Raw genomic sequence first — 53,527 nt, forward strand, 5'->3', positions numbered from 1 at the left:
CCCAAGGATTTCTTCAGGAAATCCTTCGAGGTTTTCTCCAGGAATTGATCCAGAACCTCCGCTAAAAATTCCTCCATGAATTTCTCAAAGTATTTTTTTTTTTTCAGAAATAGAAAAATTACAAAAATAGAGATAGAAATGGTTCAGAATTCCTCTGGAGATTCCTCTAGAAATTTATCCAGTAATCCCTTCAAGAATTCCTGTAGAGGTTCCTTCAACAATTTCCACAGGAATACCTTCAGGATTTAATCCAGGGATTTCTCCAGGAACTTTTACAGGAGTTCCTTCAGAAAATACCACAGATTTTTTTCAGGAATTCCTCCAGGAATTGCTCCTGGACATTCTCCAAAAACTATGTCAGCAATTCCTTTAGAAATTTCTTCAGACAATCCTCTAGGAATTTCTTTAGGAAACCCTCTAGAAATTTCGTCAGTGATTCTTCCGGGAAATTTTCCAGGAATACTATCAGTAATCTTTCAAAGATTCCTCCAAACATTCTTCCAGACATTCCTCCAGAGATTTGTCCAGGGATTCTTCCAGATTTCTCTACGAATTTCTCCAGGGATATTCCCAGAAATTTTATTCCTTGTTGGGTATTTAAGTCACTGCGACCAGCTTTTAGATCTATTGTGACAATTCCCAGAAATTCCTCCAAGGGTTCTTCCAGGAATTCCTCCTGGAATTTCTCAATGGATTTTTACAGAAAGTTCTCCAGCAATTCATCCCAGAATTCCTCTGGAGATTTCTCCAGAATTTTTTTTTTCAGTTATTGCTCCAAGAATGCATGTAAGAAATTTCTTCAGGAAATGGGTCTCATCCAAGAATTCTTCCAGGAAATTACGCCAGGAATTCGTTCAGAAGTTTTTCCAGGCATTCCTCCAGGATTATCCGTAAAGATTTCCCCAGGAATTGCATCAGGGGTTTCTCCAAGAATTCCTCCAAGGATTCCTTCTGAAATTTCTCTAAGTATTCCTCAAGAGATTTCTTCTGAAATTTTTTTAGGGAGTTCTCTCAAAATTCCTCCAGCAATTTTTCCAGAATTTTCTTCGAGGAATCCTCCAGAAATTTATCTAGGATTTCTTCCAGGATTTCCTCATGAGATGTATTCAGATATTTCTCTTTATGTATTCCTCCCATAATTTATTCTGGAAATCTTCCAGCGATTGCTCCGGGCATTCCTCAAAGTATTTCTTCAGAAATTCCTCTCAAGTTCTCTTCAAAAATTTATTCAGGAGTTCCTTCGGAAATTTCAATATTCCTTTAATCATATTTTCAGGGATGTACCGAAGAACTTCTTTAAGATTACCTGCCGATTTATTTAAATTATTTCAAGAATTTCTGGATGAATTCCTCCAGCGAATAGTATTGGAAGATAATTTTAAAAGTTCTCATACAGGAACTAGGAAATTCTAGGTTATTGAGGACTAATTTCCAGAAGAGTTCAGCTATAATTTCTTATGAATGTTTTGTAGACATTATCAAAAAAAAATCAGAGCAAAATAATGCAAGAGTGAATAAAAATCCCTAATTTTCCAGAAATTGGTCACCACTACCAATCCCACGTTGATTTATGTAGATCAGGCGAGCTTTTTTTAACGTATTGTACTAAATACAACATGATGACTGCTAAAGGGTTAAATAATGTTTTTAGAATATAATGTTATTATATTCAATTTCATCGTATTGCGTTTAGTTATAAAAGCTAGTAGGAAAAAATTTGCTGGCGAATTAAAATTAATTTTTACTTAAATTTGACAGTTCAACACTTGACAGTTCTCCTAAGGAAATAATTATCGAACTGTCAAGTTTAAGTGAAAATTAATTTCAATTCACCAATTGACACAGACCCTAAGGGTGCTTTCCCCCCACCCCGCCCTGACCGAAAAGCTGGCTACGCCCTTGCCACCATGTACGCATTTTTGGTCGGGTATCGTTGGCGTCCTGACGGCGCACGTGGTTGCCATGCCAACGCACAGTGGGAAAAAACAGTGCAAACCTACACTAAATTCTGTAGGTATCTCACGAACGCATCCAGTTTTTCTATAATGAACAAAACGGTTCTAGGCATAAAATTGTCTGGAGCATCGAATGGAAGTGTTTAAGCACGGATCGTTATCCTGCTCATTTTGCCCTAATTCCCCAATTTTTAATGACATTTACATGAAACTAGCTCTAAATCACTTATGAAACATGAATGCGGTTTGCCTTGAAGGACTTTTCTGAAGGATTAAGATGTAGAGAATCGATTTGAAGTGATTGCAGTGACCGCATGAATGCATTAATGCTGATTTTACCCTACTTACCCACATACATTGAGTTTTGTATGAAATTAGCTCCATAACTCGCAACGAAATTATGAATGGTATGCTAAGATGGCTTTTTTAGTGGATTATGATACAAGGAATCAATTAGAAGTGATTGCAGTGACCGCGCTAATGTATTTATGCTTATTTTACCCTAATCCCCCATAAATATTGAGTTTTGTATGAAATTAGCTCCATAACTCGCAACGAAATTATGAGTGGTATGCTGAGAAGGCTTGCTTTAGTGAATTATGATACACGGAGTAGATTAAAATGATTGCAGTGACCGCGTGAATGTTATTATGCTCATTTTACCCTAATTCCCTACATATATTGAGTTTTGCAATAAATTAGTTCTATAACTCATAAGAAACTTATGGGTGGTATGCTAAGAAGGGTTTCTTTAGTGGATGATGATACAAGGAATCGATTAGAAGTGATTGCAGTGACTTTCGAATGTAATTATGCTCATTTTAGCCCAATTCCCCAGATATTTTGAGTTTTGCATCAAATTAGCTCCATAACTCGCAAGGAAATTATGAGTGGTTTGCTAGGAAGGGTTTCTTCAGTGGATGATGATACATGGAATAGATTAGAAGTGATTACAGTGTCCGCGCGAATGTAGTGATGTTCATTTTACCCTAATTCTCCACATATGTTGAGTTTTGCTTCGTAATTCACAAGGAAATTATGGCTGGTATGCAAGGAATACTATAGTGGGTTATGATACACGGGATCGATTGAAAATGATTGCAGTGACCGCGTGAATGTAATTATGCTCATTAAACCCTGATTCTCCACATTTGTTGAGTGCCAAGGGCTGAAAGTCTCGTTAATAAAGACAAATCAATCAATCAAATATGTTGAGTTTTTTTATGAAATTAGCTTCATAATTCACAAGAAAATTATGATTGGTATGCTATGAACTGTTTATTTAGTGGATTATGATACAAGGAATCGATTAGAAGTGATTACAGTGACCGCGTGAATGTGATTTATGGGATGATATTCATTAGCTTCTCGTGAGTTATAGAGCTTATGCCATATAAAACTCAATATATGTGGGTAATTAGGGTAGGATAACCAAAATAACTATCACGCGGTCACTGCATTCATTGATAATCGATTCCTTATATCATAACTCATTAAAGAACTCCTTCACAGCATACGCCCATAAGTTTTTTGGGAGTTATATAGCCAATTTCATGCAAAATGCAATATATGTGGGGAATTGGGGGAAAATGAGCATAATAGCATTCACGCGGTCACTGCAATCATTTTTAATCTATTCCTTGTATCCTCATCCGCCAAATAACCACTTCTTTACATACCACCCTTAAATTTATTGTGAGTCAAAGAGTTAATTTTATACAAAACACAATATGTGTGGGGTATAAAGGTAAAATCAGCATAATTACATTTACGCAGACACTACAGTTACTTCTAATAGATTCCTTGTATCATCATCCACTAAAGAAATACCACACGCAACCTGAGATTGGCAGATTCTAATACAATTGGGTATGAAACATATACAAATATTGTATTAGGGCCTTGCAAATACAAAAATTGGTAGGTGGCAGTATACCAAAAATTGTATTGGCTTCCTAGAATCTGGAAAAGGAAAATTTCGCATGTGTGCGTGTGCTCTGTCGCACTGGTTTCTCATTATTTGTTCTATTTTTAGACTGATCATGGCAGCAGCAGCGGCATCAAATACCAATACATGTTTAAAAAGAAATACGGGCGGCGGCGGGAATCGAACTGAGACACTATCATGGTGAAACACGATATCCTGCGCTCTAACCTGCACGGCTATAACTGCACATGAATAGACAAGAGGCTGAAAGCCATCATCATCAACACAAACGTGGCTTGGTGATGGAAGTGATACAGCCGCCACACTGCACAATGGGTCCAGAGCCGTATTTGCGAAGACAAAACTGTTTAAGCTTCAGCTTTAACTTTTTAGACACATATTGTGTTTTAGAAAGTTTATTTTCAATTGTTGACCCTATTCCCTATTATTGTTATGTTAAGGTGGTTCGTCTGGTTAAACTGATTCAAAAATCTGCTTTCTAATAATTTTATTTGCGATGCCATGATGGATGGTGATGGATCGTTTAATTAGAAATTCCACCAATAAACGGCAAATTTTATATTTCATATATCTCAGGGACTCTCACCACTTAGATAGTTGGACTCTCACCACTTAGATAGTTGGTGTCTTCGACAACGTTGTTAAGTGAATCAAGGGCTTACAGTTAATGGTCCACTAGGCGACGCTAGTTACACATTTGCAAAATCATTCAAATGATTGATATTTTTTCGTGAAGTAATCAACAAGCTGTAAGTTTGTTTTCTTTGAACGTGTCTAAGTCAAGTCAAAGGTTTTTCAAAGAGCTATGTATTAGTCATAATTGTGCAATATCGCATTTCATTCGGTTCACTTGATCCAGAGATATAGCAATTAAACGAAGAACACTCAAATATGAACTACTTTATTAGAGTTGCTCCAATTTTATGTAAAGTTATCCAATCGAGCCCAAGTTTGTACCGTTTTTAGCTTACTAGTTGTGCAACTGGCAGGAAAAATTTGAGAATATTTGATGCATTATTGAAAAAGTTACAGCTTGCTGAATATATTTGAAATAATAAATAAAAGTTGCATGCTTCAATTAATTCGTAACTAGCGCCGCCTACTGACAGAACCTTGAACCAATCAGCTAATCAACTGAGCGGCCGTAACCAACCTAACAACATAGCCGAAGACATCAACTTTCTAAGTGATCTGAGTCCTGAGATATATGGAATATAATATTTGTTTGCTCACTAGCGCTGCCTTGTGGTTGAATTTTGAATCAAACGGCTCATCATTTGTTAGTTATTGACCAGCCAAATAATATTGCCGAAGACACCAACTCTCTAAGTAATCAGGATGATGAGATATTTGGTATAAACATTTCATCAGTGTTACGTCTGTTTGTCTTTGGTATGACAGATATCACAGACAGCAAGACGTAGCTCTGGCGAAACTTCCATACCTTACATCTTAGCACCATGATTACTTAAATATTCGGTATACTTGGCAACGTTGTTAGGCCAGCCAAGGTTTTACTGGTGATGGGCCGTTTGATTCAAAATTCCACCACTAGGTAGCGCTGACGATAAATTAATTATTATATTCCATATATCTCAGAACTCTGATTACTTAGAAAGTTGGTTTCTTCGGCAATGTTGTTTGGTTTATTAAGGCGTTTCAGTTGATTAGCTGATTGGTTCAGGATTCTGCCAGTAGACGGCGCTAGTTGCAAATTAGTAGAAGCATGTATCTTTTACTTATTATCTCGAATATATTCAGCAACCTGTAACTTTCTATAATGTGTAGGGAATATTCTCAAATTGTATCTGCTAGTTGCACAACTAATTAGCTATAAATGGAACAAATTTGAGCTCGATTGAATAGTTTTACATGAAGTTGGAGCGACTCTAGTAAAATGTGTCATATTTGAGTGTTTTTCGTTAAACTGCTAATCTCTGGATTAAGTGAACCGAATGAAATGAAATTTTGCACATTTATGACTAATATATGGCTCTTTGAAAAACCTTTGACTTGACTTAAATATGTTCAAAGAAAACTAAATTGCAGCTTTTTGATTGCTTTAAGAAAAAAAAAACATTTATTTCCATAATTTTGCAAATGTGTAACTTGCGCTTCCTTGTGGCAAAATTTCGAAACAAGTGGACCATTAAGTGTAAGCCCTTGACCTACCAAACAACATTGTCAAAGATACCAACTTTGTAAAATTTGCTTGACCTCTAGCACCGCCTAGTGGTATATACAAAAGCATGCTAAGTTTTAAAAATTGCCTAAAACATTTTTAGCAAGTTGTATCCTTTTATAAAGTCCACCAAAACTATTCAAATTTTGATTACTTGTTCCTCAACGAGTTTTATTTAATTGGTGCAAATTTGGGCTTGATTGATTATTCAACTTTACACGAAATTAGAGCCCTTCTATCTATATCTAGTTTTTGACTTCCGTTTATCAAATTACTGTACCTTAGGACTAAGCGAACCGAATTAAATTAAATTTTGAAAGTTTGTGACTAATGTATTGGTCTTCATGTATCGTTGGACTCGGCTAAAATATGACCAAAGGCAAAAAAGTTGCAATTTATTGAAAACTTTTCGAAAAGTTCTAATGATTCGAATGTTTTATCCAAGGGCTGAAAGTCTCTTTAATAAAGACAAATCAATCAAATCAATCGAATGTTTTATTTTTGTAAATTTGCTATAACTTTGTAAAACATTCTGGTATTGTATAGAGAGCAAATAATCAGCAGATTTTTGGATAAGCCACACTTGATTGACCGTAATCATTTCACAATAATGAAAAAAAAAAAAAAAGAAATGACAGAACTTGGCAGAAACATTTTTGTCTTCGTAAATACGACTCTAGACCCATTGTGCACTGAAAAGCCCGCATCCAGCAGGTTGCTGTTTGCAAGTGGAAAATTCCATGTAGACAATAGGACGCGAAGCTCAGCAGCGAAGCGAAAGTTATTTTTAGACGCAACCCGGTTCAACTTCTCGGGTTTGAATGGAGGTGTTTGTGTGTAGTGGTATGGAAGCTATGAAACCGTGTAGCGCATCTTAATACAACAAATGGATTATGATTTATCACATTTTCTGTACGTTTTTAATACATAAATTGGTAGAAAAGGCATATCTCAATTTTTGGTAGCTTTTCTTGTTTTGCGTGCACCCATTCCTTATGATTTATATAGCTAATTTCATGCCAAACCCAATATATGTGGGGAATCAGGGTAAAATAAGCATTAATACATTAGCGTGGTCACTGCAATCGCTTCTAATCAATTCCTTGAAGCATAATTCACTAAAGAAACCCTCCATAGCATACCACCCTTAAGTTTCTTATGAGTTACAGAGCTAATTTAATGCAAAACTCAATATATGTGGGAAATTAGGGTCAAATGAACATAATTACATTCACGTGGTCACTGCAATCTTTTTTCATCGCTCCCGTGTTTCATGTATCCACAAAACTTTCCTTGCATACCAGTCATATTTTCCTTGCGAGTTATGGAGATAATTTGATGCTAAACTCAATATATGTGGGGAATTAGGGTAAAATAAGCATAATTACATTTGCGCGGTCGCTGCAATCACTTCTCATCGATTCCTTGTATCATCACCCACTAAAAAAACCCTTGCTTAGCATACCACTCATAATTTTCTTGCGAGTAAGGAGCTAGTTTCATACAAAACTCAATATATGTGGGGTATTAGGGTAAAATGATCATAATCCCATTCACGCGGTCACTGCAATCACTTCTTATCAATTCCTTGTATCATAATTCATTAAAAAAGCCTTCTTGGCATACCACTCATAATTTCCTTGCGAGTTATGGAGCTAATTTCCTACAAAACTCAATGTATGTGGGGAATTAGGGTAAAATAAGCATTAATACATTCATGCGGTCACTGCAATCACTTTAAATTGATTCTCTACATCTTAATCCTTCAGAAAAGTCCTTCAAGGCACACCGCGTTCATGTTTCATAAGTGTTTTAGAGATAGTTTCATATAAATGTCAATAATAATTGGGGAATTAGGGCAAAAGGAGCAGGATAATGATCCGTGTGGTCTGTTTAAACACTTCCATTCGATTCTCCAGACAATTTTACGCTTGAAACCGTTTTGTTCGATCGATCGATCAACGATCAATTCTGACTATACATGTCAATGGTTGCTCCTCCGTGATTGATCTGAACTGGTACCAATTGCACTGAGATCCAACTGAATAAGAGGCTGGGACATTCCACTTATTCTCAAAGTGCAATTTTAGCAGCTCATGCATATTTGATCAATAACGGCGCCGGCCAAGTCCTTATAGTCAGCTGGGAAGGGAAAGGAATGTTAGAGTGTACTGGTTGTTGCTACTAGAGACCGAGAGCACTCTGCGTCCCCACAACCCGCACGAACTGGGGTATTTTTAGACGGAAAGGATGGAAGATCTGGGAGTCACCGTTGGGTCGGTGATGCGATCCATGGATAGGGGATATTTATAGTGTTCGTGATAGATTGTGTGGTGAATAAGGTGAATAAGGTCAAGCGACACAGCACGCTTTGGTTGCATAACTTATAGGCGTTATATATACACTGTGCTGTGAGTAGAAGTTGGAAGGGAGGGAAACGACTTTTTTTCAATTCGTTTCTGGTTCTAGCGATGGCTATGAACATATGAATATACATGAGTTGTATATGTATAGAAGAGAGAGCGAGAGAAAGTGGATAGAAAGATACAAAGTAGGATGAAAAGGACAGGCCAGGGATTGAACCCATGACCTTCTGCATACGAATCAGAAGCGTTAGCCACTAGACCACCAAGCCCGTCTTTTTACGCTTGAAACCGTTTTGTTCATTAGAAAAACTGGATGCGTTCGTGAGATACCTACAGAATTTAGTGTAGGTTTGCACTGTTTTTTTTTCACTGTGAACGGAATGCAGCCCATCGCAGCCATCGCAGCAAGCTGCGATTCAAATTCAAATCCGTGAAAATTTTCCACCTGTGGGCACGCGTGCAATAGAACTTTTAGACTGAAAAATTGAATATTAGAGGTAAAAGTAATTGTTGAAATCAAGAGCTAAATAAGTGAATAAATCATAAAATTGACTTTGAAGCGGTAACCGGGAGAAAAGCAGTAAATTTGGAAGGCAAGCTTTTAGGTTAGTGATCACCGTCCTGATGTTGCGCTACTAGAGGTCGCACAAACAAGATATGAAGGCAAACACGGACAATTGTTGGGACTGTTCGTGGCACGAACGTTCCATTCCATCGTGTTCGATAAGGGAATGCCCGCACAATAGAGTCCGTTTTCTCATTGCTCTGGATCGAGCAATGTGAAAGGACCTGAACTATGGTGAGACTATCTTCCATTTCATGATTTTTCCGTATTGAAGTCTCGATTGATAAGGTATATTACTCTGTTTTGTATTCTTATTTATTCAAAAATATGTAAGTGAACTTAATACGTAGAGAGCATAAAAATTGAAATTGTTCGAGCGCTACTGCGTCTATGCACTAGATACCAATAACTCACTTACAGATGCGTTGCCAGGAGCTTTGATTTTGTTTTAATTAGATTGACGTGGGGTATTAGGAATGCATCTTCTTTAAACAAGTAGGTATAATGGATTCCACAGTTCATTCTACCTGGTTCTGTGTCGTCAACCCGTTCATGTGCTGATGTTGCATCGCATGATCGCCCTTTTCCTTGACTTTCTTCTTCTCTTCGCTTATGATGAACTGGTTGATCGCATACTGCTCCCGCTTGATTTGCTCCCGCAGATGCGTCGGAGTGTCCGGAATAACCCAGCTGACCAGTCCCTGCACGATGCTGACCACGTTCTGGTAGATCACTATGAAGGCAAACCGGAAGGCGAAAATGTGCCAGTAGATGAGCGGGCGCTTGTAGGGCCGATCGGCACCCGGAGGATTCCGGTATTCCTGGTAGCGGCACTCGGTGAGGTCCGAAAACTTGGTGACCAAGGGTGCGACACCTTGTTGGAAGTCTTTCACAGCGAAGCGCGCCAAGCTGTGGTTCAGGAAACCTTCGTCCGAGTGGTTCTTGCCGACGACGCTCATGTACACCATCCGCGGGATGAAGTGGGACGAGAAAGCGATGATGAAGGCCTGGAATCCAAAGTGACCAGTACAGTGAGTAAATGCTTTGTTTAATGCTGAAAATATCCGGTCTGAATGGATCTTGCCCATACTTACACTGGACACTACGGCGATTCTGGCGATCACATCCATGATATCGTACCACATGCCGATGTCTCGAACCCGTTTCGGAATCGACCGTTTGTAGAACTGCAGATACTTCTTCGCATCCAAGCGGGTCTCGAAAACATTATTCACCAGAGCGAAAACCGGAGCCAACGGGAACGCCACAACAAAAATGGTTATGAACCCATACTGAATGACTGTAACCATAGAACACAACTTGTATTGGAAACCTTATGTACGAGATTTTCAATGCACTTACCCATTTTGACGTAATCGTCAAAAACACATCGATCTGTCCACTTGTTAAGAGAATAGTTGGTCCATAGGTTGCGGCAGGTTTCTTTCTCGTTTGAGCTACTGGTCTTCGTCGTCTGCTCTCGATACTTGCTCAGAAGATACGGGATCGTAAATTCCCGAATCAGCGAAATGGTCTGTTTACCGATCATTATGGTGGCCAGCTGGATACACAGCTCCATCAGGCAACCTCCGGGGTCGCATTCCTCCTGCCGGAAGCCCAAAATCCGGTTATACTTGGCCGGGTATCCCGGGAACTTCCCCTTCAGGAAGGCGATGTAGAAGATCGAACTGTAGTAATTGACGAACTGGAACAGGTAGATCTTCAGGTTAAGGCTTTCGTTGTACTCGTTCTCCGTCCGGTGGTACTCGATGTTGGTCATCCGGACGGCCACCGCATTGTACGCGTAGTCCAGCGCAATCGAGAGTGCCAAGTCAATGACGGCGGCCAGCAAGGAGAACAGGAGCCGTCTGTTGGACGCCACTTGAGGATCTCCGTAAATGTGGCGCGCCGTCAACATGGACATTCGGTAGATTACGAAGCCGAAAACGGCGGCCACGGCCAGTCCGATCTACGAGACAGAAGAATACTTGTTGAGGATTCAACCTAAAATAGTCTATGGGCTATGGGAACCTACGAAAAGCAAAATCACGGAGTAGCTATACACTAGACTGGGCAGCTTGTGCGTCCAAAAGCGCGGGGCAGGTTCCTCCTTTCCAGTCAACGTGTTCAGGACGATCTTTTTATTGTCTTGCTGTGTCGCGGTGGCGGCGGCGTCGGCGGGGCCACCCTCGGGGTCATCAGGGTTCTTGCGGTTTTGGCTCCTCAACCGTGCTAGGTACTGTGGACGTGGTGGTTCCACCTGGGCATCGTAGTCCCGAACGCCCCACTGGTACTGGATATATGAGGAGTAGCGCTTCCACATTTTCAGATAGACCGATGCTGTATGGGTTGGAAACGTTAGAAAAGATAGAATTTGGTTGCTTCAAAAGCCTTCATCACTTCCTTCTCGTTTTACACATTGACCAGCATTTTGACGTCACAGGGGCTGGTCTGACCTCAAAAAAGTAGATCATCAAGCCTCGTGTAGAATTGGGATTTTATCATGGGTAATCTGTCAAACTTGTATCAACGCAACCCAAAGGAAGCCCGGTGACATAAGAGTCGAATCGATGGCGATAGTATAGATGGCATTCGTCTGGTTACACTAGTTTACAAAATAAAACGAAAGTAGTGAACTTCCGTCAACGACCAAAATTTTTGAAGCATAATTTAGCGCTGATTTCGAAACCGTGCTTCAAAAAATTTAAAGTAGAACAGTTTTTAAGTTTTAGCTCAATATCGAGTTTTACAAATTTTTAAAATATGGAATTCAATAAAATTCAAATATCTTGCGTTTTGTTCAACCAATTTTAAATCTTTGTCCATGAATTAAAAGCTGAATATAATACCATTCGATCATCTGAATGCAGGTTTTGCGTCAGATTGATGAAATTCAAGATATTGGCGAGTTTTGGGGACGATCTCCTTAAATTTTAGCAAATTTTCCAAAAATATATGGAGAAATGTATTTGTCTCAATAAGAAAAAAACAATTTAAAAATTCTTTTTCATCGTTTATTTGACAAATCATATGTAGGCAAGTTACAGTAAAAAATTCAGCTCAATCGGAGCATTGGTTACGGAGAATAAGATGTGTGAAGTGAGCGACTTTCCTTAAAAATAGAACAAAAATCCATTTCAAATCATCAACCTTGTATGAAAAGTCGAAAAAAATTCCGCTCTACTGTAATTTTTTTCCTTCGCGTTTTCGAACTTAGGGCATGATTCTACACCAAAAACGATCATCAGCTTACCGAGTTCAAAAATGCTGTAAACTAGTGTTATTAGTGAGAATCTCACTAGAAGTTCCTTGGGAATTTCTTTAGAATTTCATCAGGAATACCTTCAAAAGTTTCTCAGGAATTCTTCCAGGTGTTCCTCGGATATTCCACCTGGAATATCTCAGAAATTCTTTCAGTTCCTCGGGAATTCCTCCAGGAGTTTGCCGAATTTTTGTTTCAGGAGATCCTCGGGAATTCATGCTGGAGCCCTTCGGGAATTCATGCTGGAGCCCTTCGGGAATTAGGTGTTTCTCTAGAATTAGGTGTTCCTCGGGAATTCCTCCAGGAGTTCCTCGGGAATCCATTTTCGAGTTCCAAGGGAATTTCTCCGAGAGTTCCTCGGAAATTCCTTCAGAAGTTTCTCGAGATTTTTTTAGGAGTTCCTCGAGAATTTCTCCAGCAGTTCCTCAGGAATCCTTCCAGGAGTTCCCAGAAAATTGCTTCATGTATTCCTCGGGAATTCCTTTCCCCCATGAGTTCCTCGGAAATTCTCCCAGAAGTTCCTCACGAATTCCATCAGAAATTCCTCAGGAATTCCACGGGCATTCATTTTGGAGTTTCAAGGAAATTTCTCCGGGAGCTCCTCGGAAATTACTTCAGAAGTTCTTCGAGAACTCCTTTAGGTGTTCCTTGAGAGTTCTTCCAGAGTTTCGCGGGAATTTCTCCTCTGGTTCCTCGGAAATTCTGCAAGAGATTCTCGGGTATGCCTCTAGGAGAATACCTTAAGGAGTTTCGAAAATTCCTCCAAGAGTTTTTTTTTTGGGAATTCCTATAGGAACTCCTTGAAAATCCATCCAGAAGTTCATCGAGAATCCCTATAGTATTTTCCCGGGAATTCTTCTAGAAGATTCTCGGGAAATGTTTCAAGAGTTTATAAGATATTCATCTGGATATACCTATGAATACCTCCAGAAAATCGTCGGGAATTTCAAGGAAACTCCTGGGGACCAAGAGGAATGCCCGAGGAAGTGCCGGAAAAGAACCTCGAGAAACTATGAAGAACTGCTCGTGGAATTTTTGGAGGGATTCCCGTGAAACATATAACTCCTCGGAAACTTCCCAAGGAGTCCCAAGAGGAATTTCCAAGGAATTCCAGGAGGTTTTCCCGAGAAACTTTTTAAGGAATTCCTGAAGGAATTTTCGATGAACTTCTGGAGGAATTTCCGAGGAACGCCTGCAAGAATTTCCGAAGAACTCCTGGAAAGAATTTATCAAGGATCTCCTGTAGAAATTCCAGAAGATCTCTTGAAGAAATTCCTGAGGATCCTTGGATGAATTCTAAAGGAACTTCTGGAGGAATTGTTGAGGATTTTTTGGAGAATTTCTTGTCGAGAAACTCCTGAGGGATTTTCGATGATCATCTGAAGGGGATCTTGAGGATCTCCTGGAGGAATTCTCGTGGAACTCCTGGAAGAATTATCGAGGAGCTCCGGGAGTAATTTCCGAGAAACTCCTGGAGTAATTCTCGAGCAACTTCTGGAGGAATTTACGAGAATCTCCTGGTGGAACTCACATGAACTGCAGGAATTCCTGATGATCTACTAGGGGAATTTCCGATGAAGTGCTAGTGGAATTCCCGAGAAACTCCTGTAGGAATTTCCAAGGAACTCCTGGACGAATTGCCAAGAAATTCCTGGAGGGATTTCCGGGGAACTGCTGGAAAATACCGAGGAGCTCCTGAAAGAATTCTCGGGAAAATTCTGGAGGAATTCTTGTCAAACTTATAGAGCAAATCCCAAGGAACTCTTGGAGGAATTCCCAATTCAGGAGGAATTCTGTTGGAATTCCCGAAGGATCTCCCGACAAACTTTTCAAGGAATTCCTGAAGGGATTCCCGATGAGATTCTGAAGGAATTTCCGATAGAATACCGGAAAAAATCCCGAGCAACTCCGACAAGAATTCCCAAGGAACTTCTGTAAGAATTGCCGAGGACTTCCTGGAGGATCTCCAAGGATCTCCTGGATGAATTCTCGAAAAACTCCTGAAGCATTTTTCGAGCATCTTCTGGAGGAGTTCTCGAGGATCTACTGGAGGAATTCCTAAAGAGCTCCTGGAGGGATCCCCGATGCACTTCTAGAGAAGTTCCGGAAAAACTCGTGGAGGACTAAGAGCTCCTTGAGGAATTCCCGAGGAAGTCCTAGAGAAGTTCCCAGGGATCTTCTGAAGGTGTTCTCGCAGGCTTCCTGGGGGAATTTCCGAGGAATTCGCGAAGGAATGTCGTGTTATCGGTTGGAATAAACAGTAATTGCCACGCTTTCTTTGTTGCTTGTTTTTTATCTCTTTTGTCCGACAATCCTCTTCTCTGGTCCAGGGATTACACCAGGGATTTCTCCAGGAATTTTCTAAAGCTACTTCCAGAAATTCTTCCAAAAATTTCTTCAGGAATTCCTCCATGATTTCCTCCAGGGATTCCTCCTGAGAGTCCATCAGGAATTTTTCCTGGAATAACTCCACGGACTCCTTCAGAAATTCTTCCAAGGTTTTCTCCAGGAATTCTTAAAAGGATTTCTTCAGTAATGCTTCCAAGGATTCCTCCAAAAGTTAATTCAGGAATTGCTACTTAAATTCTTCCAGACGTTACGCCAGGGCTTCCTTCACGAGTTTTTTTTTCGGAATTTCTTCACGGATTCCTCCAGAAAATCGTCATAGAATTTATACCGAAATTCCTCGAGGAATTCCCCCACAGATTCGTTCAAGGATTCTTTCAGAAATCTCTTCAAGAATTGCTTCAAGGATTCATCCAAAAACCCCTCCACGAATTTATTCAGAAATTCCTCAAAAAATCCGCCAGATATTCAGGAATACCTCCGGGAGTTCCTCAAGACATTCCTTCAGGAATTTCTTCTGGAAAGCCTAAAAAAATTATCCAGAGAGGACTCCTCCTGTAATTGCTCTAGGAAGTCATCCTGAAATTCCTTCATAGATTCCTTAAGGAATTTCTTCAAGGATTCTACCTGAGATTTCTCCAGGAATTTTCCAGAACTTCTCCAAAACTTCGTCCATAGATTCTGTTGTGGTGGTGGCGATTCAATCGTAGCACAGCTTTTTAGAGCAGATCAAACACAGCGTATATGAGGATCAGCTTAAACTATAAATAGGTTTATTTAGTAATAATTCAAATTATTTGTCTAAATATTTTCTTACAATTCACAGTGCTTCTCTCCACACACTATTCACGGTTCAAATCTTCTAGATTAACTTAATTTATCTACTAAACAAGTATAACTTTCGGACGAGCAATTCAATTGCTCGACAGCTTCTGCGATTCACCTATTGTTTTTCGTCTGTCGCTTGTATAGGGTAACCATCAGTAGATACCGCGCCAACAGATTCCTTCAGGAATGTCTCCAGGGATTCCTCCATGGATTTTTTCAGGAATTCTTCAAAGGATTCCTTCAGGAATGCCTCCAAGGATTTCTCCAGAAATTCCTTCAGGAATTACTCCTGAAATTCTTCCTTCAGGATTTTTTTATCGGAATTTCTACAGGAATTTATCCAGGGATTCCACCAGGAATTTAGGAATTTAGGAATTTCTCCAGCAACTTCTCCAGGTATTCCTCCAGAAATTCCTCTGGGAATTCTTCTAGATGGTTAAGGTGATACGGGACGCCGTGTTATTTTTCCTATCTTGCCTCTCTTTCTAACAATTTGCCTCGCAATTTTGAATATGGTAATCTCGATTCTAAGGATTCCTCCAGAAATTCCTCGGTGGTGGGTTCCTTCAGCAATTCTTCCAGGTTTTTCTCCAGGAATACATCCAGAAAACCCTCCAGGAATTTCTCCCAGAATTCCCCCAAGTTTTCCTCCAAGGATGCCTCCAAGAACTCCTCCAGGAATTCTTCCAAAACTTTCTCTACGAGTTCTCCCAAGAATTTCTCCTGGAATTTCACCAGAAATTGCTTCAGTAATTCTTCCAGAAATTTCTATAATTCTTCCAGAAACTCCTCAAAGGATTACTACTGAAATTCCTCTAAGAAATCCTTTAGGAATCCCTCCTGAAAATCTTATAGGAATCCCTCCAGAAATTCGTTCAGTAATTCCTTTAGTAAATCCAGGAATTTCCCTGCAATGCTTCCACGTATTCCTCCTGAAATTTCTCCAGGAATTCATCCAAAATTTCATCCAGGAATCCCGCCAGGAATTCTTTCAGGAATTCCTCCAGCTCATCTAGAAATTCTCCCAGGGATTTGTCAATGAACTTCTCCAAGAATTCATTCAGAAATTCCTCCAAATATTACTCCTGAAATTTCTGCAGGAATCCCTCCACGAACTCTTTCAGGATATCCTCCAAGGATTCCTGTAGGAATGTCTCCAAGGATTCCTCCTGAAATTCCTTATGGAATTTATCCTGGAATACCTCCTCGATTCATCCATAAATTCCTCCAAGAATTTCTCTAGCAATTCCTTCAAAAGTTCTCCCAGGAAATTCTACAGAAATTCCTCTAGGAACTTGTCCGGGCATTTTTCTTGGAGTTTTCCAGCGCTTCCGCTAGGAATTCTTCTTAACATTCTTTCAGTTATGCTTCCAGGGATTCCTTCAGGGTTTTCTCATGGAGTGCTTCAAGAAATTATTTCAGAAATTTTTCCAGGTGGTTAAGTGATTCTCAAAATCGGACACGGAATTCCATTTTGATACACGAATTACAAAATTGATGCATAAAATTCAATTGTGGCGTATAAGATGCCTGAAATTCTTAATGGGATTCCACCAGGGATTCTTTCTGTAATCCCTCCAGAGATTCATGCTGGAATTCCTTCATAGATTCCTTCACGAATGCCTTCTGGGATTCCTCAAGCAATTGCTCCTCAAATCCTTCCAGGGATTCCTCCAGGAGTTTTTCTCGGAATTTATCCAGGGATGCCTCCAGAGATTCCTCCAGAGATTCCTCTATAGAAATACATCCAGGAACTCCTCCGGGAATTTCCACCAAATTCCTCCAAGATGTCCTCCTGGGATTCCTCCAGGAATTCTTCCAAGAATGCCTCCAAGAACTCTTCCAGGATTTTTTCTACGAATTCTTCATATATGTTTCAGTAATTCCTTCAGAAATTGTTCCAATTCTTCCAGAAGTTTCTGAACGGATTCCTCCTGGAATTCCTACAGTGATTCTGGGATTCCTGCGATGGATTCCCCAGGATTTTTTCCTGAATTTCCTCTAGGAAATCCTTCAGGAATACCTCCGGGAATCTAAACTGGGAGCTCTCAAGAACACTAGTGCCACGCAGTGAGTGGTTCTCGAACTAAATTGTTTTCTCTGTGAAAGCTCTTAATCTTCTGAGCAACTTTACCAATGACAGTATCCTTCTAAGTAGTGCAGAGCGCGAGATATTCTACAAGTACTGACAAAATATAGTACTGTAGCACATGTCCGATATGGTGCCCTGTGTAGCAGATTCTCGGTGGCCATTCTCCCGGAACCACTGTTTTACAATATCAACACATTCTTGACGAAATTATCTAAATATATAATCATTCTATAAGAGTAAATATATTCATCATGAACGGGCTTGGTGGTCTAGTGTCTACCGCTTCTAATTCGTATGCAGAAGGTCATGGGTTCAATCCCTGACCCGTCCCTTTCATCCTACTTTGTATCCTTCTATCCACTTTCTCTCTCTCTCTCTCTCTTCTCTACATATCCCTTTCGTGACGAACCAGCACAATTGTGCTGTCGAGCAGCAACAGGTTTGCATATTTTTTCATCTGTTTAGTCTTTGTTTTATGTGATGTAAACTGTTTTAGTAATTGAACTATTACTGCAAACAAACTTTTGTTTATGTTGCATGTGGGATTTACCACAACAAGTTGAACAAAAAGTGGACAGAAAACCTAAAACATGAAAAAGTTTTATCTGTCGTAGTTTTGTTATTTTCGATTTATCTAAGTAATCAAAGCTTGAAATGGGAAGATTAAGAGTGCTTCTTTCAAATAAGGGATAACAATTGTTGTTTTGTTGGGAAATCTAAGAGTTGTGGAGACCTAAAGTTGAGTATTTTGTATGGAAATTTCACTTTTTTGCGCTCCGTCACGAAAGGGATACACAACTCATGTATATTCATATGTTCATAGCCATCGCTAGAACCACAAACGAATTGAAAAAAATTCGTTTCCCTTCCTTCCAACTTCCACAGCACAGTGTATATAACGCCTACAAGTTATGCAACCAAAGCGAACTGTGCCGCTATACTTCATAGTAATCACCACACAATCTATCACCTTACGAACATCCCCAATCCATGGATCTCATCACCAACCCAACGGTGCCTCCCAGATCTCCCATTCTTTCCGTCTAACAAATACCCCAGTCCGTGCTGGTTGTGGGGATGCAGAGGTGCTCTCGGTCTTTAGTAGCAACAACCAGTACACTCTAACATTCCTTTCCCTTCCCAACTGACTAGACTATAAGGACGTGGCCGGCGCCGTTATTGATAAAAAATATGAGCTGCTTAAGGTGAAACATCAAGAAGAACCATTGCAGTTTTGCATACAAACTTTAGAGGCACAAATCTGTCGAACGAAGCATCGAACCAAGCCGCACTTGTTTATCTTGGCTTTGCTCACTTGCAAAAAGAGGCAGCTTTTCCAAATTGAGAGCATTTGTTTACGAATTTTCAAGATTGGTGCTCTTGAAAACGTGAGTAGGGGACGAAGTCGGCCATTGTGGCAGCCATGTTTGTATTCTCTGAAGTTTCTCCTTAAATTGCACTTTACGAATAAGTGGGGTGTCCCAGTCCTTATTCATTTGGATCCCAGCTCAGATCAATCACGGAGGAGCAACCATTGACATGTATAGTCAGATTTGATCGTTGATGATCATCATTCTATGAGAGTCTGTATTTCTGGGTCATAATGACCCAAATGCATTACTCGCAACTTTTTTTTTTGTGGCGCCATTATGGTTTCACCACACATGGTTTCTTATTGCTTTTCTGTTGTTATTTTAACATTGAATTCTATTGTGAAAGTATGGTTTTCAATGATACTACAGACAAACAGACGTTGCTCTCAGAGGAAATTCATCAAAAACTTTTTTCATCTAAATTCACAATATTATTGATAATATGAAACACAGATGTTACATAAAATTATATTTTCTTAATTTGTATTTTGTATGCGGAATTATTGGACACGGTGTACATATTTAGTCTTCATTGCGCGAAGAAAATATTGACAGTGTGGGGTGTGGATATAGTTTAGTGTTATTCCCCTTACGTGTCCGTCCCCTAACAAGCATCAGTGACAGCCAGCATACTGGCGACGTCTTCAGTGAGAAGCTGCCGCATTGAAGAGAGGAGCAAGTCGCCTTCACCGTGTGATTCCGTACACTCTAAATAATTTTCACGTCCGATTTACGTGAAATATCACGTAAGTCATCCTTATTCTGAAAACCTCAAAAGTTACGTGACATTGGTGACCTTCACTCGATCCATGTCGTATGCACACCCTGTTTGGTCAAATCCACCTCATTTTCACGTAAATCGTTCTAATGCGTTTGTGTTAGTGTACTTCCGACTTGGAAATCTCCGTGAAACAATAATTACGTGAATTTCCGGTGTGAAAAGAAATCAATATGGCGCCGCGAAGTAAGTTGGTGCTAAAACTCCTTACTAATTACGAGAAAGTTGCTGGAAGTATTAATAGGTAATTTGGTTGCTAAGGACATTAGGCAGTAATGAGTATTGACTTTTCATTTTTCAATAATTTCAGAAGATTTTATGTTTCCTGACAGTGACGGAAGACCAGTTCGGCAAGTGCTTAGGAGCTGGACTACGAAAATTTTGAGTCACAATCCTTGGGTTTGTTTAAAATCATCCAATCTTGGAGAATCGTATTACAGTTGTAACTGGAGATTCATTGATTTACATACATTAAAAGAAATATGAAGGTTTTGTTTCTTTAATTGATACAAATTTGTACCGGCTTGTAGCGTATTTGAGGAGACAAGAGTTTTTAAATCTTTATACAATGCAATGATATTTTTTACGGTAGGGTAAAATCTGTGCCTTTTTCATTGCATTTTGTGAGGATTTTAAAACTTCTGCCTCTTCAAATACGTTGCAAGCTGGTGCGGCTGCTCTATTTTCATTCAAAAATCATGTACAAATTACGTAAAATTCATGTAGTACTAATCATGATTTCACGTAAAATTTTCCTAAGACTCCAGTAGCTCTCACTCACATTTCACGTAAACGATGCGTAAAAATCATGTCAAATTTACCTGAATCATCACGTCGATTACCGAATCTCAAATGTGTCCAGCTACCTGAAATTCCGGCGAAGGCTACGTGAAAAATATGGTGGACGAAAACTACCTATCTTTTCACGTCAATCGGACGTGAAAATTTTTCAGAGTGTATTACTCCAAGTGATTCTACTGTACCGCATTACCCCGCTAATACGACACCGACTGTTGTCGAATAACCGGGGTAAACTTTTAATTCGACAAACTGGTCAACCTACACCACCATGCTCATTGAAATTTGGCAACTCTATTTTTGTTTTGATTTCCGGATTTTTTATGAAACATTATTTCAACAGATATTGCGGGCGTGCGAATGAAAAGCTCGTTCTTTCTACGATTGTTGCCATCCTCAGCTCATTCCGGTTAGTCTCCAGGCGGTTTGGGCGTCGAATAGCACCAACTCAGAACTACCGGAATTAGCGGCTGCAAAAGGAGCTGCTGCGGGTGCGAGTGTAAGCGTATAAGCGCAATATCAAACTGTTTTGCATTTACAGTGTACATCGCTGTGACATTTGAACACTTTTTAATTCGCGTATGTCGAATAAGCGGAGTACGAATTAAAAAGAGTCGAACCAGCGGGGTACGACGGTAGTTTGCTAAGATCACGGAGACAAATTTCGTTCGTTTGAAACAAAAATATTCATGTTTATTCGATAAACTGATAAAATATTTAAAACTAAAATATTAATTTTTAAAACTAGCACCAAACAAGATTTCCTCTTGCAAAAAAGTCAAGTTTCACCAAAAGTTTTCACGAAATCCCATTGATTTCGGGAGCGTATGTTATCTACATGATGTTGGCATTGAAAGTGCCACGCGGGAAGTGGGTTTTCCTAGAGAAGGAAATGACTTTGTAAATTTAATTGGAAAACAAATATTTCCGTAGGCTGACCTGCCCCAAGCCCACAAAAAAAACAAAAATCAGGGTGGCCACCGAACCGGGAAAAACGGAAAAATGACGGGAATTCGGAACGACCGGGAAAAAAGCGGGAAAAAGTCGGGAATTTGGAATGATTACCGGGAAAATTGTTGCTAAGAGTAACTTGATGTGCATATTTTAATGTTTACACCTCATTGAAAATCTGCGAAATCAAAGCCAAACCAAAATACTCCTGGGATACTTCTACGAAATCCCAAGGAATTCGCCTGTGCAATCACTTGGAATTTCCTTAAAACAGAACTTCAAGAAGTTTCTTCTAGAATTCCTCTAAGTTTTTGTACCGCTTGATTATCTCTTGGATTTCGATGAGATTTTTTCGAGGAAAGAGTTTCCTACATCTGAGATTTTTTCAAAAGTTTATTTTTGGATTAACCCGTGTCCTTTCTTAAATTTATTCTAGTTTTTTTTTTAATAGATAAGAAGATCATAACCACTAAACTGGGTTTTAATCAAGACAACCTATTGCAATTTATTCAAGGGTTCCTTTTAAGATTCATCAAGATTTTCCTTCCGCAATTGTAACAGGAGTTGCTTCAATTTTCAAAATTTCCTACGGGAATTCTTCCCAGTTTATTTTTTTGAAATCCCTCCAGAATTTTTTTTTCTTTTGTTCCTGGAGCTTCCTCTGAGGTTTCCCTAGAAATTTCTTCTGGAATTCCTCCGAAAGCTTTTTTTAGAAATCAATCGGGAGTTCTTTCTGGGATTCTTTACAGAGTTTCTTTTGGTATTTCTCCAGGATATCATTCTGTTACTCATCCATCTCCACGAGTTATTTGCACGATTTCTGCAGCAGTGCCTTCTGAAACTTTGATTTTGAAAACTTCCAAGAAGGTTTTGCTGAATTTTATCTTTATTTTATATTTGCTTTTGGAATTTCTCCAGTGTTTCTTACTGCGTTTCCTTCAAGAGTTCTTCTTGGGCACCCTCCTGGAGTTGCTTATGAAGGTTGCTTTGGGAGTTGCTCCAGGAGTTGCTCTTGGACATCCTTCAGAAGCTCCCGCTGCAAATGACCCAGGAGTTCCTTCTGGATGATCTCCCAAAATTTCTTACAAAAACTTTACGATAGCTATTTTTGGAAATACTCCAGAATCCTGAAAATCAAACTACTGCGGGAGTTTTGTAATCGAGAACTCTTCCAAGAGTTCCTTGGGAAACCTTTTAGACATGTGGGAGATTCTTCTGGAAATCCTTCAAGAGTTCCAGGATAAATCCGTAGATCCAATTCTTTATCCCAGACCAAAAGTTCTATTCCCTAATCCGACGTCTCCACTAGACAGAAATGTCTTGCCATTTTGCTGGACAGATGTGTCATGACAGAAATGTTCTCTCGCTGTTTGCATGGAAAGCAGCGGTGTTGATCATTTCTGTTACGTTTTCTCATTCTGGCAGCAAAAAGGCAAGACACTTCTGTCTAGTGGAGACGTGGGGTAATTGGCAACAGACTGACTAAAATCCTAAATTCCCTAAAAAAACCTCTTCCAGAATAAATCCATTAACCCTCGAGCGATCACGCTGTTGTGTTTTGTACAACACGTTGAAAAATTTCGCTTTTTGTGTTCAGTACAGTGACGATTCGCTCGTTGAGAGCTCGTTAGATGGGCTGTCTCGATGGTTGAATGTTCACTGGTTGGGGCAAAACCCAACTAAAAAGCACTGTCAATGTCAAAATAGATGTCAAAACGAGTTTGACGTCTGAGCGCCGTCGCATCACAGCTCATGTATACAGAACGTTTGCGCAAATATGTGAGTGTTTCTTGACGTATTTCTCGTCACTTGCGTGTGTCTAGAGCATTTTGATCAGTTGTCAGTTGCCCCAAGGAACGAACACGATTCGCTAATCGGGGCGCAGTCGTGACCCAACCAGCGAATCGGGACTGTATTAGCGTGGTGCTGGCTGTGGTGGCCAACCGCGCTAGTTATGGACGGTTAAGGAATCTAGAGGAATCCACAAAAGATATACAAAGTGGAATCACTAACAGAAGATACTGAAGAAATCCAAGATAGTATTTTTGGAGTAATCAAAAGATGAAATCTCGGACAAAACTTTGTAAGAATCTCCAGAGGTCTGTTATAGTTAGCTACCACCCAGTCAACCAGTAGTGATCGTATAAGATGTTGCATAAGATGTTAAAGTGGAGGCGATATGCGTACATTTTGCATGCGCCTGAATGGAGGCCTGCACGCATAAGGCCTCCACTTTATCATTTTATGCAACATCTTATACGATTCTTGGTTGTCTGGGCACTTCTCCACTTGTTTTTTTTAAGTACAGTAGACGTTCGATAACTGCAACATGTTAACGTTTCAGTTAGCGAACAAAATTCGATAACTGCAACGTCAGATAGCCGTCAACAACCCATCAATTGACGTTAAATGAACGAAAAATTCATTCGATTGTTCATTTGGGCTAACTTGGCGCACCGTTTTGACGGATAGCTGTGCGATAACTGCAAATTTGTTGCACTTACCGGACTTGCAGTTAAAAAGCATTGCAGTTAAACCGTTTGCATCGACCGAACGTCTACTGTACAAGAAAATAAGTAAAATAATGGATGAGGGAAAGCTTGAATTATGCACTATATGGAGCTGAATGAAAATATGTTGTAAGTAATTGTGTAGCATACGCCTTTTATGTTATCACTGGTAGTTACTTCCATTTTTTTTCCATAGATGCATTACGTCAAGAATAATTTTAGACTATAAATATCTAGTACACAGTATTCACAGGATTGCAAGTGCATTTTTACATTGTATCATCCATATGATACGAAAATTGGGCGTTACCTACTAAAAAAATGTGGTTTTTAAAAAACCGGGAAAATTTCAGAAATCGTACCGGGAAAACCGGGAAAAAGACGGGAATTTCAAAACTGATATTTAGTGGTCACCCTGAAAAATTTTTACATTTGTTTCTAACATAACCTGTCAGAAGATGTATGTTTGTTTCAAAAATGGATTGAATTTGCTTCAAATGTGACGTTCGATTTGCTCCAATCAGTTTTATTTTTGTTGCCAGAACAAATTGACAATTTATTTGAGTTTACCTGAAATGTTTTAAATTTTACCATGCTTTTTTCTGCGTGATAGTGGGGAACGGATTGATCCAGTGCGTTACGTAGTATTCCCAGACAGATATCAGAATATTATGACAGATATTGTGAGTTTCTGTGGCCAATGCAATGGATGGACTTATCCACGGTCTTCTTTTTCCTTTGGATTACTTCTTCTTTTCATCTGTAACTGCGGGCACTGTTTACAAAAAATGACATATTCATGAACATAACTGCGGGCAATGTTTACAAAAAATGACATATTCATGAACATCCAGCGACCGAAAGTTCACTGGATGTTCACCGGATCTCGCCGGATGCAAGATGTGAGCAGTGATTTTAGTAAACACGGCCCGCAGTTACCGTTTCACAGCATGCTGTCAGTTGGCGTGTGACGTCATCGTGGATAAGTTCATTTCAAACGTCCTTTTCGGCGAACCTCATCAAATTATGTATCCTTGCTGTCATTTTCGCACACATCGTATTTAATGCGACCTTTTTGCTGTCATCGTTGCCAAAAAGAAATATGAACTTATCCACGATGACATCACACGCCCACTGGCAGTATGGACTTATCCACCGATGAACCGAATTCATCGCGGTCCGAGAATTTTGACACTAGAGCGGGGCCGTTCCAATCAGAATTGGACGATTCTGATTGGAACAGACCCCGCTCTAGTGTCAAAATTCTCGGACCGCGATGAATTCGGTTCATCGGTGGATAAGTCCATAGCGAAGATGAAATATGAACGAGCTAGCAAAAAGAGCGCGTGCCACTCTGTCACTTTTGAGTCACGTATTTGACTGAATCTAGGTGTGGAGGCAAAACGGAGAACTTTTGGAACTGTTCGTGGCACGAACGTTCCGAACCGTCGTGTTCGATAAGGGAATACCCGCACAATATTAAATAGCTTTAAACCAATTCCCACAAACACTTACCAGAACGCCTTGCCTACTTACCCCAAACGGACATGAAGAATGCGAAAAAGATCGTAAAGTTGTTATCGAACAAATGAGCTAGGCGGGAGGACGTGCATGTATCCCCCAGCCGCCAGAAGTCACACAGTTTGTCGCACTGCGGACACATGATCGTAGAGTTATCCTTGCAGATGTCCTGACTGACCCGGTCGCTCCGGAAGGTCACCAGCCCGTACAGCAGGCACAACAATCCTGCGCCCGAGGCCCAAATCAGCATGTTCGTGTAGAATCCTTGCCAGGCGAAGTACATCGCCACGTTCTCGCCGAAATAATCCTTTATCTCGTTCAACGGTTGTAACTTTATCCAGTGGACCATGGAGGCCCAGTCTTTCAGTAAGCGCTGCCTATCCCAGTGCTTTTCCGGTTGATTCAGCTTCCCATCCTGCTGCGCTTCTTCCGGGTGATCCAGATGTAGCGGATAGGCATCCTGATAGACTCCGTCTTTCAGCAACTTCGTCAGTCCGATGTCCTCTAGACTTCCTTCGTTTTCTCCACTCTTCGTTCTGTTCAGAATGTAGTGTGCCACCGAGGTACGAACACTCGCTGGGATGGACTTCAGAGGATCTTTTTCGAACAAATAGCCCTTCTCTCGGGAATATTCGTACAAAATCGCCGTCTTGCATTGGGGATTGAGGCCTAGGAAATCAATTATCCGCTGCGGGAGGACCTTTCTCAACGACGCAGTCAATCCGTTATGACTTTTACCTTTGATCGGTTTCTTGATGCAAGTGCTTATTTTCTGTTCTGCGATCGGTATCTTTATACGCATGATTTCGCAGTACCGCGCAAGTATGTCCGGTGGAACGTGAATTTTGGTGAAGTGGATACCCTCCGAGCGTTCGGACTCGACCTTCAGGCCCTCAGCCTTCTCCAGGTTCCGCTCGAAGGTCTTACGCCTTTCGGCCATTTCTGGCTTATCTTCGTATGCCAGAACAAAGTCCACGATGTTTTCACCATCTTGGAAGTGGGGCAAAGTCTGTGGGAAGAAATTTAAAAAAGAAATTAGCATTTTTATGTATCTAGGGTTTTCATCTAATTCCCGTCTATTTAAGCCAATAATGATCAATTTTATTCGTGTACCTCGCCTACCGCCTCAAGGCCAATTTGGTATCCATAACTAATTTATAAATTAGGTTCATGTAAAAAATATTGTAAAAGAACTAAAATTTCCTTAAAATACTAACATTGAATAATTGTCCCTCGATTTCTGTTTCCGTCTAGAACAAGTCTATTTCGAGCAGAACCAAAATCTAATGTCCGGCCAACCTTCTACGTAACACTATGGCACATAGGGTGGTCTAAAATTATTATTTGACCGTAGGTATTTATTCGAAAAGTCGGTCAAATTCTTCGCAATCCAAATCCAATCATGTGTACAATTGTACGGTTGAGCAGAAACTTTTAAATTGAAATGGATAAAGCTTTAGAATATCGACCAAAATATTCCAATTAATATTTTTTGCCCACTAGATCATAATACGCCATCACAATGCAACGAAGAAATCTTTCTCTGTGATTGTGAAATATGACGTTTCGTAGGCAGAATATTCACGCACACATTTACTTGCATCCTCCTGAGGCGAAGACTGATATCCATGTTTTGATTGTATTGTGATGGAATGATTGCTGTAGAAATCTTGTTTTTATGAACTTAGCAGCTAATTGGTAAAAATGGTTTCCATGATCTTTATTAGACGATTATACAAAAAAAAAACATCATACAACTTGGTTTAATCAACGTTGAAGAAAAGCTTCTAATATATTTGTAAATAGCTGATGATTTTGACGTTGAACAACAGTTGCATAACCAAGGAACAATCATTGAAAAAACATGCATTTCTCAATGCTTATACAACGGTCGTTGTTGAACAGATTCTCCATTTCTGGGCTAACAAGAGTTGAACAAAAGTTTCAGTTCCAGTAAACCAAATATTATTCCACATATGGTTTAATAACAATGGTTTGAGAAACCTTTCTTAAATTAACCTTCGCGTACCCAACGTCTATTTCGGATGATTTTCGAATCTTGAATCAGCTATAAAAAAGGCATTTCCCGACCGATTTTTTTGAAGTCAATTGCATTCGCTCCAGGTTTGTCCAAATTGTCAAGGACTTCTATACGGAACCGGTTCACCCATCCGTTCCGGAGTTATTCCAGATTCCGTTGGGGTCATGACCGGCCGGAAAATGACACATTAATGCATTTTACTCTGAATCTATAGTTATTTTGGAAATTTGCACATATTATACGGCAGGAATACATAAACTTTATTACTGCAAGGAACCATTGACTTGAAATGACACAATCAAGCAGTCTCATGAACCGGATATGTCCCGGGTGCCCCCAGGGATGTGGCCAAAGTGGACATTCTAGCAACATTGTCAGAATCATTCATGCGGCACCTCAAACTTCATGATTTGTCGAAACATGAAAGAAAATAGTCCTTCCACACTCCCAAGACTCCTCGGGAACGATCTGGCCATACCGGAATGTTCCGGGTGCCCCCAGGAATGTGACAAAATTGGCCATTTCCACAATGTTATCAAAATCAACCGTGCGACACCTCTAACTTCATGATTTGTTGAAACCTAAAGGAAAATAGCCCTTCTAGGCCCTTATGGCCACTTGGGACCGGTCTGGCCATACCCGGAATGTTCCGTATGCCCTCAGGGAAGTGGTCATTTCTCAAACATAGTCAAAATCAGCCATGTGACACCTCAAACTTCATGATTTGTCGAAAGATGAAGGATAATGGTCCTTTTAGGCTCCCATGACCCCTTAGGGTGGTTCTGACCACACCCGAGATATTCCGGATGTACCCAGGAGAGTGGCCAAATTGGCCATTTCCGCAACGTTGGTCAAATCAATCGTGCGGCACCTCAAACTTCATGATTTGTCAAAACGTTAAGGAAAATAGTCCTTATAAGCTCTTATGACCCCTCGGGAACGACCTGGCCATACCCGGAATGTTCGGGATGCCCCAGGGATGTGACAAAAGTGGTCATTTCTACATTGTTATCAAAATCAGCCGTGCGCCACCTCTAACTTCATGATTTGTTGAAACATAAAGGAAAATAGTCCTTCTGGGCCCTTATGGCCACTTGGGACCGGTCTGGCCATACCCGGAATGTTCCGGATGCCCTCAGGAAAGTGGTCATTTCTCAAACATTGTCAAAATCAGCCTTGCGACACCTCAAACTTCATGATTTGTTGAAACATGAAGAATAACAGTCCATTTAGGTTCCCATGACCCCTTAGAGTGGTTCTGGCCACACCAGAAATGTTCCGGATGCCTCCAGGAAAGTGATCAAAATTACCATTTCCACAACGTTGGTGAAATCAATCGTGCGGCACCTCAAACTTCATGATTTGTCAAAACATGGAGGGTCCTTCTAGGCTCTTATGACCCCTCGGGAACAACCTGGCCATACACAGAATGTTCCGGGTGCCCCCAGGAATGTGACAAAAGTGGAAAAGTCCACAACATTGTCAAAATCAACCATGCGACACCTCAAACTTCATGATGTTAAAACATAAAAAATAGTCATTCTAGGCCCTTATGGCCACTTGGGATCGGTCTGGCCATACCTGGAATATTCTGGATGCCCCCAGGTAGGGAAGAGGTCAAAATGACCGTTTCTACAAAGTTGGTCAAATCAATCCTGCGCATCTTTAACTTCATGATTTGTTGAAACATGAAGGAAAATAGTCCATCTAGGCCCTTATGGCTCTTTCGGATCGGTCTGGCCACACCCGATCTATTCCGGAAGGCCGCAGGGAAGTGGTCATTTCTGAAATACTGTCAAAATCAGCCATACGTCACCTAACATTTCATGATACATGATGTATGATGTATACATGATGTATGTCGAAACATGATGGAAAACAGTCCTTCTAGGTTACCATGTCGTCCTGGATACACCCGAAATGTTTCGGATGTCCTCACTCCCAAAATTTTGGTCAAATCAATCGTACTACACCTTAAACTTCAAGATTTTCCGAAATGTGAAGGAAAATAGTACTTCCAGGCTCCCATGCTCCTTCTGAACGGTCATACCTACCATGGCTGTCAGGGAGATGACCAAATTCGCCATTTCAACAATGTTATCAAAATCAAGCGTGTGATTTCTAACTTCAAAATTCGATGAAGCGATGAAGTCATTCTGGAGAACTTTAAGCATTTGAAACTTAACCCGAAATGTTCGAGATGCCATCGTTACAGTGCTGTAGTTTTTTCGAAAAATTAAATAGAATAAAGAAGATTGAGAGCAATGAGCGTTCGGGATCAATCTGGTTGCATAGAATATGCTTCGAAGAATTCACAAAAATGGTGATGATTACAATGTTGAGAGCATCAAACGCGAAATTGAGATATAAGATTTTTGAGACATGAATAGAATGTTGTATTTGAACACGCATGGTCTGAACTTTGGTTATAATCAGGATGCCGGGTAAATTACATAACTTCAAAAATAACGTTAATTGTTAAACTTTTAAATTTTCATATTTCAACCGTTTGCAACATTCATTTTTCTTCGCATTTGCATTTGCAACAGAATGTTTGCATAATTCCGCTTGTTCCATGTTCTCTACAAATTGCCTTGACACATGAGGAACATTTACTATGAATTTTCACATCCTTGGATCGGCATAAGAAAAAAAAACCTTGGTTGAACACTTATACCGCACTTAGTTCACCACTGGACTGCGCACTCATCTTCATAAGTGCGAAAACAAATAAAAATGCGTGATTGCATCAAATCAATTTGATGTCTTCGGGCACTATTTCTACGATCTATGATGAATAAGTGCTCTGAAGACACCGAGTTGATTTGTTGCAATCGTGTACTTTTATTTGCGTTTTCACACTCGTGAAAACTAGTGCGATAGTCCAGTGGTGAACTAAATGCGCGTTATAACAATTGGACAAGTTATCGTTACTCGAACACATAATACAAGTCTTTGTCAAAGGAAGATAGTTACCATACATTTCCTCATAACTTTTCAGATATGTGGAAATTTCATCGATTACATTGCTTGACAAACCGAAAGGTTTTTATCGTTGTTTTGCGTGTTCAAGGGCCAATTCATTTGCAAGCCATATGCATTCGATTCCTGCGTTTACATGCGACACCACCTTTCAACTTATTACCAACCAGAACCACATTCGGCTTTGGTATCGATAGTCTGAGCGTCAAATAGTCTAAGGTCTTTAGGATGATTATAATCATAGCATCATGCACTTTGATGTGTCGCAAGATTGATTTCGACACGTTGTGATAAGTCGTTTTTTATAGACTACCATTTTGACCACTTGCCATGGGGCATCCAGAATATTTCCGGTCTGGCCAAAACCACTCTAAGGGGTCATGGGAACCTAAAGGGACTGTTATTCTTCATGTTTCGACAAATCATGAAGTTTGAGGTGTCATACGGCTGATTTTGACTATGTTTGAGAAATGACCACTTCCCTGAGGTCATCTGGAACATTCCGGGTATGGCCAGACCGGTCCCAAGTGACCATAAGAGCCTAGAAGGGCTATTTTCCTTTAGGTTTCAACAAATCATGAAGTTAGAGGTGTCGCACGGTTGGATTTGATAACATTGTGGAAATGGCCACTTTTGTCACATCCCAGGGGGCACCCGGAACATTCCAGGTATGGCCAGACCGGCCCCAAGGGATCATAAGGGCCTAGAAGGACTATTTTCCTTTATGTTTCAACAAATCATGAAGTTAGAGGTGCGCACGGCTGATTTTGATAACAATGTGGAAATGACCACTTTTGTCACATCCCTGGGGCACCCGGAACATTCCGGGTAAGGCCAGGTCGTTCCAGAGAGGTCATAAGAGCTAAGAAGGACTATTTCCCTTAACGTTTTGACAAATCATGAAGTTTGAGGTGCCGCACTATTGATTTGACCAACGTTGCGGAAATGGCCAATTTGGCCACTCTCCTGGGGACATCCGGAATATCTCGGGTGTGGCCAGAACCACCCTAAGGGGTCATGGGAGCCTAAAAGGACCATTATCCTTCATGTTTCGACAAATCATGAAGTTTGAGGTGTCACACGGCTGATTTTGACTATGTTTGAGAAATGACCACTTCCCTGAGGGTATACGGAACATTCCGGGTATGGCCAGACCGGTCCCAAGTGGCCATAAGGGCCTAGAAGGGCTATTTTCCTTTAGGTTTCAACCATTCATGAAGTTAGAGGTGTCGCACGGTTGATTTTGATAACATTGTGGAAATGGCCAATTTTGTCACATTCCTGGGGGCACCCGGAACATTCCGGGTATGGCCAGACCGTTCCCGAGGAGTCTTGGGAGTGTGGAAGGACTATTTTCTTTCATGTTTCGACAAATCATGAAGCTTGAGGTGCCGCATGAATGATTCTGACAATGTTGCTAGAATGTCCACTTTGGCCACATCCCTGGGGGCACCCGGGACATATCCGGTTCATGAGACTGCTTGATTGTGTCATTTCAAGTCAATGGTTCCTTGCAGTAATAAAGTGTATGTATTCCTGCCGTATAATATGTGCAAATTTCCAAAATAACTATAGATTCAGAGTAAAATGCATTAATGTGTCATTTTCCGGCCGGTCATGACCCCAACGGAATCTGGAATAACTCCGGAACGGATGGGTGAACCGGTTCCGTATAGTAGTCCTTGATAATTTGGACAAACCTGTAGCGAATGCAATTGACTTCAAAAAAATCGGTTGGGAAATGCCTTTTTTATAGCTGGTTCAAGATTCGAAAATCATCCGAAATAGACGTTGGGTACGCGAAGGTTTTAATAATTGTTTCTTGGGTTCTGCTTTGGTGGGATTGCCTTCGGCAAACGCAAAGCGTGAAAAACGGTGAAGTCGTAAGATGAGTGAAATTGAAACGTGAAATTTTGCGTAATTAATATTCGATTTCCAGTGCCAAAGGCGATGGTTATTGATAGTCTACATCTTTTTGCTTCCATCTGAGATGGCCCATTGGCAAAGCTAAGTTAGAATAGTTGTAATTATCGGCTGTTTTCCGTCTGATATGACGGAAATTAACGCATATGACGAAGTAGAAATTCTACCGTGTTTCGCGCTCGGTGAGAATCGAAGGTGCTCTAGACTCGAGAGCAACTATGAAAATATAAAGGGTCATGAATAATCGCTTCTTGGAAGAGTGTAATGTTCGGAGAAACTATCTTATCAGTTGTTTGCGAATGGTGATAGTACACATGTATAAGCCCCAAAAATGTCCAATATTTGCTCTGGCGCTCTGATGGATACTGTTAATACCATGATTGTATTTATACAATGTATTCAATTGACCTTTGCTTGCTTTATTGGTATACGCAGATGTTATTGCACCGGTAAACCAGCGTCAACATGATGGGTTAATTCCAGGCCCCTGACACGGCCTATATCAATGCATTGGAATCATGGTAGACAGGATGTCCTGGGCGCTAATAAATAGCGCCCACTGTCAAATGCGAAAACATCAACAATTGTTTGTTTAACGTTTATTTTGGTTTGTTGATCAGTTTTTGGAATCATTTTTTCCACCGCTTATGATCACAAAACACTTCAAACTCGCTTTAATATTAATGTACGGTAAGAGGAGCATGCGATTAGTTGAATAAAGCAACCCAACAAACACGCATTGTGAATGTGATTTCGTGTGTGGCTCACAACATCAAACAAAAGCTGCGTTTGTTGATTACACGCTCGTTTCAATTTGCACGAATATGAGTATAAGGCAGTTAGATGTTGGCTACGATAAATTTCATTCATGCCAGGGGCCTGGTTAATTCAAGCCTAACTTTACCAAACACCGTATCACAGAGAACAGACATTTAAGCTCGAACAAAAGTACGTCGAAATCGTGTGTAAAGAATTTAAGTGTACCTCAACGCCACCAACGGAGACTGCCCCACATATAAAGTCGATTTGACCCCACGATGGCAGTGTTCATCATTAAAATACACTAACCCACAAAGCGACACGTGCGCCAAACAGCCAAAAACGGCGAGCACTGGAAACAAATTTGACAACACAACAATATAAGTGATGGGACGCTAGCGCCGCGCAACGGGAGCATAACCACATACTCTGAAATGACCGTTACAAAGTTTTACACAAGGCAGAAAGCGAAGATAGACGTCTGTTCTCTGTGATAAAATGGTACAAAAAGCGTGGGTATTATGATTCCTAGCCTAATTTGGTGCTGTTTGAGCAAAACTTTGGGCAACAGTGTTGTTGTTTTCTCCATTTCTTGCAACATAAACAAAATAGTTATCCAAAGTTTTGCTCAAACAGCATCTAATTAGGCAAGGAATCATAATACCCACGCTTTTTGTATCATTTTATTGCAGAAACAGAGAACTGACCTTCTCACCATACTAAAATTCAGTTCATTACTACAAATCTAGTACTACATCGAACGTGCCCCATTGAAAGGTGGTGCAACAGGGTTCAACAAGTGAAACTGGCGAAAGGAAAATTGAACGGTGATGAAGAACAATTCGGTTGGTGGTGTTGCCTTCGGCAAACGCAAAGCGAGAAAAACTGTGAAGTCGTAATATGAGTGAAATTGAAACGTGGAATTTTGCATAATTAATATTTCATTTCCAGTGCCAAAGGCGGTGGTTACTGATAGTCTACATCTTTTTGCTTCCATCTGAGATGGCCCATTGGCAAAGCTAAGTTAGAATAGTTGTAAATATCGGCTGTTTTCCGTCTGATATGACGGAAATTAACGCATGCGACGAAGTAGATTTCTACCGTATTTCGCGCTCGGCGAAAGTCGAAGGTGCTCTAGACTCGAGAGCAACTATGAAAATATAAAGGGTCATGAATAATCGCTTCTTGGAAGAGTGTAATGTTCGGAGAAACTATCTTATCAGTTGTTTGCGAATGGTGATAGTACACATGTATAAGCCCCAAAAATGTCCAATATTTGCTCTGGCGCTCTGATGGATACTGTTAATACCATGATTGTATTTATACAATGTATTCAATTGACCTTTGCTTGCTTTATTGGTATACGCAGATGTTATTGCACCGGTAAACCAGCGTCAACATGATGGTTTAATTGGGTTGTAGCCGATAGGAGTACCGTAAAATGGGGTATCATTGATTGATCAGCAGGGTTCACTTCAGTTTCTGATTGATGCCGAATAGTATTTCGTACTCTGTTTTTAATTGGCTACTAAAAGCCATACAGTTCATGAAAATTGAGTACCATATCTTGGAGGGTGAAAGAGAGACAATCAAAGGTGTCTGTCCAATTTGAACTAAACCACGGTGTACAACATTTAGAAGGTGATATATTCCGGAAATCTGACAGTTTTTCGATTACAGTAGACGTTCGCTCGGTGCAAACGGTTTAACTGCAATGCTTTTTAACTGCAAGTCCGCTGATTGCAACAATTTTGCAGTTATCGCACCGCTATCTGTCAAAAACAAAACGTCAACTGAGTTGATGTTTTTCGGATGCACTACAGCTGCATTGCGATGTTTTTGAGTGCATTCTGGCTGCGTCCAACAGCAATTGACAGCTGTTTGACAGCTGTCAGACGTTGCAGTTAGCGAATTTCATACGGTAACTGAAACGTAAACATGTTGCACTTATCGAGCGTCTACTGTACGTAATTCAAACCGTGCAAAGGCGTGAACAAAATGATCTAGTACTCCACACCGATTTGATCAACGTGAAAGGACGTTCAAAATTGATATTTACCTACAAGGGTAACCAGCCTGCCTTGTGAAATTGTATGCCGTGAGCTCTGCTACCGAGTTGCAGAGTCGTAGGTACTCCATCACTCCCCATTAAGCTCGAAGTGCTGAAGACTAGTCTTCCTCCGTTATAGTTGCAGCTTGATTCTAGCTATCGGCTTCATAAGAATGTCAGAAGTCATCGTTTCCGTGGAACAGTGCACAATAGGGTGACCCACCACACTTATGGGGAAAAGATAAAATTCTAAAAGTACCCAGTCTTTCCTTATGAATCAGTTTTGTTGGATTCCCAGAAGTTACTTTCAAAATTTGAGCGAAATCGATTAAGTCTAAGGAGGCGCTCAACGAGCATGAATTTTGTAAGGGAATACTTGTCCAAATGTATGCAGAAATTTTATGTGCTAGGTGGTGCAACAATCAAAAAATTTGGTATTCTCAAAGGTCACAATATGCCAAACATTTTTTTTGCGACCGCAAAGTGATCCGATGTCTGTTAAAAAAGTTGCACCCTGAGTAAAGTGAGGCACAACATTATTGTTGTTTATTTTCAGTACTTGCAGGGGGAATGACACTTTCTGCGGATTTTCCGGTTTGAAAAGGATATGTCATTCCCCTTGAGTACATATGAAGGAATGATATCAGTAATGAAGTCCCGATGCTTCGTCTCACTTTGTCTACGGTATAACTTCTCTTAACAGGCATCGGTTCACTTTACGATCTTCGACAAAGATGTTTGGCTTATGGTCACCGCCCAAGTTAATATTTTTAGTCAAATAAGCTAGAGGGAGTTCATAAAACCATCATAAATCTAAAATAAAAGGTATTAAGTTTCACGGCGGTTTTCAAAACCTTTACAACAGCGTTCCTCAAACTATGGGTCGCGACCCACTGCACAGTGGAAAAAAAACATCCAAACCGACACTAAATTCTGTATCTCACGAACGCATCCAGTTATTGTTAGGAACAAAACGGTTTTAGGCGTGAAATTGTCTGGAGGATCGAATGAAAGTGGTTAAACAGACCGCACGGATCATTACCCTGCTCATTTTGCCCCAATTCCCCATTTTTTAACTTGTATATGAAACACTTATCACAGAGAACAGACATTTAAGCTCGAACAAAAGTACGTCGAAATCGTGTGTAAAGAATTTAAGTGTACCTCAACGCCACCAACGGAGACTGCCCCACATATAAAGTCGATTTGATCCCATGATGGCAGTGTTCATCGTTAAAATACACTAACCCACAAAGCGACACGAGCGCCAAACGGCCAAAAACGGCGAGCACTGGAAACAAATATGACAACACAATAATGTAAGTGATGGGACGCTAGCGCCGCACAACGGGAGCATAACCACATACTCTGAAATGACCGTTACAAAGTTTTACACAAGGCAGAAAGCGAAGATAGACGTCTGTTCTCTGTGCACTTATGTCAATATTGGTGGAGTAATTTGTTTTGGGGGTGGTAGCATTACGGAAAGCACTTATTTAACAGGGTCTACTTTGGATGGACTATCTAGTTTGAGAGTGTGTCAATATTATGACCTTGTTAAACTAGTGCTTTCCGTAATGCTACCACCCCCAAAACAAATGACTCCACCAATATTGACATTTGAACGTTTAACAAATCCGACTAGACAAAAACACGATACAAATTAAATCCCTGAAGAAGCTTCCATACGAAGCGAAACGTTGGATGAAAATTTAATCATCGTTTTCAATCATCTTAATGACTGAATCGCATAAACTGAACTAAACATAACCTAGAAGTATGCCTACAGTCGTTCAGAACCAGAGAATCTTGTGTAAAACTTTGTAACAATCATATCAGAGTATTTGGTTATGCTCCCGTTGCGTGGTGCTAGCATAACATCACTTACACTGTCGTGTTGTCATTTGTTTGTTTCCATTGTTTACCTTCTTGGCATTTTAGCGCTCGTATCACTTTGTGGGCTTGTGTGTTTTAACGATGAACACTGCCATCGTGTGGTCAAATCGAGTTTATAAGTGTGACAGTCTCCGTTGATGGCTTTGAGGTACATTTAAATCCTATACACACGATTCGACGTATTTTTGTTCCAGCTTGAACGTCTGTTCTCTGTGACTTGGGTGAAATGGGCATGATAACATATCACGCAGCCATTTCAACTACTGAAATCGATTCTTTATATTATCTTTGTGTCACAGACAAACAGACGTAACACTTCAAACATTTTTTGATTCAAATCATAGTGACGGAGGCACATGCTAAAAGAACCGAGTTTGGCCAATATTTAACTTGGTGGCGGTAGTGGACAAACTCAAACAAAAACTATGCGAGTGCCGCGAGTGGTCAGTTGGCTTTAATTTTTTTAAATAGATCGTTAAAGCGGAGTACGATGAGAATAATCAGAGTGTTACGTCTGTTTGTCTGTGTTTATGTCATCTTTATGTCCTCCAGAAAAACCTTTCTGTGTAAACTGTGTACCCATAAATATATTTTGAGTTATAGTGGAGAATTAGAGTAAAACGAGCATAATAACATTCACGAGGCGTAATCAATTCTAATTGACTCCTTGTATCTTAATCCTCCAAATAAACACTTGGTGGTATGCTACCATAAGTTTCTTGTGAGTTCTAGAGCTTATACCAAACAGAACTCAATATATGTGGGGAATTAGGGTAAATGAGCATAATTACATTCACGGGGTCACTACAATCACTTCCAATCAATTCCTTGTATCATAATTCACTAAGGAACTCCTTCACAGCATGCCGCGCATAAGTTTCTTGTGAATTATAGAGCTAATTTCATACAAAATTCAATATATGTTGAGAAGGCAGGCACTAGAAACAAAAATGACAACACAACAATTTGAATGATGGGACGCTGGCGCCACGCAACGGGAGCATAACGACATACTCTGTATGACCGTTACAAAGTTTTGCAAAAAGCAGAAAGCAAAAATAGACGTCTGTTCTCTGTGATAGAAACCAATTCCCAAACCATTGAATCTACTGTGGAGCCAGCTATAAAGAAGTCACTGTTCAATGCAAACATTTATCGTACATTTCAGTGTTTAGAACAATTTGAAATCATAAGAATCTTGTGTAGCACTATAGAAAACAATTCCCAAACCATTGAATCAAATGTGGAACCAGTAATAAAATCACCACTCAAAACAATACGTTTAAGGGGGCATTAGACTGTTTGTCATTGTGGTGTCCTGTGTCATGAAACATACTCATGAAATAGTTGCACCTTGCGTAGATGTACATATCTTGCTGGCAATAAGTTATTATACACTACAAAATGATTAGTATTCGATAATAGTGTTGTTGACATCAAGTGAGACTTCGTTCACTCAGAAATATAAAAAATCAGAGACAGATTAAAAGTTATACAATTTTAACTTTTATTGGGTTTACACATACCCAAGTTTAACATTTATACTGTATTAGTCTAGTAATTTAATCTTTACCAGATTTTTGCGAAAATATGTGTTAGCGTGTTTAAGTTTTCCAGAACTTTTCGAGTCAGCAGGACAGACAAATTATCTTTGTGGCTTTTGCGTATTTCTAAGAAATGAGAATTACCACCGCTGGTCTTTGGTTTCCTGAGAAGAGCTCATCGAAAACGCCAGTAAATGGTAAGTACCTTTATGCTGCATAAAATCAACTTGAAATCAAGCGTATTCTGTGTTTTGGACTCCTCCGGCACCGGCACGACAGAAACCAGCAGCAACGCCAGTTCCGTTCCAATGCGGCAGAGAGCATCAAGCGCAAGGACACATCGGAACCTATCGGAACTGAAAGCGCCAGAAAAGGAGACAGGCCAGCATTTCCAAGAGCTGTTGCAGGGTCCACCGTTTGCCGCTACAGACCGCAAAAGCTAATTCCGCAACGACAGACGGTCGTTGTTGCAGTTCTGACGCCGGTTTTCATACATACTTGTAAATATTGTTCAAAATAAACGACACGCTTAATTGATTAGCTTTTTCTTTTTTTTTGCTTTTAAGAAAAAAAACAATCAAAACCAAGCAACATTTCAATAAACTCTGGTTATACATGGTTCGATATAGCTATCCTATACTAGACTACGTGTAAATCGAAGTTATACTGAGCTGTATAAGTTGAACATATACTTAGCCTGGGGTCAACCAGGTGAAATGGATTTAGTGTGGGATTTATACTAAATAGTTTAGATTTTTTTCTGAGTGTTGAGAGGTACAGTCGAGCGACCAGTCGAGTGAGTAAGAGTGCGGGAGAAAGCTTCGTGTGGACGGTGTCCGTGGAATGACCGGCGATTCCGGAAGCATCTAAGTAGCTTCCTGAGGGACAGCATCCGGGGACCCCACAGTCATAATGACAAATATTTGCCATGGTAGTCCGATATTCTTCCGAGGTTGCCATGATTTACGTTGTGTTGGTCATTTGTTGGGCTTGTGTGGCCAAATATTTGTCATGTCTAATGGGACCTTTACCACAGAGAACAGACGTCTATCTTCGCTTTCTGCCTTGTGTAAAACTTTGTAACGGTCATTTCAGAGTATGTGGTTATGCTCCCGTTGCGCGGCGCTAGCGTCCCATCACTTATATTGTTGTGTTGTCAAATTTGTTTCCAGTGCTCGCCGTTTTTGGCTGTTTGGCGCACGTGTCGCTTTGTGGGTTAGTGTATTTTAATGATGAACACTGCCATCGTGGGGTCAAATCGACTTTATATGTGGGGCAGTCTCCGTTGGTGGCGTTGAGGTACACTTAAATTCTTTACACACGATTTCGACGTACTTTTGTTCGAGCTTAAATGTCTGTTCTCTGTGCCTTTACGGTGCATTTCAATGTTTGAAACAGTTTGAAAACATTAGAATCCTCTGTATCACAATAAAAACAATACTAAAATCATTAAATTCAACGTTAAACCAGTACAAACAGTATGTTTTGCTTCACAATAGAAAACTATTCCAAAACAATTGAATCTAATGTGGAGCCAGTAATAAAGTAACTGTTCAAAACAATACTTTCACCACAGAGAACAGACATTTAAGCTCGAACAAAAATACGTCGAAATCGTGTGTAAAGGATTTAAGTGTACCTCAACGCCACCAACGGAGACTGCCCCACATATAAAGTCGATTTGACTCCACGATGGCAGTGTTCATCGTTAAAATACACTAGCCCACAAAGCGACACGAGCGCCAAACGGTCAAAAACGGCAGGCACTAGAAACAAAAATGACAACACAACAATGTAAGTGATGGGACGCTTGCGCCACGCAACGGGAGCATAACCACATACTCTGATATGACCGTTACAAAGTTTTACACAAGGTAGAAAGCGAAGATAGATGTCTGTTCTCTGTGCTTTCACTGAAAATTTAATTGTTTGAAATAATTCGAAAACATAAGAATCTTCTGTTTCACAATTGAAAACCATTGCCAAACCGTTGAATCTAAAGTCAAGTTACAGTTCAGCACAGAAGTTTCTCGGCATGTTTAACTGTTCAAAACAATACAAATACATGAAAATCTACGGTATATTTGGTTCCACGTATCAGTATTAAGTTAAACAATAATTAATTTACATTAGAATCTTCTGTTTTGCGAAAAAAATGTATGTAAAAAAAGTCTTTTTTTTGTATTGTTACGATACTTAACAACCTACACAGTGCTATACAATTCAATGCCAAATCTCATTCACAATTGATTCTATTGTTAGATACGTTTGAATCAACTGTTTATCTATTGTTATTTTAACATTGAATTAAATTGTAAGAGCATGGCTTTCAATGGTACTGTTATAATAGAATCCTAGTTACAATAGAATTGCCTAGCTAGTATACTTTCAGCACAGACAAATAGACGAAACTCTCAGAGGAAATTCATCAAAAACTTTTTCCCGGTGTCTTTTTTTCATGAGCACACTGCCACCTGTTGGTAGAACCGCGCGCGACGCTGTCGGCCATGCTGGATTTCGGTTTGACGTTTGTCTAACACGCACACTACTACACAAATTGCCTGTAATTTTCGTTTGCATCGTTCAGCAACGCGTACACCGGAAAACGTCAAAGCGATCGAACACTAGCGCTTCTGGTGGAAGGATCGCGGAAATCAAATGAAATTTGAATTGATCGTTAACCCTTCCGTTACCAACCCCCCCTAACGAGAGTGCGAAAAAATACTCTTTTTGTTATAACTTTATGGTTTTTTAATATTTTTCGACCAAATTTTGACACAATAAGCGGATATCCTTCTAATTTAAGGATTTGCTAGGGATTGTTGGAGTGGCCACCTGGTTCCGGAGTTATTCCGGAATCAAAATGGGTCATTCGATTTGGCCATTTTGGAAAAAGTAAATTTTCGATATGAGAGCCGTTCAGTTTTCAGACCTAAGTGCACTAGAATGATAGAAAAATTTGTCTAGAAGTCCATCCCGGTCACTACGTTCCTTGGAACCCGTTTTACGGATGTTCCGGGGAACCGGTTCCGGGTCAATTTTTGAATATGATTCAATACCATCATGCGACACCTCAAACTTCGTGGTTTTTCAAGATGCATCATTCTGTGCTGTTTTGGCGTTGTCTGAAATACTGTTGGCCATCGTGGAACCGGTATTCGGATTTACCGGGAATCGGTTCCGGTGGTTCCGGGGTCCAATTTTCGAAAATAAACAAACACCATCATGCGACATATCAAACTTCATGATTTTGAAAATTATGGCATTTTATCATTATGGTTGGCCACTTAGGATACATTTGGCCATTATGGAATCGGTATACAGATTTTCCGGAATCCAGTTCAGAGGCCAAGTTTTGAAAATGGTTCAATACCGTCATGCGGCATCTCAAACATCATGATTTTCAAAATACATCATTCTGGGCAAATATTGCGTTATCTGAAATACTGTTGGCCATTTGAGCACCGGTATTCGGATTTCCCGGGAATCGGTTCCGGTGGTTCCGGGTTCAATTTTTCGAAGATGAACATCAGGAATTCCTACGGAAGTTCTTCCAGGAATTCCTCTCGAATTTCCTCTAGAAATTGCTCCGAAAACTTCTCTAGGAATTCCTCCAGGAATTCCTACGGAAATTCCTCCAGGAATTCCTACGGAAATTCCTCCAGGAATTCCTACGGAAATTCCTCCAGGAATTCCTACGGAAATTCCTCCAGGAATTCCTATGGAAATTCCTCCAGGAATTCCTACGGAAATTCCTCCAGGAATTCCTACGGAAATTCCTCCAGGAATTGCTACGGAAATTCCTCCAGGAATTCCTACGGAAATTCCTCCAGGAATTCCTACGGAGATTCCTCCAGGAATTCCTCCGGAAATTCCTCCAGGAATTCCTCCGGAAATTCCTCCAGGAATTCCTACGGAAATTCCTCCAGGAATTCCTACGGAAATTCCTCCAGGAATTCCTACGGAAATTCCTCCCGGAATTCCTACGGAAATTCCTCCAGGAATTCCTACGGAAATTCCTCCCGGAATTCCTACGGAAATTCCTCCAGGAATTCCTACGGAAATTCCTCCAGGAATTCCTACGGAAATTCCTCCAGGAATTCCTACGGAAATTCCTCCAGGAATTCCTACGGAAATTCCTCCAGGAATTCCTACGGAAATTCCTTCGGGAATTCCTCCGGAAATTCCTCCAGGAATTCCTCCGGAATTTCTTCCGAAAATTCCTCCAGGAATTCCTCCGGAAATTCCTCCAGGAATTCCTCCGGAAATTCCTCCAGGAATTCCTCCGGAAATTCCTCCAGGAATTCCTCCGGAAATTCCTCCAGGAATTCCTCCGGAAATTCCTCCAGGAATTCCTCCGGAAATTCCTCCAGGAATTCCTCCGGAAATTCCTCCAGGAATTCCTCCGGAAATTCCTCCAGGAATTCCTCCGGAAATTCCTCCAGGAATTCCTCCGGAAATTCCTCCAGGAATTCCTCCGGAAATTCCTCCAGGAATTCCTCCGGAAATTCCTCCAGGAATTCCTCCGGAAATTCCTCCAGGAATTCCTCCGGAAATTCCTCCAGGAATTCCTCCGGAAATTCCTCCAGGAATTCCTCCGGAAATTCCTCCAGGAATTCCTCCGGAAATTACTCCAGGAATTCCTCCGGAAATTACTCCAGGAATTCCTCCGGAAATTCCTCCAGGAATTCCTCCGGAAATTCCTCCAGGAATTCCTTCGGAAATTCCTCCAGGAATTCCTTCGGAAATTCCTCCAGGAATTCCTCCGGAAATTCCTCCAGGAATTCCTCCGGAAATTCCTCCAGGAATTCCTCCGGAAATTTCTCCAGCTATTCCTCCGGAAATTCCTCCAGGAATTCCTCCAAGAATTCCGCCGGGAATTCCTCCCGGAATTCCTCCGGAAATTCCTCCAGGAATTCCTCCGGAAATTCCTCCAGCAATTCCTCCGGAAGTTCCTCCAGGAATTCCTCCGGAAATGGAGGAATTTCCGGAGGATTTTCTGGAGGAATTTCCGGAGGAATTGCTAGAATTGCTGGAGGAATTTCCGGCGGAATTCCTGGAGGAATTTCCGGAGGAATTCCTGGAGGAATTGCTGGAGGAATTTTCGGAGGAATTGCTGGTGGAATTTCCGGAGGAATTCCTGGAGGAATTTCCGGCGAAATTCCTGGAGGAATTTCCGGCGGAATTCCTGGAGGAATTTCCGGCGGAATTCCTGGAGGAATTTCCGGCGGAATTCCTGGAGGAATTTCCGGCGGAATTCCTGGAGGAATTTCCGGCGGAATTCCTGGAGGAATTTCCGGCGGAATTCCTGGAGGAATTTCCGGCGGAATTCCTGGAGGAATTTCCGGCGGAATTCCTGGAGGAATTTCTGGAGGAATTGCTGGAAGAATTTCCGGAGGAATTGCTGGAGGAATTTTCGGAGGAATTGCTGGAGGAATTTCCGGAGGAATTGCTGGAAGAACTTCCGTAGGAATTCCTGATGTTCATCTTTGAAAAATTGACCCCGGAACAACCGGAACCGATTCCCGGGAAATCCGAATACCGGTTCTCAAATGGCCAACAGTATTTCAGATAACGCAATATTTGCCCAGAATGATGTATTTTGAAAACATCATTTGAGATGCCGAATGACGTTATTGAACCATTTTCAAAACTTGGCCCCGGAACTGGATTCCGGAAAATCTGTATACCGATTCCATAATGGCCAAATGTATCCTAAGTGGCCAATCATAATGATAAATTGCCATAATTTTCAAAATCATGAAGTTTGATATGTCGCATGATGGTGTTTGTTTATTTTCGAAAATTGGACCCCGGAACCACCGGAACCGATTCCCGGTAAATCCGAATACCGGTTCCACAATGGCCAACAGTATTTCAGACAACGCCAAAACAGCACAGAATGATGCATCTTGAAAAACCACGAAGTTTGAGGTGTCGCATGATGGTAATGAATCATATTCAAAAATTGACCCCGGAACCGGTTCCCCGGAACATCCGTAAAACGGGTTCCAAGGCACGTAGTGACCGGGATGGACTTCTAGACAAATTTTTCTATCATTCTAGTGCACTTAGGTCTGAAAACTGAACGGCTCTCATATCGAAAATTTACTTTTTCCAAAATGGCCAAACCGAATGACCCATTTTGATTCCGGAATAACTCCGGAACCAGGTGGCCACTCCAACAATCCCTAGCAAATCCTTAAATTAGAAGGAAATCCGCTTATTGTGTCTAAATTTGGTCGAAAAATATTAAAAAACAAAAAAGTTATAACAAAAAGAGTATTTTTCGCACTCTCGTTAGGGGGGGTTGGTAACGGAAGGGTTTAAATGCATGTGCCAAACCGTTTTGAAGAGTGTTACGTCTGTTTTTCTGTGCTCATTGAATAAATGTACGACTTGCGTTGAAAAAAAAAAATCATCATTTTGCAACTTGTTTCAAAAAGAACTATTATGAAATGATATTTCTTTATATTACTTATTTGGGTTTCATAATGAGTTGTATAATAAGCAATATGAAACCCATTATAGTTGCGTAACGGACCAGTGCGGAAAATTTGTTCATTGTAATACTGAAATAAGTTATATGAAATAGAAATCATTAAACTGAAGTACATAAAAACTATCAAATCTTTTTGCACTCAAATCACTAGTAAAAGTGAAACAAAAACTTTTCACTACTAATTCACTTCAGCAAAAGAAAATAAAATTTAATAAGTAAAAAGAAAATCGTGTTAAATACTGTTCCTTTTAATTCCACTAAGAATTTGCATCCTTTGACCGTATAGATACGTATTTCGACCTCAACTGTAAGGTCGTCTTCAACTTGAGTCTTGAGTCTTGTACTTGACTCGACTTGACGAGTACAAGACACTGAAGAAGACCTTACAGTTGAGGTCGAAATACGTATCTGTCAAAGGATGCAAATTCTTAGTGGAATTAAAAGGAACAGTATTTAACACGATTTTCTTTTTACTTATAGGTATTCCACTTACAAACCTAGGTTTATCATCATTAAAATTTAATGATATAAAAAGCTAAAACAAAAAAAACTCTAAATAACGCGAAAGTGAATTTAATACTCACTCCGTTACATGTCTGATCCAATCGGTTACCGGTTTCACTCATCGTAAAAACAATCACTTTTTAGACTCAACAACTATGATAGATTTTAAACGTTTTATTTGTATACTGGCCAGTGGCCACCCTTTTCTAGTCCGAGTTTCAATTCAAGACACAAATTTTTTAAACGACCACTTCAACTGCCCGAATCGAACTGATGGTATGAAAAAAGCCCAAGAATTATGCGTGATCCGTAGGTATGAACAGATCCGTTTGAATTGTCCCTTATCATTTGCTTATCGTTTGGTGTTTGCTTTTCCCTTTCTTCACCAAACATACAGCATTAATACCTATATAGTGCCTTTTTTGGAAAAAGAACACCGTTTATTTATCCCATTAGGAAAGCAAATCGTAGGAACACGATATGCACGATGCAGATGGATGAAAAGATGTGTGTAAGTTAAATCTCTCTTTCTAATCATTCGCATTTCAAACGGTAAGCTTTTTTTTCGACTCACAAGCATCAGAAAAGTAAACATAAACTACCGGGAACCCTATATGGCGCCGAAAAGGGCTAGAGAAAAAGCAAGGAAATGGCATCCCATCCCACCAATGTAGAACAGCTATGGCAGATTATGTACGAATTCGGATTCCCGGATAAACTGATGCGATTGATCAAGGCGACGATGGATCGAGTGATGTGAGTAGTTCGAGTATTAGGGACACGCTCGAGTCCCTTCGAATCTTGCAGAGGATTACGGCAAGATAATGGTCTTTCGTGCTTGCTGTTCAACATTGCTTTCATTCATTTATTTAGTTCAACATCAAATTCATGATGCCACTGAATGAACAATTTGCCGCCATAATACTCAATTAGCAACTGAAGCTCTCCAACGTCGGTCATGCCCAACGTTCGCCAGATCACGCTCCACCTGGTCCGCCCAACGTGCTCTCTGCGCTCCACGCCTTCTTGTATCCGGTTGGTTAGCAAACACCAACTTTGCAGGGTTGTTGTCCGGCATTCTTGCAACATGCCCTGCCCATCGTATCCTTCCGGCTTTGGCCACTTTCTGGATGCTGGGTTCGCCGTAAAGTGCAGCGAGCTCGTGGTTCATCCTTCTCCGCCACACACCGTTCTCCTGCACGCCGCCGAAGATCGTCCTTAGCACCCGTCGCTCGAAAACTCCGAGTGCTTGCAGGTCCTTCTCAAGCATGGTCCATGTCTCGTGCCCGTAGAGGATCACCGGTCTTATTAGCGTTTTGTACATGGTGCATTTGGTGCGTGGGTGAATCTTTTTCGACCGCAGTTTCTTCTGGAGCCCGCAGTAGGCTCGACTTCCGCTGATGATGCGCCTCCGAATTTCACGGCTCACGTTGTTGTCAGCTGTCGGTAAGGATCCGAGGTAGACGAATTCCTCCACCTCCTCGAAAGTATCCCCGTCTATCGTAACATTACTACCCAGACGGATCCGGTCGTGTTCAGTTCCGCCTACCAGCATGTACTTTGTTTTTGAGGCATTCACCACCAGTCCGACCTTTGCTGCTTCGCGTTTCAGGCGGGTGTACAGCTCTGCCACCGTTCCAAATGTTCTGGCAATAATGTCCATGTCGTCCGCAAAGCACACAAATTGACCGGATTTTGTGAAAATCGTACCCCGGCTGTTGAGCCCGGCTCGTCGCATCACACCTTCCAGAGCGATGTTGAAGAGTAGGCATGAGAGTCCATCACCTTGTCGCAGTCCCCGGCGAGATTCGAATGAACTAGATAGTTCACCCGAAACCCTTACGCAGTTTTGCGCACCGTCCATCGTTGCTTTAATCAGTCTAGTCAGCTTCCCAGGAAAGCCGTTTTCGTCCATGATTCTCCATAGCTCGGCGCGGTCGATACTGTCGTATGCCGCCTTGAAGTCGATGAACAGGTGATGCGTTGGGACCTGGTATTCACGGCATTTCTGGAGGATTTGCCGTTCGGTGAAGATCTAGTCGGTTGTCGACCAGCCGTCGATGAAGCCAGCCTGATAACTTCCCACGAACTCATTCGTTTTAGGTGACAGACGACGGAAGATGATCTGGGATAGCACTTTGTAGGCGGCATTCAACAGTTAAATCTGACAAAATCTTCTATTATTTATCTTCATTTCACGATATTTTTAACAAAAATAACCGAAACGGATCATTTCTTGATTACGTAACGAGTTCATTTTCAAATGACAACTCATTTTTTATATTTTTTTGAACGTGATTTTCAAACATTATTAGGAAATACCATATTATGGAGTTTTATTCATGTTACATCTTGTTAAAAGTTTAATTTAGTTTATGGGCGCTTCAAAACAATCACCAACATCAATTCTGAACCTAGATGGACTAAATTATTTCAGCTGAGCACCAAATTAACGACTTCGATATTTACAAAGTTCAATAGATGTGTTTCAATCAAGGTTATTTTAGCTGAAATTGTCAAACACCACTTCAAACTGAAAACTACTTAAAGATGACTCACTCTACCTTTTCAAGAAATGACAATTATCATTGTTGACATTTTGTTACGAGTACTATGTCACGAAATCCATATATATTTTATATTTGAGGGACGTGAGACCTGTTGTTAAACGATATACTCTCACTTGCAATAACTATCAACCCTTTCATGAAAAATGATATGTCAGTTAGTTAGTGTACATCTTAACAATACATTTTTCATGCATTTCATCAAAAAATTACAATACGACTAAGCACTAGAATGTTCGTTCTGTTTAATGATAGCTAACTCAACTTCATGTCCTGTGTTGCAAGTTACCCCACAGATGGGGAAACTTGCAACAAGCATGTATTTCGCACCTCCTGATTAGGTGCCAACATATTTTGATAAATTAATTGCTACATAGTATTCTACTCAGGGTAATTAGCGTACACGATGCTTTACAGGATGGTTCAAATGTTTAGATTTTCAATGATATTGCTTCAAAGTCGAAAAGTGTTGCAAGTTACCCCATTTGACGGTAGTTAAAACACAGGAATAAAAATTTAAATAAAATCCCTGAAGAAATCTCTGAAGGTATACCTGTAGAAATACCTTAACCCTCCTAAGATGTTAGGATTTTCGCACCACGTTGGCGCAGTACACGTCCAACGTGTCTGTCTGGGTCATATTGACTCCGACATCCTACTAGGCTTAAAGGATCTCTGGAGAAAATCCCGAAAAATCGCGAAAACAGCAACAATCAGTGGAGGAAGCTTTATCCTAGGTCATCCAAACTGTTCTTGAGTTTAAATCCTTAAGTCTACAGGTATAACGGCAACTTCTTTCATTATACAAAGCTGTGATTTGTAAACTATCATGTCCAGTGAGTCTTCTGAAAGGTTAATGGACAATATCAGATCAGACGAGATATTCTCCGCCATCCAAACTATTCTTGAGTTAAGATCCTCAAGTCTACATGTATAATGGCAACTTCTTTCATTATACAAAGTAACGATTTGTTATCTATCATGTCCAGTGAATCTTCTGAAAGGTTATTAGACAATATCAGATCAATCGGAATATCCTAGGTCATCCAAACTGTTCTTGAGTTTAGATCCTGAAGTCTACGGTTGAAATGGTAACTTCTTTCATTATACAAAGCTACGATTTGTAATCTATCATGTTCAGTGAGTCTTCTGAAAGGTTAATAGACAATATCACATCAATCGGGATATCATAGGCCATCCGAACTGTTCTTGAGTTTAGATCTCAAAGTCTATGGGTGTAATGGTAACTTCTTTTATTGGGTAATTCTCGCTGAGATCGGCCCACTATTTACACCTTGTCTTCAAAAATGTTTAAAGTGCCGATTTTCTGAAAGCCCTCGCCTAAAAAGTAAGAAAAATGCATTTGGTTACTCAAATTGATGGACCCCCCGTTAGTTAGAGCCACAACAATTTTTGCAGACCCCTCGATTTTGGTCAAATGGTGGCTCACTTAAACCGTTATAACTCGAAAGTTTCTCCAACAACCACCTCAAAACGAATTGTTGTTGAAAAGAGGAAAGATAGAGGTACTATTTACAATAATAAAAAGTTGGGTCGGCCATATTGATTTTGGCCGCCATCTTGGATTTTTATACCAAAACATTTTTTTCACCACGAGGGCAACCACCGATTTTCAAAATTTTTGCATAAATTGAAAGCTGGGACATTTGTACATAACATATCAAAAAATTAGAGATGTCTTTTTCTTCTTTCAAAAGTTATCTGCCGTTTCGCAAATCATGCCACTTTTGCGAACCCGGCCCGGTGCCGGCCGTTTAGATAAATGCAGCGTTATTTCGCGGTGTTTACGAACACGAATTTAAATTCTGATTCCACTAATGGAAAGCTGAAGGTTTAAGCTTTTCAAAACACTAAAAAAGTTATAAAAACAATGCCCGCATCATTGAGAAACAGTCAAAAACGGAAACGAACCTCCGATTTGGTCAAATTTTACGGCACGCGCCTTTGTGTATACATGCAGGCGTAAACTCGGATGCTGTTGCATGTCGTTGCCGGTGCGCAAGGAAATGTATGGAGAAAACGTGGCTTGATATACAAAACTGCAGATAACTTTTGAAAGAAGAAAAAGACATCTCTAAATTTTTGATATGTTATGTATAAATGTCCCAGCTTTCAATTTATGCAAAAATTTTGAAAATCGGTGGTTGCCCTCATGGTGAAAAAAATGTTTTGGTATAAAAATCCAAGATGGCGGCCAAAATCAATATGGTCGACTCAACTTTTTATTATTGCAAATAGTAGCTCTATCTTTCCTCTTTTCAACAACAATTCGTTTTGAGGTGGTTGTTGGAGAAACTTTCGAGTTATAACGGTTTAAGTGAGCCACCATTTGACCAAAATCGAGGGGTCTGCAAAAATGGTTGTGGCTCTAACTAACGGGGGGTCCATCAATTTGAGTAACCAAATGCATTTTTCTTACTTTTTAGGCGAGGGCTTTCAGAAAATCGGCACCCTAAACATTTTTGAAGACAAGGTGTAAATAGTGGGCCGGTCTCAGCGAGAATTACCCATTATACAAAGCTACGATTTGTAACCTATTGTGTCCAGTAAGTCTTCTGAAAGTTCAATAGACAGTATCAGATCAGTAGGGATATCCTAGGTCATCCAAACTATTCTTAAGTTTAGATCCTTAAGTCTACAGGTGTAACGGCAGCTTCTTTCATTATACAAAGCTACGATTTGAAATTTATCATGTTCAGTAAGTCTTCTGAAAGGTTATTAGACAATATCAGATCAGTCGGAATATCCTAGGTCATCCAAACTATTCTTGAGTTTAGATCCTGAAGTCTACGGGTGTAACGGTAATTTATTTCATGATACAAAGCTACGATTTGTAATCTATCATGTCCAGTAAGTCTTCTGAAAGTTCAATAGACAGTGTCAGATCAATCGGGATATCCTAGGTCATCCAAACCATTCTTGAGTTTAGATCCTGAAGTTTAAGGGTGTAACGGCAACTACTTGATCAAATATGTCGTTATTGATCAAATATGCATGAGCTGCTAAAATTGCACTTTGAGAATAAGTGGAATGTCCCAGCCTCTTATTCAGTTGGATCTCAGTGCAATTGGTACCAGTTCAGATCAATCACGGAGGAGCAACCATTGACATGTATAGTCAGAATTGATCGTTGATCGTTTAACGGCAACTACTTTCATTTTACAAAGCTATGATTTGTAATCTCCAGTCTTCTTCAGTCCAGTAAGTCTTCTGAAAGTTACAGTGGTTGTTTTTATCAACAAAGCTCCATAACAGCAAGGAAGCCCATAATATCCCAAAAATATATAACAACGCTTACATCCTCTAACTACTTTGGTAGGTACAGTGGATTATGTAACACTACTTACGGTAGTGGCAAAAGCTATTATCACAAGTGTAGACCTGAAGCTATGGTTTCCGGAGTAGTTTTGTTGATCTGGAATATCTCAAAACTATATTTGAATGACTCATGATACGCCAGGGGGTTTACAGATTACAGTTTAAAGTTCATTGTGAGAATAACTACTGTCACTATCAAGAGCTAAACTTCATGATAGTTTGGACGACCCTCAATGTCCCAATGGTTCATAATAATGTATAGTAGAATTCCGTTTGGTCCAGTCACCGCGATTGATCATGAAACGTTACTCAGTATGTCAGTTATAACTGATGTTACGATAGTAGACCTGAAGTTCTGAACTCCAAGGTAGTTTGGCTGGCCTGGAACATTCCCATAGTGTCTGTAAATGACATTTGAGACAGAGCTTCACGGATCTCAGCAGATTATACTATGCTATTATTTATGGTGGAAACATATAAAGTATTTCTTGTAGATTTGAAGGACTTCATTATAGAACAGTTTGGACGATTGGTCCAGTAACTGCGGTTGATTATGCAGCGTTACTCAGTATAACAGATATGGATACTGTCACGAGTGTAGACCTGAAGTCCTGAACTCCAAGGTAGTTTGGCTGATCTGGAATATCCCTGTAGTGTCTCTAAATGACATTTGAGATTCTGGGAACCTCGCGAATCCTAGCAGATTATGCAATACTATTGTTTATGGCAAAAACACATGAAGTTTTTCTTGTAGATTTGAAGGACTTCATTATAGAATAGTTTGGTCGAACCTAAATGACTCAAAGGTTTATAAAGTAGACTTCAGATTGATCTAGTAACCACGGATTAATATGCAAAGTTACTCAGTATAGCAGACAAAGCTGTTGTTACGAGTGTAGACCTGATGTCTTGAACTCCAAGGTAGTTTGGCTGACCTGGAACATCCTTGCAGGGTCTCTAAGTGATATTTGAGATATCAAGAGCTTCGCGGATCCCAGCAGATTAGGCAATACCATTATTTATGGCGAAAACACATAAAGACTTTATACAGACTTCTGTTACAGACTACTACTATTCTTTATACAGACTTTATGCAGACTTCATTATAGAATAGTTTGGACATTCCTGAATGTTCCGAAAGTTCATAATGAGCTAGTAGACTTTAGATTACTCCAGTAACTGCGGTTGATTATGCAACGTTACTCAGTATGACAGATATGGCTACTGTTACGAGTGTAGACCTGAAATTCTGAACTCCAAGGTAGTTTGGCTGACCTGGAATATCCCTATAGTGTCTGTAAATGACATCGTAGATGACAAGAGCTTCATGGATCCCAGCAGGTTATGCAGTGCTATTATTTGTGGCGAAAATACATAAAATTGTTCTTGTAGATTTGAAGGACTTCACTATTGGACAGGTTGGAACACGTAGAACATCCCAGAATATAAAACACCTTTCACACATATCAGTCGAACTCTCTTAAGTACCTTTTGATATACTTGACGTAGACTAAATGCATACATATGAATGAAACCCACGCCCAAGTTCAGCTTTTAGAACGACTGGTATGTCAACTATTTCGTTTTTCCAAATTTCATGGTGTTCAGGATGTTCTAGGTTATCAATGAAGTCCCAAATACAAATATTCCCATTTTTCCCCAATAGAGGACTCAATTTGCAACAACTTTGCCGAAGACAGTATTCTGTCGAATCGGTGAATTTATACAGCCGTTTCTATGTTAGGGTCATATATGACCCCGTCGGCTCCAAAGGGTTGAGAAATTCGTACAGTGGTTTATTAGACTTTTTTTCAATAATTTCTTCAGAGAATCGTACGAGTATTTACGACCTCCTTCTGGGGTTCCTTTAGAAACTTCCAGCCGGAAAGTTATGTATGAAGTTTTCATTTATACGGAAGCGTAAATCAAAACCGCGTAGAAAGAC

General features: G+C 40.3%; 1 protein-coding gene across 1 annotated transcript; it reads right to left on the minus strand.

The window, feature by feature from the left end:
- Positions 1–9,313: 9,313 nt before the first annotated feature.
- LOC109401936 (anoctamin-2-like) lies at positions 9,314–45,932 on the minus strand. The gene is made up of 6 exons (XM_062844691.1): positions 45,757–45,932; positions 25,491–26,484; positions 11,052–11,356; positions 10,379–10,985; positions 10,111–10,316; positions 9,314–10,023 (listed from the first exon to the last, which is right to left on the minus strand). Exons 1-6 carry the CDS (start codon positions 45,796–45,798, stop codon positions 9,535–9,537), a joined length of 2,643 nt encoding a protein of 880 aa, XP_062700675.1. The 5' UTR covers positions 45,799–45,932; the 3' UTR covers positions 9,314–9,534.
- Positions 45,933–53,527: the final 7,595 nt, after the last annotated feature.

This window comes from Aedes albopictus, chromosome 1 (assembly GCF_035046485.1).
Source record: "Aedes albopictus strain Foshan chromosome 1, AalbF5, whole genome shotgun sequence".
In the NCBI taxonomy this organism is placed as follows: Eukaryota; Metazoa; Arthropoda; class Insecta; order Diptera; family Culicidae; genus Aedes; species Aedes albopictus.

Bases quoted from the DNA above. Each gene is read 5' to 3' on its own strand.
- LOC109401936 (XM_062844691.1), bottom strand. From the start codon at position 45,798: ATGAGTGAAACCGGTAACCGATTGGATCAGACATGTAACGGA. The intron at 11,357-25,490 runs GTAAGTAGGCAA...CAACCCATACAG, and splicing joins ATTCTTCATGTCCGTTTGGG to CATCGGTCTATCTGAAAATG. The intron at 10,317-10,378 runs GTAAGTGCATTG...CTATGGTTACAG, and splicing joins TGACGATTACGTCAAAATGG to TCATTCAGTATGGGTTCATA.